Source organism: Jatropha curcas, chromosome 5, assembly GCF_041381405.1.
Source record: "Jatropha curcas cultivar XTBG-Jc1 chromosome 5, XTBG_Jcur_1.0, whole genome shotgun sequence".
Classification (NCBI taxonomy): domain Eukaryota; kingdom Viridiplantae; phylum Streptophyta; class Magnoliopsida; order Malpighiales; family Euphorbiaceae; genus Jatropha; species Jatropha curcas.
Window position 1 is genome coordinate 6,451,368 of NC_143155.1, and position 72,089 is coordinate 6,523,456.

The 72,089-nt window shown below is 38.7% G+C and overlaps 2 protein-coding genes and 1 long non-coding RNA gene across 3 annotated transcripts in view; 1 reads left to right on the forward strand and 2 right to left on the reverse strand.

Annotated features, from left to right (window-relative positions):
• Window positions 1-26,988: 26,988 nt before the first annotated feature.
• On the reverse strand, window positions 26,989-30,373 carry LOC149496141 (luminal-binding protein 5). Its single transcript, XM_089721922.1, has 8 exons — window positions 30,215-30,373; window positions 29,533-29,800; window positions 29,214-29,428; window positions 28,816-29,058; window positions 28,232-28,711; window positions 27,969-28,123; window positions 27,791-27,873; window positions 26,989-27,687 (listed from the first exon to the last, which is right to left on the reverse strand). The coding sequence occupies exons 1-8, from the start codon at window positions 30,270-30,272 to the stop codon at window positions 27,189-27,191; spliced, it is 2,001 nt and encodes a 666-aa protein (XP_089578048.1). The 5' UTR covers window positions 30,273-30,373; the 3' UTR covers window positions 26,989-27,188.
• Window positions 30,374-32,303: 1,930 nt separating this feature from the next.
• On the reverse strand, window positions 32,304-34,363 carry LOC149496142 (uncharacterized). Its single transcript, XR_016320757.1, has 3 exons — window positions 34,271-34,363; window positions 33,208-33,279; window positions 32,304-32,474 (listed from the first exon to the last, which is right to left on the reverse strand). It is a non-coding gene; the product is annotated as an uncharacterized LOC149496142 (long non-coding RNA).
• Window positions 34,364-64,377: 30,014 nt separating this feature from the next.
• Window positions 64,378-72,089, forward strand: part of LOC149496143 (uncharacterized) — a 23,346-nt gene continuing 15,634 nt past the window's right edge. The window contains exon 1 of the mRNA XM_089721284.1: window positions 64,378-64,488. Within this exon, the coding sequence (XP_089577410.1) occupies window positions 64,378-64,488 (111 nt within the window). The remainder of the gene's footprint in view (window positions 64,489-72,089) is intronic.

Here is a 72,089-nt window from a genome sequence, read left to right on the forward strand (position 1 = left end):
TTGAGGGTGGACCTCTAATTCGTTTTGAATAACATAATGCACTCGTTTATAGTGAATTAATACCCAAAAGAAAAGGGAGCTATAAGGGGGTGATGATTCGTTTGTATTTTCACATTTCTCGCATTATCTGAAAGTAAGCGTGAGAGTGCAAAAAAATTGTAATCAATCAAGATGAGATCCTGCTTGGGACCATCTGTTCCAAGGCAAAAATTAAGGACACCAAAAACAAAAAAAATAAGAAATATCCCGCTTGGAAATTCTTTCATTCCAAGGCAAAAATTAGGGACTCGAGAGAAGATGGCCGACTGTAAAATCCAAAAGGAACGGTCGACGACAGATAATGCCAGAAATGTTTGAGTACAAAATAAATTATTGCTATGTTATTCATGCCGAATTTTAGGTCCACTTGTCGAAAACGAGATCTTATTTCCATATCAGTTATTAGCACATTAGATTTGCATTTCTCATCCTATATGCCTCTATTTTTCATGCATGCATGCAGACTCCTTTTAACTCAGGTCCTTTTATTTACCAGCCAAAATTGATCCGTCCCGTGAAACCACTTCAAGAGTTTGGCGCCGACAGCCTGGTCAACGCCTGGTCAGAGCGTCCCCAATCCTCGAGCGTGCTCCGATTAGTTCTGTGGTCAGTTCAAGTTCGTCTGATTCGGTTCCTGATTTAGATCCGATTATAGTGGAGATGGCTGACAACACTGTGAATGAGACTGGCTTTTCTCCGGCCCAGTTAAGGGCTATAACTGATATAATAGCCGCTGCTTTTGCTCAAGAGAGGGCATAGAATTAGGTTCCTCCTTCTGCAAGTAATCAAACTTCTTCCCCTGTAGCTGCGGATGTGAACCCCTCCCCAAAATATCATAGGCATATGAATGCATGTGACTAAGGGAAGAAATGCACGTGAATGTATGAGTCGCCACCTTGTTTAATTGTTTTAGGGTAAACTAGGAAAAAACCCTAAGTGACTCCGATTTTAATTAACCTAGTTACTAGATTAATTATCCCAATGTCTAAGGCATAATCTGCGAACCTGAGGTGGATCCCGAGACTATGTCATGTTGATGAACTAACCTAATGAATGAATGTTTTGCAAGGTAATTGGACCAATGAAAATGTTCATGTGATTTCGACTTGCCGCTCGGGGTTAAATCCCTAACGTGCCTACGTACTTCCGTTTGAATGGAAGATCAAAGTCAACGTAGTTCGATAGGCCTCTTCTAGAGGGCTTTAGATGGGATGCTTTATGCATGAGTGTGTGTATGCTTTGTGCATTTTTGTTTAAGCATTTTGCCAAAGAATTGATTGTTTCAGGCACTTGGTGCCAAAATGTTGATTTGAGGCTTTTTGCCCAAAGAAAGGATTTGGGCTTATTCTTGCCAAAAGATAAGTTGGGCTTATTTGCTTGCCAAAGATTAATTGGGCTTATTATTGCCAAAAGATTGATTGCTTAGGCGATTGTCACCAAAATTGAATGATTTAAGGCTTTTTAGCCAACATGAATTGATTTAGGCAATTGTTGCCAAAGGTTGATTTAAGGCTTTTAGCCAAAAGAAATTGATTTAAGCGATTTGTCGCTATAAAAGAGATTAATTTTCACTTTAAGCAATTTATTTGCTTAAAGTGATTATTTAAAGGCTTTTATCCAAATTATTGATTAAGCGATTTGTCGCTATAAAAGATTAACTTTTCACTTATAAGCAATTTGTTTGCCTAAAGTGATTAATTAAATTGAAATATAGGCAATTTATTGCCATAAAAAAAGTTGTTTAAGTAAGACCTTTTAGTCACAATCATTGATTAACTGGACTTAGGCCAAGAACTGTTCGAAATAAAGGCAATTTCACCATAGTTATTGATTAACTAGGCTTCTTTAGCCAATAATATCAGATTTAAGCTTTAATACCACGACTATTAATTAATCGGGCATTCAAGCTTAATCTTTATTTGATTGAGGCAATTTATTTGCCTAGTGGATGATGTGGATGCATTCATGTAGTTATAGAGTTAAGAGGAGTAGAAAAGAAGCATGCATGAAGTGCTAAAATTAAATAGGCGTAGTTTAGTTTATGTACCTGATTTAATCTCCGACCGCTTCTTAACTCAAGGTTAAGCTCCTCGTTAAGGGAAATATTAATTAAAATGGAGTTTTAATGGCCACTTAACAAAGCAAGAAAAAATGAAAGCTAAATAAAATAAAGAATGCAGAAAGCGATAAAAGAATCGCAAAGAGCGTAAAGGGAGAAGAGAGGTCCGTCAACACAGACTGTGTCTAAATGGAGCCCCGGGGCCTCTTTTTATAGGAAAAAAACGCACCCCAGTGCGCCTGCCCGCCTGGGCCGGGCGGGCGTGCCTGCCCATGCTGGGCGGACATGCGTGCCTTTTTTTCCGTTCCGGAGGCTTTTCCGGGAGTTCCGGACCTCCAAAAAATATTCCGAGACCAGTTCCGTGATCCTCGTAATTTTTCGGACATTTCAAGTACCATATTGGCACACTTCCGGTGAACTTTTTGAATGACCTCCGGTCCGACCGGACTGTTTGCAGTCCGGAAAAATAGCTCTTCGAGCCTCAAAATAAATGGGTATTCACAGGCGACTGCAGCCGCTGTCGCCGGCGGCTGCCGCCGGCGGCGATAGCAGCTACCGCCGCCTTTAAGGGCGGCCGCCACCGCTGCGGCCGGGAAAACTGGCTTTTTGAGCCTCAAAATTTAGGTATTCACAGCGGAAAGGGAGGCTCCAGAACCCGCTTTGGGTAACTAAGCATTAGCTGATAATGTTAGTCCAGCTGAGAATGATCTGATCAAGCAGCTAGCAGAATTGAAGGATAAGGTGGAGAAGATGTCTGTCTCGAAAGAAAAGGATCCAGTCACCAATTTCCATGTGGCTGAATATGTCTTGAAGCCCACAAACTTTACTTCTTCCAAGACCTTCAAACATACCCTATTTGAAGGAGATAATGACCCGAGGTCCCATTTGGCCGAGTTCATTAGTGTTGCTCAGATGAACCGGTATGATGAGGAGGATGTGTTACGGGCATTTCCTCAGACGCTGCACAAGAGCTATAGGAGATGGTATGATGGTTTGGAGATGGAGACACAGAGAGATTGGGTCAAGCTTCAAACTGCTTTTCTCAAGCACTTCAAGACAGATGAAAGCGATGAGTTTAGTCTTCGTGATTTGGAAAGTCTAAAGCAGGGGAAGGATGAAAGCTTCTCCGATTACTATAGAAGTTAGAGGACAAAGCTGTTTATGGTACAGACAAGGCCAAAGGATCAGGAGCTAATCAGGATTTTCAGCCGAAGCTTGTTACCGTACTTCAAGGAGAGGATGTTGGCTTAGCCTCTCACTGACTTTTCTCTGGTACAAAGGGCTAGACTGAATATTGAAGTGCTGTACAAAGAAGAGGAAAAGAAAAACCGGGGGTTTGGTAATTACCGGTCTTCCCACAGTGGTCAGAATAGAAGTGCTGGTAATACGGCTACGCATTAGTCGGGGAGTAGCAATATAGTTGGAGCTGTTAACGAGAAAGTGAGAAGGGAGTTCACCAATTTGGGCAGACCTTTAAGCACAGTCATGAGATCCTGCATCAAGAATGGCGTGCTGTCAAAGCTACCAATTAATCCATCTAGGCCTATTCGGGGTAGGTTTCTTGATCAAGACTACGAGTACCACCAATGCAAGGGTCATTCTACTGATAATTGCTTCCAACTCAGGCATGCAATACAAGATGTGATAGATAGTGGGAAGATCACCAAGCCTCCTGAGCATAATAAGCCGACGACCGGAAACCATTAAAGTTAGCTGTGATGTGTAACATCCCTTCCCAGTCCACCCGTTAACTCGAATGAACCGAGCCGAGACGCTACAATCTGGTTGAACCTATGTCCTTTCATGCTAATATCATTCTGTGTGCTGAATATGATGTCAAGCTGTTGCTTTTTACATTATTTATATATAGATATGTACTTAATAGTTACAAGACATTAAACTAGTTTCCAAAATGAAATGGGCCAAACTATATGCCCTGTACATGCCATGATAAGTATAGACAAAACTAAAATCTCACAAGAACTAGCTACCCTGAAGCCTGGATCTTCAAAAGATGAACTGCAGCAGTTGTAAAGTGACTCTCTACGGTCCAGTTCCAAAACCTACGAGTTAAACAAGTAACTCGCTGAGCAAATAAAGCTCAGTGGATATCTCAACTTATAAATAAACATGCAAGCACCATATCATTATACTTTCATGATATCACTGTATAATTAAATATACAAACACACATTTCATTATGCTTTCAGTAACTTATTTGTTGTTCATTATGCTGTATGACTTATGAAATTTTTAGTCAACATCATATAAGTGATAAATAATATAATCTCATAACTGTATGGCTCCATAAGGTTACAGTGAAACCTAAGAGATAAGAAGAACTGTATAAATACTATATGAAACTGGATGAATACTGTATGGCTGGGTTGATAAGGCCCATATATAATCATATCCATTCAACGGCCTGTAGCCGGAGTACCAAACTGTATGTGGCGCAGATCTGCTATCCTATGTCGCGACATAGTCTTATCTACATGGTTTCTGCCTAACCTCAATGGAGCATATTATCGGTATTTCAAGAATACAAAACAAAAGTATATTCAATTCATCATTAAATTCATAAACCATGTTGTTCTTTCATGCTTGAAGAGGATTTCATAGATAAATAGAAGTAAACGCACCCAATTGATAATTTGCATGGAAATCTAATTGATGCACTCGTGAGGCAACTTGTACCAATCATTCGATAACGTAATTGCTATCGGTTAGTTTAAGGAATTTATTGCTGTTAATTTAATTCAACTCAGAAGGTTCAAATTCAATAATAATTTTAGGCTGCATGAAGCTACATATGCATCCCAACATCATTTCTAATGTAGCCTTGAAATCTGACAGGGCAGCCTGCACATGTTTCGCAAATTCTAGCATAACTCTGTATTCATAAGTCCAATTGCAGTAATTATAAATTCTATTGTTAGCTAACACATTAAGGTACAACTTTGTCTTCTATCACATCTCTTAATTACGTTGGTAAGGTAGTCAAATATTGAGCTCAAGTAGCAACTGCCAGTCTGCCCATCTGTTGGTTTCCAGCCTGCATTGTTTGTAATCTTTTTGTCATATCTCTCAATTTATAACTCTAATTTAGGTGATTCTACATTCTATGGTTAGATAATACATTAGACTACAAATATGTCTTCTACCACATCTCTTAATTACGTTGATAAGGTAGTAAAATATTGATCTCAAGTAGCAACTGCCAGTCTGCCCAGCTGTTGGTTGCCAGCCTGCACAGGTTATACTATTTTGGTCACAGCTCTCAATTTATAACTCCAATTTAGGTGATTCTGCATTCTATGGTTAGCTAACACATTAGGGTACAAATATTTATTCTACCACATCTCTAAATTACGTTGGTAAGGCAGGCAAATATTTACCTAAATTAGCAACTTCCAGTCCGCCCAGACTGTTGGTTTCCAGCTTACACAGTCTGTACTATTTTGGTCATATCTCTCAATTTATATTACAAATTAGGTGATTCAAAAACTCATGGACAGATAAAACATATAGGAACAAATAACTCTTGTATACCACTTCCTAATTCCATTGTTAAACAGAGTCAAAATCAGGGTGAAGTTACTGGTCAGTTGTCCAACAAACCTTGTTCAGCATGAAATCAATATCTACTTCAATCATTCAATTCATCCCATGCTTTATCACCATTTACAGATCTCTAATTCAACATTCAGCAACATATCTTTGCATTATCAACACACTACACAAGTGCTCATGCAAGACAATGTGAAAAACTAAACGAGATATCAAACCTTCAACCAAAAGAGCTTTAAATCTTCTTCTTAGCTTCCTTTTCCTCCAACTTTGAGCTCCCCTCTCCTATACATAATACCTCTTATAAATCATCTAAAATATCACAAAAGTATGAAATTTAAGAAAGGCTACTTACTTGGATAGAGTTCTAGGTTGAATTTAGTGTTTAAATCACATGAAAATGGATGGAGAAAGGAAGGAGATGAAGAGAAGATGAAGGAGATAAAGAGGAAGATGAAGATGAAGAAGACGTTGAAGATGAAGATGAAGAAAGGGAAATGAAATGAAAGTCTCGTGTACTCTCCAACCATCTCTTTAATTGTATGTTAAAATTACCAGATAGTACCTATATTTTCCCTATGTTACATTTTAATACCTAAACTCTATATTTTAGTGCAAGTAAGTCCTACTCCTTATACTTTGATCTTTTTGTTTCATTCAAGTAAGTCCACTTTTTTTTTTTTTTACTTATTTAAGTTACATCCCATTTTACCCCACTCTGGAGTTAAATGGCTCGAACCGGGTTCTAGTTTGGCCCGACTCGACTCAACTCTATGCAACGACTCAATTCAGTAGGATGTCACAGTTCTCCCCTCCTAAATAAAAAACTTCATCCCGAAGTTTACCTGTTGTGAACAATTGCGGATACTGTTGTCGCATGGTTTCTTCAGATTCCCAAGTTGCTTCTTCAGTTTTATGATTCCTCCAAAGAACTTTTACCAATGCTATTTTCTTGTTTCGCAATTCCTTAATTTCTCTGGCTACGATCTGAACTGGTTCTTCTTCATAAGTGAGATCTGGTTGAATTTCAATCTCTTCTGCTGATAACACGTGTGGTGGGTCTGATCTGTATCTCCTTAACATTGATACGTGGAAGACATTATGAATTCGATCTAATGTCGAAGGTAACGCTAGGCGATAGGCTAATGGTCCTACACGTTCAACAATCTCGTATGGACCAATGAACCGAGAACTAAGCTTACCCTTTCTTCCAAACCTTAGGATCTTTTTCCATGGTGACACTTTTAGAAAGACTTTATCACCGACCGTATACTCAATGTGCTTTCTCTTTAAATCAGCATAGGACTTTTGTCGATCACTTGCTTCTTTCAGCCGTTTTCTGATGATTTCCACTTTCTCTTCTATTTCTCTAACCAATTCTGGACCCAAAATCTTCTTCTCACTAAGTTCTGTCCAACACACAGGTGTCTTGCATTTTCTGCCATACAACGCTTCATATGGGGCCATCTTAATGCTCAATTGATAGTTGTTGTTGTAGGCAAATTCCATGAGATGTATATATTTGTCCCAGCTGCCTTCAAATTCTATAACACATGATCTCATCATGTCTTTTAGGATTTGAATGACTCGCTCTGACTGACCATCTGTCTGAGGATGAAATGCAGTGCTGAAATGCAGTTTCGTTCTTAATGCTTCCTGCAGTTTACCCCAGAACTTCGATGTAAACCTTGGATCACGATCAGATATAATGGATGATGGAACTCCATGTAGTCGAACTATTTCTCTAACATAAATTTCTGCTAACTTGTCTAGCGAATAGTCCATCCTAACTGGTAGAAAGTGCGCAGACTTGGTTAATCTATCAACAATTACCCATACTGCACCATGCTTCCGCTGCGTCTGAGGTAATCCGGTAACAAAATCCATCATGATCTGATCCCATTTCCATGTTGGCACTGTTATTGGATGAAGCAACCCAGCTGGCAATTGATGTTCTGCTTTTACTTGTTGACATGTCAAACATCTTGTTACAAAATTTCCAATGTCTTTCTTCATACCCGGCCACCAATAGCCTTTCTTCAAATCTTGATACATCTTAGTACTGCCTGGATGCATTGTATATGGACTGTTGTGAGCTTCATGCAAAATCTTCTGTCTGATCTCCCCTGTCTGTGGTATAGCAACTCGGTCTTTATAAAATAATACTCCACTGCTATCCAATCTGAATTTCCCACCACGGTCTTCCTGTACTTGTTTAACCCATAGTGCTATTTGCTCATCTTTCTTCTGTTCTTCTATAACTTCCTGAACCCAAGATGGTTATACTTGCATCTGTGCTAGAATAGCTTCCTGCTGTTGCAACTCGATGCTGATTCTCATTGATCTTAAAGCATACAATGCTTTTCGGCTAAGGGCATCAGCTACCACATTAGCTTTACCCGGATGGTAATTAATGACATAATCATAATTAGCCAGAATCTGCATCCACTTCCGCTGTCTTGAATTCAAGTCTTTCTGTGTTTGTAAATACTTTAAACTCTGATGATCAGTGTAAATGTAACACTTTTCACCGTATAGATAATGCCTCCATACTTTTAACGCTAGAATAATGGCTGCCAATTCTAAATCATGGGTTGGATAATTCAATTCATGTGGCTTCAATTGTCTGGAGACATAAGCTACCACTTTACTGTCTTGCATGAGTACACATCCTAACCCAGTATGAGAGGCATCACTGTAAATCTCAAATTCTTTACCTGACACTGGCTGGATCAATACTGGTGCTTCAGTCAACTTTTTCTTCAAAGTTTCAAAACTCTGCTGACACCTATCATCCCATTGGAATACAACCTCTTTCTTCAATAATCTTGTTAAAGGTGATGCAATGATGGAGAATCCCTTTACGAACTTTCTGTAATAGCCAGCTAAACCCAGAAAACTTCAGACTTCTGTGACATTTCTGGGTGGTCTCCACTCAACAATAGCTTCAATCTTCTTAGGATCCACTCTGATGCCCTCTGATGACACCACATGTCCTAAGAAAGAAACTTCTTCCAGCCAAAACTCACACTTACTGAGCTTGGCATACAACTGTTTATCCCTTAGTGTCTGAAGTGCAATCCGCAAATGTTTATCATGTTCAACCCTGTCTCTGGAATAGACCAAAATGTCATCTATAAACACCACCACGAACTAATCTAGATATGAATGAAACACGCGGTTCATAAGATCCATGAAAACCGCCGGTGCATTAGTGAGACCGAATGGCATTACTAAAAATTCATAGTGACCATATCGGGTCCTGAATTCCATCTTGGAGATATCTTCTTCCTTTATCTGCAACTGATGGTATCCTGACCTGAGATCGATTTTAGAAAACATACCTGCACCCTTTAGCTGATCAAACAAATCGTCAATTCAAGGCAACAGATACTTATTCTTGATTGTCAGCTTGTTCAGCTGTCTGTAATCAACACACAGTCTGAGTGATCCATCTTTCTTCTTGACGAATAACACCGGTGCTCCCCAAGGTGATACGCTGGGTCTGATAAAGCCTTTGTCCAATAACTCCTGCAGCTGAATCTTCAACTCTTTTAGCTCTACTGGTGCCATTCTGTAAGGTGCAATTGATACTGGTGCTGCTCCAGGATAGACATCTATGGTAAACTCCACTTCCCTCCTTGGTGGTAACCCTGGTAACTCTTCTGGAAATACGTCTAGATAATCACACACTGTTGGTATGTCTTGCACTCTTGCCTTTTCTTTCTCTGCTTTTAATGCACAGACCAAGTATGCTTCACAACCCTTCTGAATTAATCTCTTTACTGCCATGGCTGATATCACATTCCCCAGAAAATCGCGCCGCTTCCCGACGACTGTAATCTCTTCCCCTACTACTGTATATAATGTCACCCTTTTCTTTGCACAATCAACCATAGCCTGATGTTTGGATAGCCAATCCATACCTAGAATAACATCAAATTCTCTAAATGGTAACTCCATAAGATCTCCTGGAAACTCCTTTCCATGAATAACAACTGGACATTCTTTGACTACTGTATGGGTTTTTACTATATCTCCTAATGGATTAGTAACCAAAATACCCTGACTCGCATGCTCAACTGCTACCCCTTTAACCTATTGTTTAGGTATGCTGATGTATGAATGTGATGATCCAGGATCAATTAAAGCATAAACTGTATCAAATAAAGAAAACGCACCAACTATGACATCTGGAGCTTCCTCATCTTCCTTGGCTCGCATAGCATAGACCCTGGCTGGAACTCTGGTATCGGGTCTATCCACAGTCTCTGATTATTATCTCTGCCCTCCGGAGCTCTCACCTCTACTCCGACCTCTACCTCTGCCTGCTATGAACTGTGTAGGAACTTTCGCCCTCTTAGGACAATCCTTCTTCTGATGGTCTAATGCTCCGCATATCATGCATCTACCAGTCACCATCCAACAATCTCCACCATGCCATCAGCCACAATGCTCACAGGGTGGAAAAGTATAACCATCTGACCCTGCACCTCTACCAGTTCCTCTGCCTGACCCTCGACTACCACTGGCAGAACTAGCCACAACTGATACTACTGGCGCGTTAGCACCCCTAGCTGTGCCTTGGCTAAAGGGACGCCTAGGACCAACTGAAGTACTAGCACGTTTAAATCTCTTGCTCTCCGACTGTTATGTATTGGGTGCACTCTCAGTCTGATCTCTCTTCTACTGAGACCGCTGGCATCTGGTACGTTGACTGGCCTGAATTCGTTCTATCTCCTGGGCTGCCTCTACTAAAGCTGAGAACTCTCTGAATCTGGAAGCTACCACTCCCATCTGAATCTCATCGTTCAGGCCCTCCTGAAACTTTTTACATCTCTCTGCCTCTGTAGCCACTATTCGATCACCATACCTGCTGAGTCTGGTGAATTCTCTTTCATATTCTGCAACTGACATTCTATTCTGTCTAAAGTATAAGAATTCCTTCCTTCTAGCATCAAGATAAGCCTCTGTGATGAACTTTTTCTTGAATTCATCCAAAAAGAATTGCCAGGTACGCTGCTCTGCTGGTAATCTCTGCTGAACAGTATTCCACCATGTGTATGCCTCATCTCTCAGTAATGACGTGGCACAAATCAACTTGTCCTCTGGTGTACACTGTAATTGCTCCAGGACTCTTAAGGTACCATCTAACCAATATTCAGCTCTCTGGACTGTCATTCTTGCTAGCTCTGAATTCTTTTGCACCATATTTTCTAATCTTTTCTAATGGTGGCTTTCTTTCTCTGTCTACTACCATTGGTGCCTGAGGTACCACCCCTGCAATCTGTCTAAATGTATCCGCAAGTTGTTTCAATAGCACCTCCTAACCTATTGCTACTGGAGCCTCACCCTCCACTGCTCTGGAGGCATGTGACTCGCTTTCACCTTCCTGTGACATCCTCCTAAAAGAATAACAACTGCTTAGTTCATCAGGGTAGTCATGGCATGTACACTATACTAACATGTGTATACAAACCCGGGAAACGAAACTAGTGCTCTGATACGGATCCACTACCACCAACCACCTATGAAGCTCAAGGGAACAAGGGCCACAACAATGGCAATCCATTAGCACTTCCTAGTGGACCAATTACAAGGAGCCGTGCAAAGAAGTATGGAGCAACCATGTCCTTATACATTCAAGGGCAAATCACACAAGAGCTCCATGACCTTGCTTTCAACAAGTGCTATGAAGAACTTGAAGAAACACCTAAGTTTCTCACATTAATAGAAGCACATGTTGAGTTGGTAAGCACGCCCGTGCAAGGTGGCACGCCCCAGACCGTGCAAGCTACTGCCTTTCAAGGAACAACACATGATTTGGAGCACGCCCGTGCCAACTAGCACGCCCCAAACCGTGCACTTCTCTGCCTCTCGCGAAGGACACACATACATGCGCGCACGCTTGTGCCAATCAGCACGCCCCAGGCCATGCACTTCTCTGCCTCTCGCGATGGACACACATACATACGTGCACGCCCGTGCCAGTCAGCACGCCCGTGCCAGTCAGCACGCCCCAGGCCGTGCACTTCCCTGCCTCTCAAATATTAGCTAGTTATTTTTTTGAGTTTTTGCTTTGTTAATGGGTTGGGCCTCCAATATTTCGGCCACCCTTGAATAATTAGCCTTATTTTGATTAGATTTAGTCAATCTTTAGTGGATTTGGATTAGATCTCCAAATCCTTAAGTAGTTATGATTTTGTTAGTCAACTCCTTAGTTGGTTTAGATTTGCTAAATCCTACTCCTTAGCTAACTCTAAATCCTCTAAGGATCTGGACCTCTTAGATTAGTATAAATAGCTTGTTATTTTGTAAATTTTAGGAGACAATTAATGAATTAAAGAGAGTTTCTTCTTCAACTTCATGCTTAGGCGTGTTCATGTTTTTAGAGAGTGTGAGATTGTATTCTTCTAATTGCATCAAGAATCAAGGTAAACTTATCAATCTAATTGTGGCGTTTATCTTATTCTTTTCTCTATTATTGGTGTTCTTGCTTCTTTAAGCTTTGGGTGCCATAGAGAGGGGTTTAGTTTGATCTTGGATCTCTTCCAAAACTTGTCATTGAGTTCATGAAATTTATTTTCATTGGGTTCCGTGTCAGTTTGGTATCAGAGCCAAAGATTAAGGTAAATTCTTATTTATCTTAGCTCTAGGATTTGTGTTTATTTGTTTTTCTTATTCTTCTTGTTTTTGTGTTTGTTTTCTTCTTCATCTTTTTTCTTGTGTTTGTTTTCTTTTGTTTAGTTTCAATTCGTTTTTTTTTTCTTCAATTAAATCTAGTAATTTCGTGCTTGTTTCAATTCTAGAAGTTTAGATCTTAGATCTTGTTGACTAAAAAAAAAAAAAAAAAAAACGTATAGAAAGAAAATTTCGTCCACCATTGAAATTGCTTGAGTGGATATTGTTTTGTTCCTGGATCCAAGGGATTTGATCCTAATTCAAAGGGATTTTACCATATTTTGTGGGATTATTCCTAATCCTTATAAGATTTGACCATATTTTGTGGGATTGTTCCTAATCCTAAAGGGATTTGACCATATCTTATGGGATTTAGTCTATCCACTATAATCTTGTGATAAAATCCAATCTTAACTACTTGTGGATAAGATAACAAAATTTAGTTGACCATATCTTTTGAGATTGAGCAAATCTACTACAATCCTTGTCAAATCTAAGAATCCTACTTAAATTGGGTTGCATTGAAAAAGGACACAAGGCAGCACGCCCGTGCTTCACCTCAAGCACAATTGTGCACTTTTCTGACTTCCACTTGTTGGACTAGGCCTACTTACGCAAGCCCTTCCTCCATCTAGCACGCCCGTGCTCTATTCTATCCATTGTTTTCTTTTGTTTTTTCTTTGATTGCTTGCTTGTTTTGGGTAGAATTAATTAGGTCCATATTTGGTTTGCTTTGTAGTAAGCTAAATTCATACATCATATCCTAATATTGTCTTTTAAATTCTAGTTTCTCTGTTTTTGTGTGAGCTTTCTATTGCTTCTATTACATTGTTAAGGTGTGTTTGCTTGTTCACTACACTCTAATTGATCATTAAAGTAGTGCATTGTTTATGTTCTTGTGCTACTATCCATATCGTTTTGAGTCTTCTTTCTAGAATTTGTGCTTGCTTTTCATTGTTAAGTTTTATTCCTTGATTCTAAACGTGCTTTTGAGTTGATTGGTTGAACTAAGATTCTGAAGTTCAATTGGAAGAATTGCAAGGTGTGATTAAAGAGTGTAAACACATGAGGGAGTGATTTACCAAAATTCTTTTGTGTTTTTCTCTTTGAACACTAACCATGAGTTCAGGCAAATCTGGAGATGAGAGTCCAATTCATGACCCTCAAATGAAAGTATTTATGGAAGCAATTCAAGGACAGTTTAGAACCTTCAACAATCTTTTCCTAGACATGAAGGAGGAATTGCAAGAGATAAGAGCTTCGCAAAATTCTAATACAACAAGAGCTCGTCCAAAAGCTAGATTTCAAGCTCATGAAGATGAAGATACTGCAGAAACCAATTTCAATAAAATTGATGGAGACTTGGGATCAATTAAGATGAGGATTCCAGAATTCAAAGGTAACAACAATGCTGAAGAATTCCTTGAATGGGAGAGAAAGGTAGAACAAATCTTTGAATGCCATAACTATTCTCAAGAAAAGAAATCCCATCTTGCTGCTGTTGAATTCAAAGGTTATGCCATGTTTTGGTGGGAACAATTGCTATTGAAAAGAAGAAGAAAGGGATTGCGACCTATACCACCATGGGAGATTATGAAAGAATTAATGCACCAAAAATTTGTCCCTACTCATTGCTTTAGGGATTTACATAATAAATTAGCAAGGATGGTGCAAGGAGGAAGAAGTGTTAAAGAATACTACAAGGAGATGGAGATTTGCATGGCTAGAGCCAAGATTGAGGAAGAAGAGCAAATCACCATGTCACGATTCCTTGGGGGTCTCAATAAAGACATTGCTGATGCTTTAGAGATGTATAAGTATGAGAGCTTAGAGGAGATGGTAGATATGGCCATGAAACTTGAAAGACAGAAAAAGGGGAGATCCAACACCAATAAGTATTCCAACAACACATGGGGATCTAAATGGCCTAAAGAAGGTGAGAAGAAGGAATTTAGGGGTTCTAATTCTCAAAGGACAGATTCAACTTCAAAAGGTAAAGAAACTGTCCAAACTCCATTCAAAAGCAACAAAGGTACCTCTAACTCTACAACCCCTTCTAGAGAAATTAAATGTTTTAAATGTTTGGGGAAAGGGCATTATGCATCTCAATGTCCTAATAAAAGGGTTATGATTGTTAAAGATGATGGGAATGTTAGTTCTGAATCTGAATGTAGTGATTATGATGATATGCCTAAATTACTTGATGATAATGATGATGATGATTCAGAAAATTTGATACTTCCTGAACATGGAGAAGCTTTGGTTGCTAGACGTGCTTTGAACATGCATGTTAAAGAAGAAAGCCTTGAGCAACGTGAGAATATATTTCACACTAGATGTTTGATTAGTGGGAAAGTGTGTACTCTTATCATTGATGGGGGTAGTTGCACTAATGTTGCTAGTGTAAACATGGTAAACAAACTGAACTTGACTTGTCTTAAGCATCCTAAACCTTATAGGTTGCAATGGTTGAATGATTGTGGGGAAGTGAAAGTGACAAAACAGGTACTTGTGCCATTTTCTATTGGATGGTATGAAGATGAAATTTTGTGTGATATAGTACCTATGCAAGCTGGACATCTATTGCTGGGAAGACCATGGCAATATGATAGAAGAGCACTTCATGATGGATTCCACAATCGATATTCTTTGATTCATAAAGGGAAAAAGGTGGTTCTTGTACCATTATCACCTCAAGAGGTATATGAAGATCAAAGAAAGATAGTTGAGAGAGAAAGAGAGGTTTCGGCCTTAAGAAAACAAGAAAGTGAGAATTTGAGATTGAGAGAACAAAAGAGAGAAAAGAATAAGGATGAAGGAAAAGAGGCCACAAAAATAACAAAACAAATTAATGGCCCAATTGTGAGAGAAAAAGAAAGAGAGGAGAAAAAGAAACAGACTTTTTATGCAAGAGCTAGAGAGATTAAGTGTGCCATTGCCTTGGAGAAGCCCATATTGCTTCTTAGGTACAAGGAAATTTTATTTGCTGAAACTAATGCTAACCTTGATAGTTTGCCTTCTATGTTTGTTTCTATGTTGCAGGAATTTGATGATGTCTTTCCTAGTGAATTACCAAGTGGTTTACCACCTTTAAGAGGGATAGAACATCAAATTGACTTCATTCCTGGATCCACCATTCCTAATAGGCCTGCCTATAGAAGCAATCCAATGGAGACAAAGGAGTTACAAAGGCAAGTTGATGAACTTATGGAGAAAGGTTTGGTGAGAGAAAGCATGAGCCCGTGTGCCGTTCCCGTGCTTCTAGTACCTAAAAAGGATGGAACATGGCGCATGTGTGTTGATTGTAGAGCGGTCAACAAAATCACTGTAAAGTATAGACACCCTATCCCTAGACTTGATGATATGTTAGATGAATTGCATGGGGCAACTTACTTTACTAAAATTGATTTAATGAGTGGTTACCATCAAATTAGAATGCAACCAGGTGATGAATGGAAAATTGCTTTTAAAACTAAGTATGGTTTGTATGAATGGTTAGTTATGCCTTTTGGACTATCTAATGCACCTAGTACTTTTATGAGGCTTATGAACCATGTATTGCGTGCCTTCTTAGGAAAATTTGTGGTTGTATACTTTGATGATATACTCATCTATAGCAAGTCTCTTAATGATCATATTGAGCATGTTAGGATAGTGTTACAAACTTTGAGGACATAAAAGTTGTATGCTAAACTTAACAAATGCACATTTTGTATATATAGACTTGTATTTCTTGGTTTTATTATGAGTGCACAGGGTATTGAAGTAGATGAAGAGAAAGTTAAAGCTATCAAAGAATGGCCAACTCCCAAATCAGTTTCTGAAGTTAGGAGTTTTCATGGGTTGGCAAGCTTCTATAGAAGGTTTGTTAAAGATTTCTCTTCAATTGCAGCACCACTAACAGAAATAATCAAAAAGGAAGTTGGGTGCAAGTGGGAAGAAGAGCAACAAAAGGCGTTTGACACGCTTAAAGGGAAGTTAACTTCTGCACCTATACTTTCTTTGCCTAATTTTGAGAATACTTTTGAGATTGAGTGTGATGCCTCTGGAGTGGGAATTGGGGCTGTCCTAATGCAAGAAAAGAAGCCAATTGCCTACTTTAGTGAGAAGTTGAATGGAGCACAACTCAACTATTCAACCTATGACAAAGAGCTTTATGCCTTGGTAAGAACTTTACATGTTTGGCAACACTACTTATTACCTAAAGAGTTTGTCATCCATACTGACCATGAGGCCCTAAAACACTTGAAGGGTCAAGGTAAGCTCAATAAAAGACATGGTAAGTGGGTTGAATTTATTGAACAATTTCCATATGTGATTAAATACAAGCATGGAAAAGACAATGTTGTTGCTGATGCATTGTCAAGAAGATATACTCTAATTACTGCTCTTAGTTCTAAATTGCTTGGATTTGAGTATGTTAAAGAATTGTATGTGAATGATTCTGATTTTGGCAACATATATGTAGCATGTGAGCATGGAGCATTTGATAAGTTCTATAGACATGATGGTTATTTATTTAAGGGCAGCAAACTTTGTGTGCCTAAATGTTCTATGCGTGAATTGCTTGTGCTTGAATCTCATAGTGGGGGATTGATGGGACACTTTGGGGTACATAAGACTTATGATATGTTAAATGAACACTTTTATTGGCCTCACATGATTAAAGATGTAGAGAGGGTTTGTAACTCTTGTATTACTTGTAAACAGGCCAAATCTAAGTCTATGCCTCATGGATTATACATGCCTTTACCTGTTCCTAGTTCTCCTTGGATTGATATATCTATGGACTTTGTACTTGGATTACCTAGGACTAAACGTGGTAAAGATAGCATATTTGTTGTTGTTGATAGATTTAGCAAGATGGCTCATTTCATTCCTTGTCATAAAACTGATGATGCCAACAATATTGCTGAATTATTCTTTAAAGAAGTGGTAAGATTGCATGGGGTACCAAGAACTATAGTTTCTGATAGGGATGCAAAGTTCCTTTCACACTTTTGGAGAGTTTTGTGGGGTAAGCTTGGAACTAAACTACTTTATTCTACAACTTGTCATCCACAAACAGATGGACAAACTGAAGTTGTGAATAGAACTTTAGGAACATTGCTTCGTGCCATTGTGGATAAGAACTTGAAAACTTGGAAAGATTGTTTGCCATTCATTGAGTTTGCATATAATCGTAGCATACATTCTACCTCAGGTTTTAGTCCTTTTGAACTTGTTTATGGCTTTAATCCACTAACTGTATTAGATCTTGTTCCTTTACCTTTGAATGAACTTTCTAATCTAGATGGTGAGAAAAAGGCAGAATTGGTGAAGTCTTTACATGAGAAGGCTAGAGCCAACATAGAAAAGAGGAACAAGCAATATGCTAATAAAGCCAACAAGGGCAGGAAGAAGCTAGTGCTTATGCCAGGTGATTGGGTTTGGGTACACTTTCGCAAGAAAAGATTTCCCAACCAAAGGAAGAGTAAGCTAGATGCACGTGGAGATGGTCCATTCCAAGTCTTAGAGCGCATCAATGACAATGCCTACAAAATAGACTTGCCAGGTGAGTATGGTGTTTCTGCAACTTTCAATATTAGTGATTTGTCTCCCTTTTACATGGATACAGATTTGAGGACAAATCTTTTTAAAGAAGGGGGGGATGATACGGATCCACTACCACCAACCACCTATGAAGCTCAAGGGAACAAGGGCCACAACAATGGCAATCCATTAGCACTTCCTAGTGGACCAATTACAAGGAGCCGTGCAAAGAAGTATGGAGCAACCATGTCCTTATACATTCAAGGGCAAATCACACAAGAGCTCCATGACCTTGCTTTCAACAAGTGCTATGAAGAACTTGAAGAAACACCTAAGTTTCTCACATTAATAAAAGCACATGTTGAGTTGGTAAGCATGCCCATGCAAGGTGGCACGCCCCAGACCGTGCAAGCTACTGCCTTTCAAGGAACAACACATGATTTGGAGCACGCCCGTGCCAACTAGCACGCCCCAAACCGTGCACTTCTCTGCCTCTCGCGAGGGACACACATACATGCGCGCACGCCCATGCCAATCAGCACGCCCCAGGCCGTGCACTTCTCTGCCTCTCGCGATGGACACACATACATGCGTGCACGCCCGTGCCAGTCAGCACGCCCCAGGCCGTGCACTTCCCTACCTCTCAAATATTAGCTACTTATTTTTTTGAGTTTTTGCTTTGTTAATGGGTTGGGCCTCCAATATTTCAGCCACCCTTGAATAATTAGCCTTATTTTGATTAGATTTAGTCAATCTTTAATGGATTTGGATTAGATCTCCAAATCCTTAAGTAGTTATGATTTTGTTAGTCAACTCCTTAGTTGGTTTAGATTTCCTAAATCCTACTCCTTAGCTAACTCTAAATCCTCTAAGGATCTGGACCTCTTAGATTAGTATAAATAGCTTGTTATTTTGTAAATTTTAGGAGACAATTAATGAATTAAAGAGAGTTTCTTCTTCAACTTCATGCTTAGGCGTGTTCATGTTTTTAGAGAGTGTGAGATTGCATTCTTATAATTGCATCAAGAACCAAGGTAAACTTATCAATCTAATTGTGGCGTTTATCTTATTCTTTTCTCTATTATTGGTGTTCTTGCTTCTTTAAGCTTTGGGTGCCATAGAGAGGGGTTTAGTTTGATCTTGGATCTCTTCCAAAACTTGTCATTGAGTTCATGAAATTTATTTTCATTGGGCTCCGCATCATGCTCTGATACCAAAATTTATAACATCCCTTCCCAGTCCACCCGTTAACTCGAATGAACCGAGCCGAGACGCTACAATTTGGTTGAACCTATGTCCTTTCATGCTAATATCATTCTGTGAGCTGAATATGATGTCAAGCTGTTGCTTTTTACATTATTTATATATAGATATGTACTTAATAGTTACAAGACATTAAACTAGTTTTCAAAATGAAATGGGCCCAACTATATGCCCTGTACATGCCATGATAAGTATAAACAAAACTAAAATCTCACAAGAAGTAGCTACCCTGAAGACTGGATCTTCAGAAGATGAACTGCAGCAGTTGTAAGATGACTCTCTACGGTCCAGTTCCAAAACCTACGAGTTAAACAAGTAACTTGCTGAGCAAATAAAGCTCAGTGGATATCTCAACTTATAAATAAACATGCAAGCACCATATCATTATACTTTCATGATATCACTGTATAATTAAACATACAAACACACATTTCATTATGCTTTCAGTAACTTATTTGCTGTTCATTATGATGTATGACTTATGAAATTTTTAGTCAACATCATATAAGTGATAAATAATATAATCTCATAACTGTATGGCTCCATAAGGTTACAGTGAAACCTAAGAGATAAGAAGAACTGTATGAATACTGTATGAAACTGGATGAATTGTAACACCCCTTCCCGGTCCACCCGTTAACCCGAATAAACCGAGTCGAGATGCTACAACACTGGTTGACTGTATGATCTGACATGCTGAAAACCTACTGTATATTGAATATAATAACATGCTGGTACTGTTTCCAAAAATAATGTAATTTATATATTTACAAAACATGATACAAGTTTACAAAATGAAATGGGCCCAACTGTGTGCCCTGTACATGCCATAAAAAGAAAAACAAAATGAGTTTCTACCCTGAAGACCGAGTCTTCTACAGATGAACTGCAGCAGTTGTACGCGGACTCTCTATGGACCAGTCTCAAAACCTGCGAGTTAAACAGGTAACTCGCTGAGCAAATAATGCTCAGTGGATATCTCAACAAATAAAGAAACAATTAAACATATACATATATAGAAAGAACCATGGAAACATATATGGCACATATAAGCTCACACATTATGATACTTTCATGATATCTTGATTATCTTTTGTACTGTTTATAATTCTGTATAATTCATGAAATGTTATGTCAAGATATCTGAATGGCTCCATAAGGTTATAGTGAAACCGAAGTGATAAGATAAACTGTATGAAACTGGGTAAAACTGTATGCTATAGGCCCCTAACCGGATTCGCCTATGCCAATATTGTCCGTTTTGGTGCCCCTAACCGGATTCGCACCGCACGGTTTAATCATATCCACTCAACGGCCTGTAGCCGGAGTTCCAAACTGTATGGGGCGCAGATCTGCTATTCTATGTCGCGACATAGCCTTATCTACATGGTTTCTACCTAACCTCAATGGAGCTTAGATTAGCATGTCAACAATGTAACACAATAGCACATAAATGGTTTCACAACGTCATAGTTCATCATATTAATTTGATTTCACACCATTTAAATGCTTACATGTTGTTTTAATCCATGTTCTTATATTATATTTTTGTTTTACAATGATTGGATGCATGCATGTTGAGCAAAGGAATGTAATTGTATAGAAAAAGAAGTCCAAAATGCATGAAAACACAAGTCGCGAGCGCGCAGGGAAAAGTCGCGAGCGCGAGATGCTTCCCAGGGAGAAGTCGCGAGCGCGTCTTCAAACCTCGCGAGCGCGAGAAGTGCAATCGAGAGTCAGAGAGGTTTCTGGCTCAAGTCGCGACCGCGCAGCACAAGTCACGAGCGCGAGATGAAGTCGCGAGCGCGCTTGTGTGATTCGCGAGCGCGAGATGCGCACTCTGAGAGTCAGAGAGCTTCTGGCCAAACTCGCGACCGCGCATGTGAAAGTCGCGAGCGCGAGTTGTGCCATTTGAGAGTCAGAGAGCTACCTGACTCAAGTCGCGAGCGCGCAATGGGAAATCGCGAGCGCGACTTGCTTTCCAGTATGCGCGAGCGCGCGACGTGATTCTGTGCAGTCTGTGTTCTTTTGGCCATAACTCTCAATATACAACTTCAAATTGAATGATTCAAAAGCCCATGTAAAGCTAACACAGAAAGGAACAAATAACTCTTCTATGACAATTCCTAATTCCATCATTATATGGGTTCAAAATTAAGATGAAGTTGCTGGTAACATTTCCAGCAAACTCTGTTTCCGTTTCATATATTCATCCCCTGTTTTCACATCATTTCCAGTACTTCCACCCAACAACAAGCAACATATCATCTCATGAGCAACGCTCCACACAATTTTTCATGCAAATAACATGGGAAATAACAAGAGATATCAAACCTGTCTTGCCACAAAGCTGGGGCTCTGTTTTAACTTCTCTTTTCTGCAACTTTGGAACTTTCTTCTCCTATACACAAGAATTCTCATAACTCATCTCCAATATAACTCAATAAAAGAGTGAATAACATATAACTTCAAGGAATTCTACTTACTAGGAGTGGACTTAGTGCTTAACGTGCATGAAACTTGCAAGGAAACGGGAGGGAAAGTAAGAAGAGAATATGAAAATGGGAAAGTGAGCTGATAAGAACGGGTAGTCTCTAGAAGAAATGACTTGGCTGTGTAAACTCTCTAATTGGTACCTCAAGTGTACAAAGACACAACTTAATACCCACACTGTATGTTTGGCTGCAAACAAGACCTAAACTTTTCATGCAAATAAGTCCACTTATCATCTCATGTTACCCCAACCGGGTTTGGTTCAACCCAACTCACCCTTCCTCTATGAAATGACTCAACTCAACGCACTAGGATGTTACATGAATACTGTATGGCTAGGCTGATATGGCCCATATATAATCATATCCACTTAACGGCCTGTAGCCGGAGTACCAAACTGTATGGGGCGCAGATCTGCTATCCTATGTCGCGACATAGTCTTATCTACATGGTTTCTGCCTAACCTCAATGGAGCATATTATCGGTATTTCAAGAATACAAAACAAAAGTATATTCAATTCATCATTAAATTCATAAACCATGTTGTTCTTTCATGCTTTAAGAGGATTTCATAGATAAATAGAAGTAAATGCACACAATTGATAATTTGCATGGAAATCTAATTGATGCACCCGTGAGGCAACTTGTACCAATCATTAGATAACGTAATTGCTACCGGTTAGTTTAAGGAATTTATTGCTGTTAATTTAATTCAACTCAGAAGGTTCAAATTTAGTAATAATTTTAGGTTGCATGAAGCTACATATGCATCCCAACATCATTTCTAATGTAGCCTTGAAATCTGACAGGGCAGCCTGCACATGTTTCACAAATTCTAGCATAACTTTGTATTCATAAGTCCAATTGCAGTAATTCTAAATTCTATTGTTAGCTAACACATTAAGGTACAACTTTGTCTTCTATCACATCTCTTAATTACGTTGGTAAGGTAAACAGAATGAAGGCAAAGGGAATTAGGACTTATAAATTGATCCTCGATACTGATTGTTATCTGAATCTTGAAAAATATCTCTATGTTCCCGAATGTGCCAGAAATTTGGTTTCTATAGGGAAGTTGGACAATATTGGATTTAATTTCAAGATTTGTAATGGTGTTTTTTCATTATACAAACATAAGTACTATTATGGTTCTGGTACTTTGATTGATAGTTTGTATCGTTTTAATCTTGATGTTGAATTTGTTGAATCCCTGTTTAATGTTGAGCACAATATAGGTAATAAACGTAGTGAACATAATAAATTTTCTGGTTTCTTATGGCATCAAAGGCTAGGTCACATATCCAAAGAAAGGATCTTGAGGTTAGTGAAAAGTGAAATCTTACCTCAATTGGATTTTTCTGACTGGGACGTGTGTATAGATTGCATTAAAGGCAAACAAACTAAACACACATTAAAGAATCTAACCACAAGAAGCAGTGAATTGCTTGATCTTATACACACAGATATTTGTGGTCCTTTTGATGTTCCCTCTTGGGGTGGAGAAAAAATATTTTATCACTTTTATCGATGATTTCTCACGGCATGGTTATATTTATTTGCTGCATGAAAAGTCTCAATCAGTGGATATCTTTGAGATATTCATTAATGAGGTAGAGAGGCAGTTAAATAGAAAAATTAAAGTTGTGAGATCTGATAGAGGTGGTGAATATTATGGTAAATTTAATGAAAATGGACAATGTCTTGGTCCATTTGCAAAGTTCCTTAAAAGTCGTGGCATTTGTGTGCAATACATAATGCTGGGTACACCTCAACAGAATGGTGTAGCTGAAAGGCGGAATCGTACTCTTATGGAAATGGTTAAGAGTATGTTAAGTAACAGTACTGTACCTTTATCATTATGGATGCATGCATTAAAGACTGCTGCGTATTTACTTAATAGAGTTCCTAGTAAGGCAGTTCCTAAGACCCCTTATGAACTGTGGACAGAAAGGAAACCTAGTTTAAGGCATCTTCATGTTTGGGGTTGCCTAGCAGAAGTTAGGATATATAATCCACGTGAAAAGAAGCTTGATGCTAGAACAGTTAGTGGATTTTTCATAAGATATCCTGAAAAGTCAAAAGGGTACAGATTTTATTGTCCTAACCATAGTACGAGAATGGTTGAGTCTGGTAATGCTCGGTTTATTGAAAATGGCCAATTTAGTGGGAGTGTTGAATCACGTAAAGTGGATGTGCAAGAGATTCAGATTGAAATCCAACTCAAGTGGATTCTCCTAATATCTCTTCTTCAATTGTTGTTCCTCTTGTTGTATCACGGTTTAACAACATGGTCGAACAACAAAATAACATTCCAAACCAACAAAATGACCATATAAATGATGAACCAGTAAATAATGAACAAGTCACGAATGAGCAAGTGGTTTCACAAGAAATAGCATGAAGGAGGTCACAAAGGCAAAGAAAGCCAGCAATTTCTAGTAATTATGTAGTTTACTCACTTGAGCATGAATTTGAATTGAGCATTGATAAGGATCCAGTCTCTTTCCAGAAAACCATGGAATGTTATAATTTTGAAAAGTGGTTTAATGCCATGAAAGAAGAGATGCAATCAATGAGTGATAATCAAATCTGGGACTTAGTCGAGTTACCTAAGGGTTCAAAACATGTTGGTTGTAAATGGGTTTTCAAGACTAAACGGGACTCTAAGGGCAACATTGAAAGATATAAGGCTAGACTTGTTGCTAAAGGTTACGCTCAAAAGGATGGCATTGGAAAGCTGCAAAGAAAGTACTTAGGTATTTATAAGGCACTAAGGATCATATACTCACCTATAGAAAGTCCAGCCATCTAGAAGTGGTGGGATACTCGGATTCGGACTATGCCGGTTGTGTAGATTCGAGAAAATCTACATTTGGTTACTTATTTCTCCTAGCTGGAGGAGCAATTTCATGGAAAAGTGGAAAGCAGTCCGTCATTGCTACTTCCACAATGGAGGACGAATTTGTGGCATGCTTTGAGGCCACTGTTCATGCATTTTGGTTGTGGAACTTTGTCTTAGGTCTAGGTATTGTCGACAGTATATCAAGACCGTTGAGAATTTACTGTGATAATTCCGTAGCTGTTTTCTTCTCTAAGAATGATAGGTATTCTAAGGGTGCAAAGCACATGGATTTAAAGTACATATCTGTGAAAGAAGAAGTACAAAAACATAAAGTGTGAATTGAACATATCGGTACTGATTTGATGATAGCAGATCTGCTAACTAAAGGCTTACCGTCCAGAATCTTCATTGGCCATATTGATAGGATAGGCATTATAGATAAGTCCTTGTTAGCATGATGTTCAAACTTGTATATATATATATATATATATATATATATATATATATATATATATATATATATATATATATATATATACATACGGTTAATTTGCTCATTTTATTGTGACACTTGGGAATTCAATTAAAGATGTGTTTTCGCTTATTTATGTATTATCCACATTATAGATGTATACAATAATGGTTTGAGTGAGATAACAATAATGTTTATTGCAACAATGTATTGTTTGTTGAATCATTTCTCGATTAAAGTTCTTATGAATTGAGATGGTCTGTGATGTATGGAAGGAATCATGTTGATTAATGACTTGTGACTGCCATAATCCGATCACTTTAATTATAATTAAGGTTAACATGATAGATTCAAGAAATGCACATGGACCAAGTGGGAGATTGTTAGATTATTTTAATCTAAGTGGCCCATGTAATTAAAGAGCTGGTTCTAATTAAGGTAGTCCAAGATGATGATTATTGGGCTTAATGGAATGAGGAAAGTGCTAGTTTGTTTGAGAGAACGTGAAAAGAAAAACTCCCGCAGCTATTGGTAATTCTCTGATCATTAAGATAGAGAGCTTACGGACAAAAGGCTAGAGTGAAGAAAAATAGATCTATGGTTACGGCAAGAATCGAATTGTTGCAATGAAGTAATCAAAAGTCATGGATCAAGGTACGCTTCCGCTTATTGTGTATTCTTATTAAACAAATTCTATGAACAATAAGATCTAAGCTATGTTAAAGTTTATTTAACAATCACCACTAACATATTCTCCCAGAATCTAATCATAAAACTTTAATGTTATGAGAAAACTGATTAGCAATTAAAAATCTGAAAGTAAGAGAATACTTTTGACTTTTTTCATGAAAAGTATAGTATATCAAGTATGCTCATCAATAAAAATTAAAAAAAAATGGCGAAAGCCTAATCGAGATACACAAGGAGCAGAACCCCATATATCTATATAAACAAGGTCAAAGAAGCAATAGAAGTGCTAGTACACATTTGAAAAGGGCAAAGTAATACTTTTATTCAAATAACATGTTGAGCAAGACTTGTCAATAGCAGTAGAGAGAAATATAGGCGGTCGTATTTTGGAATTGAAATACCAACGCTAAGACCATATTATATTAAGATTACAATTAATATGTATAATAATAACCCGACTATTTACCGTCGTATAACCACTAAATATGAACGTACAATTAACTAATCTAGAATATGAACCTCATTTGGTTCATATTATCTTCATTAGGAGTGATAAATGCTCAACATCTTTTCCTTGAGTATTATGTGTACTTGTGCTTGCATACTATCAAAAGCTATAACTTTTTATTACCTTTTAAATCTTTAAAAGTGTTATGCAATAGGAAAGGTAAGGTTCCTATTACTACTGAAATTTCGTAAAAAAAGAAAAAAAAAGTTTTTAGATCCATTGCACTTGTAGTGCTTACTTTTTGATCTAATGTAGGCAACTATTATAACTTCTTAGTAAGTGCCTAACATAGTCATGTTTTGAAGCAATGTGTCTAAATTTATTATTATTAATCTTACTAAAGACCTACTAAAAGCAGTAATTGCTTCATTCTCGCCATTCTGTCTCTTTGCTTGTCAACCCAATAACAAACTTAAGAAATATTGTTAACTTTTTTGATTAATATAATTTATGTAAGTGCTCCCGTTTTATTTTTTATTTTTTGTTAACATATTTACTAATAAACCTATGAATCCTATCATATATTATGATTTTTTTCATATTTGGTTTAGTTGTAAATTAATGAAGCAGAAGCACTATATTATATTTACTATTGATAAAATGAATTAATATGTACAAGTTTAAAATTATTATAATTTACAAATATTTGTTTGGCTAATAGAATTCGATTAAAATAGAAAAGTAATTTATCTAATAAATAATAATTTGTTAGTCAGGTTTACGAACTAGAATTTCCATTAGGACTTGCACAATCTATTCTTCTTATTTGTATAGAGAAAATATAATAATAAGGACAGCTTTGGGCTCAATTTCCTTTTACTTGCATAAATAAACTGAAATAGAACAAAAGAATATGAAGCTCTTTCCAAATTAATATGCGATATCTATACATCTCCAATTCTTCAACTTCAAAACCGAATGAGAGAAAACACAAGGAAATTCCATCTTTTCTCATCCTACTGTATGCTTAACAACTACACTAGAAAATCTACCTTATCATTTTTATGTTAAAAAAAAAAAAAAAAAAAGGGGGGGAAAATTAGAGCTCATCATGCGAGTCATCATCTTCTCCCTCTGAACCACCTCCGGGTGCTCCACCTGACCTCTGATAAACAGCAGTTATGATTGGATTGCATACAGCCTCCACCTCCTTCAGCTTCTCCTCGTAATCCTCTTTTTCGGCACTCTGATTTTCGTCCAACCACTCAAGAGCTTCCTTAACTGCTGTCTCTATCTTTTCCTTCTCATCAGACTCTAATTTTTCAGCCAGCTTGTCCTTATCGTTGATCTGGTTCTTCATATTATAAATATAGGTCTCCAAGCTATTACGGGCATCGATCCTTTCCTTGACTTTCTTATCTTCCTCAGCAAACTCCTCTGCCTCTCGGACCATCCTTTCAATCTCTTCTTGACTCAATCTACCCTTGTCGTTAGTAATAGTGATCTTCTCGGATTTACCTGATGCCTTGTCCTCTGCCCTCACGTTTAGGATACCATTTGCATCAACCTCAAATGTCACCTCAATCTGTGGAGTTCCTCTGTTCAAACAAACCGGGGAATTTTCAGTTGGTGAAACAGAGCCCAAACTCATAGAAACAAATTTAAGAGATAAAAATATAGGCATGAAAGCTAAGAAAAAACCTTGGTGCTGGGGCAATGCCAGTTAAATCGAATTTCCCAAGCAGCCTGCAGTCCTTCGTGAGACTCCTTTCACCCTCAAAAACCTATACGACAACCAAGTTCATATTCAATTGCTAATTCCAGGAAAATAGACTATTAGGATTTATTTTCCTGTCACCTCACAGAATAAATTGCATACCTGAATTGTTACAGTTGTTTGTTGATCTTGGTAGGTGGTGAAGACTTGAGATTTCTTAGTAGGAATAACAGTGTTTCTAGGAATCAACTTGGTCATCACTCCGCCAACAGTTTCAATACCAAGAGTAAGTGGGGCAACATCCAAGAGAAGTATGTCTGCAAATTGTGAATACAGAGAGTCAGTAAACTGCCAATCTTATCATTAGATATTTTAAGGGGGAAAAACACATCGGAAAATTCCATTATAAGGTGAGAAGACAATACCTTTGGTTTCATCACCACCCTCTCCGCTCAAAATTCCTCCTTGAACAGCAGCCCCATAAGCAACAGCCTCATCAGGGTTCACACCTTTATTGGGCTCCTTTCCATCAAAGTAATCCCTGAGAAGCTGTTGAACCTTTGGAATTCTAGTACTCCCACCAACAAGAACAATTTCATCAATTTGGTTCTTTTCCAATCCGGCATCTTCCATGGCTTTCTTAACTGGTCCCATGGTTTTTCTGAATAGGTCATTGTTCAACTCTTCGAACCTAGCTCTGGTAAGTGGTTCAGAGAAATCCACCCCATCAAATAAAGATTCAATCTCAACACGAACTTGATGTTGACTGCTCAAAGCTCTCTTGGCACGCTCACATTCTCTCCTTAGCTTTCCAAGAGCTCTGTTGTCTTTGCTGATGTCCTTTCCATGCTTCTTCTTGATCAACTTAATGAAATACTCCATAATTCTCTGATCAAAATCCTCACCTGTAGAAGAAGCAATCAACATCAGCACTTTATTTTCTACTCCAAATACTAGCTTAGATACCATGACAACTAAAGCACTAATAAGATTTAAGTAAGAATATCACCTCCCAAATGGGTATCTCCATTTGTAGCCAAAACTTCGAAAACACCATTATCAATTGTTAAAATACTGACATCAAAAGTCCCACCACCAAGGTCAAAGACAAGAATGTTCTTTTCGCCACCCTTCTTGTCCAAACCGTAGGCAATGGCTGCTGCAGTTGGTTCATTGATAATTCTTGCAACATTCAAACCAGCGATGACACCAGCATCCTTGGTAGCCTGCCTTTGAGCATCATTGAAGTAAGCTGATAGAGTTCACAAAATGAAATAAAAGTCAATACCCAAAAAATTTCACTTCCGAAGTCATACTTCTACTTAGCTAATTAATCTTTCTAATTCAATAAAGCCAGTGTCACCTCTTTTGAAAATTTTAATTAATTCTAAAAAACTTCTATTTTACCTGGTACAGTTACAACAGCATCCTTGATTTTCTTTCCAAGAAATGCTTCTGCTGTCTCCTTCATCTTGGTGAGGATCATCGCACTTATCTCTTCAGGACTAAACACCTTAGTCTCACCATCTCTAATTTTAACTTGGATATAAGGTTTTCCATCTTTGTTCACAATCTTGTATGGAACAAGCTTCATGTCCTTCTGAACCTCCTTGTCCTCAAACCTATAAGCAACACAAGATTAGAATGTTGATAAAAAAAAAAAAAAAAAATGGAATTTCTCAAGCACATAAATACACAAAGAAAAAGATTAAGAAAAAGACAGTACTTTCGTCCGATAAGTCTCTTAACATCAAATATGGTCCTTTCGGCATTGACAGCTGCCTGATTCTTTGCAGCCTCACCGATCAATCTCTCATTGTCAGTGAATGCAACCCATGATGGAGTAATTCGATTACCCTGATCATTGGCTATGATTTCGACATGCCCATTCTTGTAAACACCCACACAAGAATATGTTGTACCAAGGTCAATTCCAATGACAGTTCCTAGCTTGGTTGCTTCCTCTTTTGCAATGGAAATTGCAAGTAAGCTACCTGTTCATAAATTAACTACCACATGAAGACACACTATGCAAGTCTAAAAATCACTCACAAGAGAAAATTCAATAGAAAAGAAAAACAAAACATGGAGCAATACCAATCCATATCATTACAGGTTAACTACAACTAGTCATCATATCATTTCTATCAAATAAAATAAATATAATAAATAAATATAATTACTGATTCATGGAAAGGTACCCTATTTCAAAAATTTATTGCTTCAAAAATTTTTCCTACCATAATTCCATAAACTCAGTCGGATCATAATTAAATATATAGCAAAATAGCATATCAGACACAGAACAACACAATTATTTACTTCATTTTCTGATAATCCAAACAAAAGCATTAGCAGGAAAAGGGTAAAGAAAAAGGAATGCAAGGCAGATACAGAGCAACACTAACCGAACAAAACGATTGCTAGAACGATCAGAGACGCTTGTCGCCTCAACGCAGCAGCCATGGTAGAAACTTTTTACTCTCTTTCTCTTCTTTGAAACTGAAAATCTTTCTATAAATTTTTTTAATTTTAAACTGAATAAATGATTTGATTTGAGTTTGGAGTTAAGAAAGGCAAGAGAGATGTTTATATACATTTAACTAACGCGGAGAACCTTTGGAGAGTGTCATCCGTGCTTACGTGGACCAATTGGAATTAAGAACGACTCTTCTTTAGTATTACTAGCCAATCAGAATCAAGATCTTACGTTGGGGCGATCCTCACCATTCGTTCCCAACAGCTTTCTTTAAGTTTGTCCAAAAAAAGTGTTTTGACCACGACTACGCTGCCCAAGGAGCATGCAAGAAAATTATAGAATTAGTAATTTTATTATATAATCTGGGAAAAATGCTTTGCCCAATTTATGTCTAATATTCAAAATCAATAAAAATTGAATAAAATACTTTCTTGTCTTTAAATTATAACCAAATTAACACTTACATTATTCTATTGTTAACAAATAATTTTGATGTCCCTAAATTTTCATTCTCTAATACTAACAGGTCATTCTATGCATTTTAAATAAATTCATCCTTAAAAAGATATGTAATGTCCAAATTAACCTTTATTATAAAAAAAAAACAAAAAAGTATACAGATAGAAACATTTATTCTTTTTCTAAACTTTTGTTATCTCTTCATCTTGCTTTTCTCCCTGCATAAAACACCATATAAGGTTTGTTCAATGAAACAGTTAAAAAGTTTTGGCCAGATTTAATGAAATATTTATAAAAGAAAAAGTTATAATCTACTCTGATTTTTTTCACTAATATACGTTTACTTTATCAACTCTGACACATGAGCTTGAATCCTCTTTTACCTCCTCTTTCTCTTGATTGGACTTTTATTTTTTTTTATTAATGACAGAGATAGTAATGGTGATTCTGTTGCTAAAGTTGCTTTGCCTTCTATTCCTGTCTTACAGACTCCAGTTATAAGTGAGTAGTTGTATGTTTGTTCTATTAGCATGTTTCAACATTCTACTTGAGATTTTGAGTTGGGTATTTTCGTTTTACTTACTATTTCCTCTATATTTTTATTGCTATGATAAAGGTACCTACCTGTCACTTGCCATTTTTATGCCTATTACTTGTTCAATGACATTATCAAGAGAGAAACATCACCGCAGAACACTTAAATTTTGCCCCGCACATAAACTCAATGATGATAACTTTTTTTGTGATAAAATGAGTTTTAGATATTCGATGAAATTGATTCTCGGCCTAATGATCCATGTTTAAGAAACATGATCCGTCGAGCCATTTTCATGTTTTCGGATTTTTAATGATTCCGGACTGAAATAGGGCCTGAGAAGCATCTCAAGTGTGCCCGTAATGCATCCTAGTGCATTGTCTCATTTTGTATGCCGCCAGGTTGATTTCATGAAAATTGTGCTTTTCTGGGCTCATTAGTGGCCCATGCCACTTAGACCCCAAAATTAGGGTCACCTAGCCACTCATTTGCCTATAAACAAACCAAGGGTCTAGGCAATTGGGGGAGGAAAATTGGTTGCCTAACAAAACTGTTGCATTTTTATTTCTCAAACCTCTAAATCTAAATCTATAATAAGTTTTATAGATTTATTTTAAGAGAGAATAGATTTCTATCAAAACTATAGTGTCACACCTTACCCTACTGTAAGACATGGCATGTCGCCCGTAATATAATTAATAAGCACTTAATTCTTATAAATGCTTACTAAGTATACTACCAGGGACTTAAACCTTTTTATTTCCTTCATTTTTTTTATATCTTGTAGCAATAATTTAGTTATTAAATGTATAACTTATTTTGGTTCGTTCACCTGTTAGAAAGAAATGTCTATAATTTACTAACTAGTAATCTCAATATAATTTCTTAAACATATTATTAAAAACATAAAATGGTTCCATAACCCATAAGTCCATGGATGATTTAATTACATATTGGAGTCCTGTTCAAATCTTAGATACATAATAGAAATTAATTACTTTAATAGACTATAAATTTTCAAATTCATACAATCATAATTTACATGAATCTGCTCAAATATACATAGATGATCTGTTAATGTTTAATACATCATACATATTCCAAAAGAAGTCAAATATACAATAGCTACATCAGTAGCATACTATCTACATCAAATAAAAATGATCCTCTCTTGGTTCTTTTTCCTTTTCTTTACCTGCGATAGTACAAAAGCAACTATCGCTAAGCATATGGCTTAGTGGTGTACTAATAAAAATAATAAGGAATGACAATTCATAAATCCGCCATGGTAAAGAAAATAAGAAACAAAATAAATCAATACCATTTAAATCATCAATTCATAATATGGTCTTTACAGCTTTTATAGAGTCAATTCTGAGGGCCATCAGTGTCTAATGTGCACATCTAGACCTGCTATCTACAACCTCAATCTGTGATATGATTTCAACAGAAGAGGGAGCAATCTACAACCTCAACATGGAGGGAGAATTTCATATCAATCATATATCATCTAGTGATGATATCCATGTTCAATCGATCGTAATATCAACTTCAACAAATGAAATGATATTTGGGGTAATAACCATATCTATATCAGCTGTAAGACTTTTAAACCATTCCATTTATGTACTAATATCAAAATCACAATGGACAACATTTCATTTCACAACCACTGCTAAAAACATTCAATCACGGCCACCCCTCATACTACAGATATCAATTGGCCAACGTCCTCCTCTTTCACAGTATAAGAATCATAAAATTCATTTACAAATATCATTCGGTCGTATGCTTTCAAAATAATCTTTTTCCTCTTTAAGAACTTATGAATATAATTATAATTCATAAAGCAAATCCATTGAAAATATTTTGCAAAATCAATTTCATTTTGTTTAAATAAAAGTAGGAAAGGAATAATATACACTAACCGGAACTAGATGGCTCCCCTAGCCCTTTTCCTCTAGTAATCACCCTCTCCTCAACTCCCTTTCTCTCAGCAGCTGTAGCATGATATTAATACTCACATTAAGATCATACTACACAATGTACACACATGCACTTCTATAAGAATGTAAATTAAGCATTAGAATGTAGTCTCATGCTTTTTCTTTCATTTTCACTATACTTGTCCAAGTGTTATATGATCTGAGTTTAAGCATGAAACACTTCATATCCAACACTTAACCACATCCTAGACACAGAATACTAACAATGAAAACAATAGAAGTGAATAGCATGCTAAATTCGTTCAAGGTTTATGACATGCAGAATTTCAGCATTTGAGTAGCTGGTATTGCGTTGACTATATCTTGAATTCCCCATATTCAATTGCCCTGAAATTTTGACAACATGTTCCCAACATCTTAGGGTACTGTTCTGGAAAATTTCATAATTTTTAAAGCTCATTTTCATTTTTAAATGACATAATTATAGAATCTGAAGTTCAGTTTTTCTCATGCTGAGCAGCCTGCATTGATTTACTTATAACTCCATTTCCTTTTATCCAATGGCCTTTAAATTTTAACACGACCTACCCAACATCTCAGTCTATCTCCATATCAAATTTCATAAATTTTGGAGTTCATTTGCTTAGTCAAATAGGTCAATTACAGAAGCTGAATTTCAGGCAGCCCAACTGTAACATGTCCAACAATAATTTATATATGTTTAAGCATTCTCACCTCACTTCCAGCACAAATTCATGCAATCCAACTCTTCTATTACTTACATAACATCATAATATAAGAATATCAGAATCCCTAGTTCATGGCATATCAAGAACAAACTCAAAATCATCCATCTTGGTGACTTATGCAACTTAGACTTTGAATTCATGCATAACTACTTTCAATCATCTTAAATCACCTTAAAATCACTTCTCATCACTTCATCTTCACCAAATCAGATTACACAAACAAGCACCTCACTTCAAAGTTCATGGAATTCAAAAAGTAATCCATAGAAATGAAGGAGGAAGTGAAAATAACTAACCTTTTCTTAAGAAATACTTGAAAATTCTTTGATTTTCACCTTCTTTTTGCTTGGTTTTGACTCAAAATCCTCCTCCTCTCTTCTTGAACGGTTTGGCCTGAAACAATGAGTGAAGTGTCGTGGTTCTTTCCTCTTCTTCAATAAAATTATATAATAAACTTTATTAAAAATTCCTTTCATGTCCTTTAAATGCAAATTGCACTATAATCCTCCCTTTTGTTTTCCCTTCATCCTTTGGCACTCTAATCTTTTTAATCATTTTACTTTAGTCCTATTAGGTATAAACCAAGTGTATTTAATATTCTAAACTCCACTTGGTAAAAATCGTACGGAAATTACCGTTTTCAGGCTTTTCGGGTAAAATCGTGCTTTACCGAGAAGTCATTCATCTTTTAACTCATTTTTGATTTCCTTTAAGCTTTCACATTGATTTGCAAAGATCAATTAATGTTTCATTTAATTAATATTAATATCCTCAATATATAGTGTTTCCCATTATTCTAAGTTTTTTTTTTTTTTTCGGATAACCGAATTCATCGAAAAAGCTAGAATAGAAAGAACTACAAAATTGAGGATATTACATATAGTGAGTTTTGCAATCAATTGTTTCTCTGAAACGCTAATCAATCAACTAAATCTCAGATCATTGTTCAAAGAGCAAGATCATTAGGTGTTCATTGTCATCTTCAAACCAATCTTGGGTTTCTCTTCAAAGGAAGGCAAACTGAGAGTTTAAAGCTTCTTCTTTATCTTTTTCTTTTCGTTAGTGATCAAAAACACCCTTTTCAAGCGTGGTTGTGAGGGAAACCCATGATCAACCACACAGGGGTCTGTTTGTGTTGAAGTGGCTCAATATGTAAATAAGAGCCGCACGCCATACGTAATGACGCATCCCACTTCCATACAGCCAAAGACTATGTAGTTATGTTTTATAGGTTTTGGTCTGCGAAAGTCCCGCACGCCATAATACTTATGACGCACACCACAACATGTGGCGCTAGGGACTTCAATCTAGAAGCCCAGAATTGATGAATAAAAATCTGACTCTGATTCTAGGATTCATTAGAGTTAAGCATTAAGCAATCTGGTTTTTTACTGCGAGCAAAACACATTTTGGCCCAAATAATCACAATGAGAATGAAATTTAGGTAGCGACCCTCAAGTAAAACTAAGATGAAAAACACAAAAATAAAAACTTCACACAAAATCATCCTAACACATGCTCAACTCAAATCTTGAAATCATCTCAAACAAATCCATCACCACATTCAAGGAATTACAACTATCCAAATCGCTCCATCTAATATAGATTACAAAAAAAAAAAGTTTTTATGCTGAAAAATTTTCTGTGTGTCCCTGTTAAAAATCAATCAATAATATGTTTTTTCAGGCAATCATCTAAGAAAAGCACAATACTTAGCTTCAACAAAATAAAACATTGAAGGTCCATATGTTCTTTTTTCATTTTCCTCTCCACTAATGTAGAACAAATTAAAATGTACAACCAAAAGGTCTTTTTTTTGTCTTGTAATGTTTGACTAAGGTTAAGGTTTTCAAAAGAAAAGATATAGGCTCAAAATAATGCAATAAAAATTTAATCAATCCAAATTTTATCTTCATAACAATGCACAAAGTAAATCATAAAATCTCACAATTACACTCTTCGCAATAATAACTTCTACATTTTTCTTTCTTTTCTTTTTCTTTTTTTTTTTGTATTTTTCTATTTTTTTTCACTTTTTTATACTTTTTTTTCCTTTTTTTTCAACTACAAATATTAACAGTAAACTCATCAACCCAATCAAAGTGTAATTCATTGAACTATATGGGTTGAGAAAATTGAAACAACAAACACAAAAAAATAATAAGAACAATTGAAACTAAACAATAAAGTGCTATATCACAAATAATTTAGAGTGCTAATGCTTCAAGAAATAATTGGATGATTAATTTTCTTGCTTTAAGGGAGGTAAAAGGCTTTTGGTTATATGGTTTTAGGTTATACGGTTTTAATAATGGGTTATAGAAAGAAAAATAATAAGTACGCATTTAGCATACTTTGTGGCAAGGCCAGCACACCTTAGGCAAATCCCACATCGGTTAAGGACGGGGTAAACGATCTATACATAAGAGGGGTAGCTTCTAACTTGGTTAGCGCGCTTTTGGGCGAGTTGCAAAGCCTGCCTGAGGGACAAATCCGTGAGGGTTGCAAAGCCTAAAGCGGACAATACTGACCAGGTCAGGGCTATGACAATTGGTATCAGAGCCGGCCCTGTGCCCTCTGGCTGGTGGTGGGGCAAACCTCAACGAGGACGCTGAGTCCCCAAGGGGGGGTGTATGTGGCAAGGCCAGCACACCTTAGGCAAATCCCACATCGGTTAAGGACGGGGTAAACGATCTATACATAAGAGGGGTAGCTTCTAACTTGGTTAGCGCGCTTTTGGGCGGGTTGCAAAGCCTGCCTGAGGGACAAATCCGTTAGGGTTGCAAAGCCTAAAGCGGACAATACTGACCAGGTCAGGGCTATGACATACTTCATAAGCTCAAAAAGGGTAACAAGGGTTAATGGATTAGGATAGGTATAATGAAAGGTAAAGCAATATTAACGGTCTAATGAATGCCTAAATCATTTCCTACATCATGATTTGTCTAATATTTCACCTCAAGGGAAAATCAAAAGGGTTTTAGAATTCACAAAGCTAAGGAAATTTTCTTTCACTGTCTAAAGCACAAATCTCAAGAAAACTGACAGAAAGTGCTCAAAAGATTTAGAATTTCAAGCATAAACAAGTTTGTTCATAAACCTATAAGTGCAATAATAGTTAATATCAAGCTATGATCCTATCATTTGGTAGTCTCATCATCCAAAACTCATTCAATCAATGAATTTAAGCATGTATTAGGATGAAACAAACACTTAACAAAACAAAAATATTTACATTACCAAAACAAATAAAAAAAACAACAAAAAAAAATCAAAAATTCACCCATACCCCAAACTTTAAAACAAGCATTGTCCTCAATGTGAAATAATAAGCAAAAATAGAAAAATAAGAAAATAGAATACTCCCCTAACAGTAAATGAGGACATAATGCGAACAACACTCAGGTGGCAAAGGTCGACGCCCAACGAACTCAAGAAATTCCGGTTAGAGAGCATCAATCTTCTCTTCAACTAGAAAAGAGAGAATTTGAGAAGAGAAGAACAGATGCATATTAGTGGTGAACGACAAAGAACAACAATAACTATGGCCAGAAATCACGTGAATGTTCGGTTCCAAGGAAGAAACGAATCGGGCTATGGTTTTGAGAGGAAAACAAACCGACTAGTGACGGAAGAAAGTGGTGGCCGGCGATTAAAGGTGAAGGGATGAAAGGCTTTTCAATTGAAAGTGTTTTTTTCATTTGTGCCTCTTAAGAAAGAAAAGAAGAGAAAGAAGAGGAAGAGGGAACGTTATGGGAAACAAAAAGATCATTTATTACAAAATATTAATAAAAAGAAATAAAAAATTATTTATCATATTTTTTATCATTTAAAAAAAAAGAATACTTAAAAATCTAACTAATTTTTTCACAATTAAGCTCAGTTTTGCAGTGTGACTGTGAAAATCTCTGTCTCTTTTGCATAAAATATTTTCCACAACCAATTCAGATTTTCACAATTCACTTGTGAAAATTTCTATCTTATTACACTAAAATTTGATAAATTCCCACAGTCAAGTAATTTTTTTCATAACACCATTGTGAAAATCTGTCTCTAGGTCTCTTATAAGTGTGCCACCCTAAACTTTAAACCTCAAAACCTGATAGGAAAAATTAGAAAGACAAACAAAATAATAAAATCATAGAATTCAAAACCAATAAACAAAAATATATAATTAGTAGCTATTCTAGAATGATATATGAGGATGTACCAAGATCAAATTGAAAATTTATTTTAATTTATAAGTTAAGAGTTGATTATAAAATTGCTACTTATGGTGGTTGGATATTTGAATTATTGATTGCCCGATGGATGGACTGTGTGAGTAATAATTGATAAGTATATTAAGTTGTTGATACTTGAACAAGTGGAAAGTCCTATTTTAGGGGAAATTCTGCCAGAAATTTAGATAAAAATCTATATTAATTATAATGATTAAATATCTAAGTAAATATATATTAAATTAATTCTTTAATTTCTTATTTAAGGAAAGTCATCTATCTAGTACAGTATTTCCTTTATATTTATGTTTTATTCAGATCGTCCGAGTTCATCTACCTTTTCTGCTAATCAAAATCCAAATTAAAGCTTGCTTTTTCTTCTATCACTGTGAGTGATAATAAATAGTGCATATCATTATCTACATACATGCATCATTTATTCTATACTATATAAATATATTTAATACGCAGCCCTTACCTTTACGTATTAATATGATATTATTGAAATATAAATGTTATTATTGTTATTATCCACCTTATAAACATAACATTATAACTATATTATTATTATATAATTATATACACCATGATTATACTCATGTGTTGCACATTATATTGAATGAATTGTTGGATTACTTGTGATGTGCTAATATTGTGCGTTGTTTCCGTATGCAATTGGGATGAAGTGGGTCACCATGGGATTGTGAGGTCGGTCTCAGATATCGTCGGCCATGTATGGGAGATCGGCACCCTCGTGTGCATCTTTATAAATGATATGAAAAACCATAGGATGGCCTCTTGTTAGTAATGGAAAGAAAAGAGAGAATGGAAAAATAATGGGAGGACAAGTCAAGCAAGGATTAGACTAGTTTGCCATGTATGGGAATCGGTTCCCTAATGCACATGTATGAGAGGACAGGCCATGTGTGAGGGTGGCTTGTTGGAGGTTTCACCGACGCCATAAACTAATCTCCACTTGATATGATTACATGAAGATGATATTATTTGTGGATGCTGATGCCGTGACACGTGCTTGATGAATCGTGTGTTCATTATATAAATTTTGGAAAGCAAGTTGCGTGATTGTTTGGGCTATGCATTTTTTATTATTATTCACTGAGTTATGAAACTCACTCCTTTCTTTAAATTTTTCCCAGGAGGTAGACATTTTGTTGGTCCAGATAAGTTCTGCTTCCTTCTCCATAGAGTTATAACAGTAACTTCTAGCTTTTTGATAATGTTTGAATATACAGTATTGTGTGTGAGAACGCATCCGCATCCATTTACTGGGCTCCCAAGTTAAGGTGTTTTGCATTCCATTTTGTTATGTAAAATTTATTAATGCGCTATTCAATAACCTATGGATTTTCAAATCGTCTCTCTAAAAGTACAAATGGACCAGTTTTCCATATTATAAATGACATGAATTGTATATAAAATACAGGCCAGAGAATGATAGTATGATTTAATAATGTTGTAATATGGGCTTATTGTTCCTACTGTCGGTTTAAAAAAATGGATTCACGTGAGTTAGGCTTACTACGGATCTCTGGAGCCTTAAGCTTACCTGGGCCTAATACTAGTCCAGCCCACGGTTTTGGGTCATGATAAAATTGGTAATAAAGCATAAGTTTATTATTCTAGATGTAATTGAAGAGTTATTCTTATCACGTCTTGAAGTATTTTTCTTGTCTCCTAGATTTGGCATAGCCATTTTTAGATTGATATTACAGAACATTATAGTGTGTAGGATATGGCTTTTTATGTTTTTTATGATTCGTATCTATGCTTGAATTTTAGTGTGATGAATACCAGGAGAACAGCGTATGATAATATAGAGCAAGATGCTCGAGATGAGGCTTCCTCCGGGTATCCAGCCCCGGTTAGACGTCGTAGAGGTAGACTTATTAGAAATGTAGTTAATTAGGAGGAAAGGGTGCAATAAAACTAGAATGATGAGAATGCAAATGTAAAACCTTCAGAAGTAAACACACTGGTAATTGAACTTCAGCAAGCCATAACTTCTATGAATAATATGTTAATACAATAGCAGTAATTCCTTTAGGAACATGTACCTCAGCCACAATAACAACAACAAGTACCTCCCCTTATACCTGGTCCAGTAGCACTGCTACACCAGTCAGTTCCACCTCCGCCTACACCTCCCCAACAATCACCACTTTGTTCGAGAGCAACCGATGATACCCTCTACGACATATTTATTAGATATAAGCGACCAAAGTTTACAGGATCGAGGATGCTCACTCTAGAATTAGAGGGTTGTGTTGAATTGGGTTATAGTGATGAGAGTTCTATCGTGTTTGCAAGCCGTAAAATAGAAGGTATAACTGAGATTTTGTTTAGGGATTATGTTCAGCCTTCTCTCATTGGAATGACTTAGGAACATTTTTGTACACTTTTTATGAACTGATTTACTCCTAAAGGGACCAAAAGAGCAAAAATAAGGGAATACGAACCTTTGTTTTAGGGAAAAAAGTCAGTTGATGAATATGCCACTAAATTTATAGAATTGAGCAGATTTGCTCCAAGATCTATTCCAGAAAGGGCACTAAGATATACAAGTTTATTAATGGAATGAATTTGGTTTTTATGCTACTTTGTTTCAGCAGAGAGATCAGAATTTTAATGTTGTAATTGACTCTTAGATAGATGGAGACTAAATATATTTTTGACGGGGTGATTTTAGGTAAAATAGGTACTAGCACTACAGTACCATCTGGAGTTTTAGTATATCAGGAGTGATTGGATCTTTTGCTGTGGGTACATAATTTTCAGGTTCTCGATTTTAAAGTAGAGGTAAGTTTAGTAAAAGTAGAGATAGGAAGAAATTCGGGGAGAGAAAAGGCACTTTTACCGAAAGTTCTAGTAGTGGATACCGATCCAGTTTTAGTAGCAGTAAATCCAGTTGAATAGCATGTCACAAATGTGGAAAGTTTCACCAAGGCTTATGAGTTTGATGCTAATACTTGTTTTAAATGTCACCAACCAGGACATTTTGCTAGAGATTGTTTGATTCTCCCATCACAATCGATATCATCTCAGTCTTCTATGGGTAGTGTGTCTAGACCCCCTACTATTGCACCTTTTGCGTCAGGTTCTAGATTTTCAGGCCAGGAAGGCCGTGGTTCTTTTGGTAGCGGCAGAGGTCAGAGTTGAGGACAAGCTTCATAGCAGTCTGTAATTGGGCAACCACGACTTTTCCATCTGACACAAGGGGATGCTCAGTCATCCAATACTGTGGTAGCAGGTATTATTACTATTTGTTCTTTTAAGGCACGAGTTTTGTTTCACCCTAGTGCCACCCATTCATCTATATCTCCAAAATTTACTGTATAGAAAGAATGCTTGAATAATTAGATTTTCCTTTGTTGATATCGACACCTCTAAATGAACTTGTTTACACCGATGCTGTTATCTTGGATTGTCCCATTGTTATTAAGCGTAAAGACTTGCCTACGAATTTAATTATTGTAGAAGTGATAGACTTTGATGTTATTTTGGGCACAGAACCTACATCTATGCCACCTTATTGGATGGCACCTCCGGAGCTGAAAGAGCTTAAGTAGCAATCGCAAAAGTTGCTTGATAGAGGCTTCATTGGACCAAGCACTTCATCTTGGGGTGCTCCAGTCCTTTTTGTGAAAAAGAAAGATGGTGCTTTTCGTCCTTGTATCGATTATAGGCAATTGAACAAGGTGACAGTGAACAATAAATATCCACTTCCTAGAATAGGTGATCTATTTGACTAGCTACAAAGAGCTATTTATTTTTCAAAAATCGGCTTAAGGTTTGGTTATCATCAATTGAAGATCAAGGAGCAAGACAATCCTAAAACAACTTTCAAAACCAGATATGGTCATTACAAATTTTTGGTCATGTCCTTCAGACTCACCAATGCTCCAGCAGCTTTTAGGGATCTGATGAATCGTGTGTTCAAGCCTTTCTTAGATCAATTTGTGATCTTGTTCATTGATGATATTCTGTTTTATTTTGGAACTAAAATGGAACATATGCATCATTTGAGGATTGTGTTACAGACTCTGAGGAAGCATCGATTATATGATAAGTTTTCCAAATGTGAATTCTAGTTGGAAAGTGTGAATTTCTTAGGTCATGTGATATCTCAAGATGGTATCATGGTCGACCCTAAGAAAGTTGAAGCAGTTAATAACTAGGCTAGATCGACTACCGTCACAAAAATTCATAGTTTTTTGGGTTTAGCAGGCTATTTTTGTTGTTTTGTGCAAGACTTCTCTACAATAACAGCTCCATAATAAGGCCAACCTAGAAAAAATCGCTAAGTTTGTATGGTCTAATTCCTGTGAAGCAAGCTTTTAAAAGCTCAAAGAATGTTTAGCTATTGCACCTGTGTTAGCCTTACCATCGGGCAATGAAGGGTACACAATGTTTTGTAATACATCCAGAGTGGGGTTAGGTTGTGTCTTAATGTAACATGGTCGAGTTATTGCACATGCTTTTAGGCAATTGAAGAAGCATGAGCAAAACTATCCCACTCATGAATTGAAAATGGCGGCCATCATTTTTGAATTGAAGATTTGGAGACATTATCTATATGGCATATCATGTGAAATGTTTACTGATCATAAAAGTAGAAAATACATTTTTGATAAAAAAGATTTAAACCTGAGGTAAAGATGTTGGATGAAATTTCTTAAAGATCATGGCATATTTCAGTAGAAAAGATACCGTTGATCTAGGAAATTAATAGAATGCTCGATGGAGGTCTTAAGCAAGAAATTCCTAGTTCGGGTACTCTGTTGGCTCATTTTAAAGTAAGGTCGATGTTGTTTGACAATATCAAATATGCAAAAATAAAGACTCGCAACTATAGAGGATTATGCAAGAAGTAGCTACTGGTGGATGTTGTGAACCCCTCCCTGGAACATATCATAGGCATGTGAATGCATGTGACTAAGGGCAGAAATGCACGTGAATGTATGAGTCGCCACCTTGTTTAATTATTTTAGGGTAAACTAGGAAAAACCCTAAGTGACTCCGATTTTAATTAACCTAATTACTAGATTAATTAACCCAATGTTTAAGGCATGGTCTACGAACCCGAGGTGGATCCCGAGACTATGTCATGCTGATGAACTAACCTATAAATGAATGCTTTGCGAGGTAAATGATGTAATTAGATCAAATGAAATGTTTAAGTGATTTCGACTTGCCGCTCGGGGTTAAATCCCTAACGTGCCTACGTACTTCCGTTTGAATGGAAGATCAAAGTCAACGTAGTTCGATAGGCCTTCTTTGAAGGGCTTTGAAGGTGTATGCTTAATGCATGAGTGTGTGTATGCTTTGTGCATGTTTGTTTAGGCATTTTGCCAAAGGATCGATTGATTCGATTAGGCGTTCGTCGCCAAAAATGTTGGTTTTAAGGCACTTGTGCCAAAAATGGTTGTCGGGCGATTTGTCGCCAAAGTTGATATTTGGGCTTATTATTGCCGAAATTGATGTTCGGGCTTATTATTGCCGAAATTGGTGTTCGGGCTTATTATTGCCGGAATTGATGTTCGGGCTTATTATTGCCGAAATTGGTGTTCGGGCTTATTATTGCCGGAATTGATGTTCGGGCTTATTATTGCCGAAAATGGTTTTGTCAGGCGATTTGTCGCCAAAATGATTGATTTTAAGGCTTTTAGCCAAAAATGGTTCATTTTAAGGCATTTTGCCAAAAATGGTCGATTTTAAGGCTTTGAGCCGAAAATGGTTTGATTTTAAGGCATTTTGCCGAAATTGATCGATTTTAATGCTTTGAGCTGAAAATGGTTTGATTTTAAGGCATTTTGCCGAAATTGATCGATTTTAAGGCTTTGAGCCGAAAATGGTTGATTTTAAGGCTTTGAGCCGAAAATGGTTGATTTTAAGGCATTTTGCCGAAATTATTCGATTTTAAGGCGATTTGTCGCTAAAAATGGTTAATCTCATTTAAAAGCAATTTGTTTGCTAAAAATCGATTAGACCGTAGGCAATTTGTCGCCAGAATAATTAATTAGATGTAGGCAATTTTATTGCCAAAAAAACGTGATTTGAACGAGGCCATTAGTCACAATTATTGATTAATTGGACTTTTAGGTGAAGTGTTCGAAAATAAGGCAATCATACCATAGTTATTAATTAACTAGGCACTTTAGCCAATGTTGTCGGATTTAAGCTTTAATACCACGATTATTAATTAATCGGACGTTTAAGCTTAATCATGTTTTAATTGAGGCAGTTTATTTGCCGAATTGATGACGTGAATGCATTTATGCAACAACTTTAATTCAGAATCGGAGTAGAAGAAGAATATGCATTAAATGCTAAAATTAAATAGGCAGAGTTTCGTTAGTACCTGATTTAATTGGCGACCGCTTCTTAGCTCTAGATTTAGCTCCTCGTTTAGGGAATATTAATTAATTAATTAGAATTTGTTTAATTTTAGTGGCCAAGTATCACAACACATAAAAAAAGCAATAAAGACTGAATTAAAAATGCAAAAAGCGGTAAAAGAATCGCAAAAGCGTGAGGGAGAAAGATCGTCCGTCAACACAGACAGGAGTGGCAAAAAATGAAGAGGTAAGTGGCCATTTATAGGCCAAAAACGGGCCTAGGGCGGCAGCTGCCGCCAGCGCCGGCGGCTGCTGCCACCGATGGTCGGCGGAAGGTGCTGTCGATGGCCGGAGGCCGGCGGCCGCTGCCGCCGATGACCGGCGGCTGCTGCCGCCGCTGGCCGGCGGCAGGTGCCGCCATGTTCGGCGGCCGGAGCCGCCATGCTCGGCGGCGGCCACTTGGGCCTTTCACTCCAGAGGAGTTTTCAGGAGTTTCGGATCTCTGAAAAATATTCCGGGACCTGTTCCGCGATCCTCGTGACATTCCGGACGTTTTAAGTTACCATATTGGCATACTTTCGGTGAACTTCCAAAATGGCCTTCGGTCCGGTCGGACTGTCCGTAGTCTAGAAAAACAGGCTTTTCGAGCCTCAAAATTTGAGTATTCACAGATGTGAACCACCGGCGATCATAAAAATGATTTATGGGAGTCGGTGGTTGTCTGAAACACAAATTTTGAAGGCGAAAATCGGACGCATCTAGAAGACCCGTGCTTTAGCCTTTTGCTTATAAATAGCTTAAAACTTTTATTTTCATTCATTCTAAACTTTTCAAATTAAAGAGCTCTCTTCAAATTCTTTCAATCTTCAAGGCTTCGAACTTCCTCTCTCCATGGCTTCCTCGGATCTCAGCGGTGAGGATTTTCTAGGTTCTCTAGGAATTTCCCTTGAAGAAGTCAATCTTACGGTGGACGCTAATACTCATGCCTCCGTAATTGGCATCTTCGCCCAGGTAAGCCCCTTTTCGCTCCTATTTGTTTGCAAATGTATTATTATTATTATTATTATTATTATTTTTTGGGCCTTAGATCGCACTAGGAATTTTTGGGCCTCCTTGGCCTGATTGTGAATTTTCGGGCCTCCGTGGCCGGATTGTGAATTTGTGGGCCTTTGTGGCGGAATTGTGATTTTTGGGCCTCCGTGGCCGGCTTGTGATTTTGTGGGCCTTTGTGGCCGACTTGTGATTTTTGTAGGCCTCCGTGGCCGGACTGTGATGATTTGATTTTGATTTTTTTTTTTTGGGGGCATACTGCTTTTATTAGTATGCATGCTAGGGTGAAACTAAGATATTATCCTTAGTAAGGAACCGAGGAATAACTCTTAGATTACTTTACCTTTTCAGGACCCTTATGTCAAAGTGGATGTGGGTGAGACCTCTATGTCTGAAATCCCGCTCGAGATATTTGATCTTAACCATCCGATTGGGGCGATTATCAGTCCGTCCCATTTAGGTTACCTGAGGCACCATGACATAGGCCGGAGCAGTCATAAGGAGTTACTATGCGCTTTAGCCGAGAGATGGTGGGACACTACTAATACTTTCCATTTTTCTTGGGGCGAGTTGACAATGACCCCTGTGGATTTTTCAGTGATCTCCGGAATCCCGTTTGGCACTCGACCGATCGAATTATATGATGACTGGAGGACAGAGATTTCCCCTGACCGGATGGTGGAGCTGATCGGGGTAGACTTACCTCGGATCGTCGGGCCAAGCTCCGCTACTCCGGCTTTGAGCGTCTCCAGACGCTGGCTATACCTCCAGGCCCCCAACACTTACGCTAAATATAGGCGGGGAGAGCTGACGGCTACTCAGGCAGCTAGGTTCACTTTGTTGCTGCTGTTTGCTTCGACCTTCTGGTCCAACAGGAAGGAGAGTTTTAACCCTTCTATCTTGAAGAGTTTAGAAAATCTAGCCCATCTCAAGGAGTACGACTGGGCCGGCGCTATTCTGAGCCGCATGTATGATGACATGTGTGATCTGAGTCGGGGCCACTGTAAACTCAGCGGGACTTACTACTTCTGGGAGGTAATGTAAAGGACGTTATTTTTTTTTTTGGTTCTCATTCCTTTTTCCATTGACTTTCGTTTCTTCCCTTTTACAGACTTGGGCATATGAGTACTTTCCTTTCACTTGCCCAGAGCAGGTTCATGCTGATCTTGGATTGGGGCTGGTACCTTTGGCTTGGAGATGGTACCGATCAAACCTTCATACTATTCAACACAAGAAATCGCTAAAGGATTTGAGAGCCTTTTTTGATACTTGTAGACTGGAGCAGGTATGTGCTTAGTAATTCTTGAATATGTTGAATAAAAAGGATTTATTAACATATTTGCATTTTTCATAGGTGGAGATAGGGGCAATGATTTCCCGTCTGCAGAGCTGGATTCAAGTTAACCCCCAATTCCAGCAGTCGGATGCCTTGTCTCGGCGGAGGGTGGTCCTGTCGCACCCCATCCTGAGACGATATTACTTAGGTGAGAGAGTAAACATTCAAATAAGAGGCTGCCGCTCTATTCCTTATTCCCCTCCAGAAGACATGCGAGCGGGCAAGCATATGACGCTGACCGACGCTCATACTGAGGGTGTTCCGCATGTGGAGTTCATCCTGGAGGGAGATTATGACGAGTTCTGTAGAATTTTCCTGATGCAACCCATCGAATCCCGGCTTGATAGTTTTTAGAGATTGGCACCTTCTCAGCCACTTGGAACCCGTTCTTCTCGGGCTTCGGGTCCCTCGACTAGGACTCCAAGGAGGAGGCCTATGACCGATCCCACTTTTTCCACCCCGGTTGAGGGTCCACCGCAGGCCGGGCCTAGCCGATCGGCCGGTCCTAGCCGATCGACCGGTCCTTCTAGGGCTCCCCGGGCTATTTTGGAGGCTACCGTGCCGCTTCACCCAGACCTGGCCAATCTACGTCTGCCATACAGTATTCCTTACTATGTTCCTGACAGCCCTCCATCTTTTCGAGAGGTCTCCCTGAAGAGTGTGGATCGCACGGCTCTTCCTTCCAAGGACATCTCTGAGGTAAAACCTGACACATCTCTCATAACAGTGATTCATAAGAGATTTGATATTGACTCGTATTATCCTTTGTATGATTTCCAGGTTCCTGTCGGGCTGGTCAATCAGATGATGGAGCTGGTTCTCGGGATGCAGTAAGAACTAACTACGGCCTGGACTCAGATAGCCTTTGATGATCAGAGGGGGAGGAGGCCCCGTCATTGAAGCCATGGTTGCCAGATTTTCTTTTTTTTTTTTTTTGTTGTGCCGAATTCTGACTGTACTTCTGTACTGAATGTCATTTGTACCTGCAATCAGTTAGCACTGAAAATATGTATGCATGCTTGAAATGAAAATGGGGTTTCACCGTTTTGGACGTACTTTATTTTTTGTTTGTTTATTTATTTACCCCCCCTCTTTTTTAGGTGGCCCCCACCGTCGGCGGCCGCTGCCGCTGTTGTTTGGCGGCTGCTGCCGCCATCATTTGGCGGCTGCTGCCGCCGTCGTTCGGCGCATTTTTCTATAAAAACTAGTTTTTTGTTTGGTTCTTCACTCATCCTTTCTTTTCTCTCTTCTTCTTCTTAATTTCAAAGAATGAATCTCTTTTTTACTCACAGCATGCACAGCTGGATTAGGAGTCTCTCCAAAGTCGAAAAGATCAACTTGGGGAGGTACGGTCTCTCTCCTATCGTTACCCTCAGAGGGGTAGTAATTGACTGGAACTTTTTATGGGCCTGCATCAGACTTTGGGACCCTGAGGCCCATGTGTTCCGGTTCGGAGCCATGATGGAGGAGATGTGTCCTCTTTTTGAGGATTTCTGTGCTATCATAGGGTGCGACCCCAATGCTCCTTTGGTCAGGTATGAGGTCAAGATTGGGTATGTTCGGTCGTTTGAAAGCCTGTTTCAGTTCAGCCGACCTCAAGCTAGGGCTATGATTGTTGGTGATCAGAAAGCAATTCTGCTGCCCCTGATTGATGAGTTTTCAGAGGTCCGTTCAGACGACCCGGACTGAATGAGGCTGAGAATGCGGGCCTTGGTTTTTTGCTTATTGGCTGGTTTCTTATTCAATAAGGATCCAGGCTTTGGGGATTTGCGACTTTGTCCCATGGTTTGGCAGATGGAGGATATGGGTTGCATAGGTGGCATTGTGCTGGCAGAAACTATCAGGAGCCTTGACAGAGCTGCTTTAGGCTTCAAGGATTGGACGGTTTCTCCTATTATTCTCCAGGTACTTCTCTTTTTTTCTTTTTCTTTATTTTTTCTTCTTTTGGCCTGTCCCTTTGTAATAGAAAGGATCCATTACTCAGGTTTGGTTAAAGGACCACCTCCAAGTGGTTGCTGTTCCTACTTTACTGCCTTATAACCCCGTCCAGTACTGCATGCGGAGGATATTGATCACACACCCGTCTGCTGATGCAAGGACCTCATGGCTGATTGAGTTGGGTCCAAATGAGGTGTTGTGGTTCGTACCCTGGTATGACATTACCCGCTTTATCCAGGTTAGCTCTCGCCATACTCGGGTTTACCTTTTAGGCCTTACCCATTGTACTTGGTACTATGCTTCGCGTGTTATGAGGCAGATGGGGATAGATCAGACTGTACCGATCGTGGATGACTCTTTATCTGATTCAGCCATCACTCCGGGGGTTACCCGAGCCGTCCTTAGAGCTTGGGTTAGAGACCATCAGATGGTTAGGCCTTTACCTAATCCTGTTGGTATTCAGACTTCTCCTGAGTATCGGGCCTGGTTCATGACCGTTGTCTGGCCGGTTGACAGGCTGAGGAGGAACGCATTGCTGAGTGCACTTGAGGGTTGGACTCAGGTTGACGCTGGTGATGGGGTTAGGACTGATGAGGAGATTGTGTTGACCCCTCGGATAGGCGAGGTTGGAGAGTGTTCAGCAACTAGGGATGACTCGAAGGACGTTGCCCCACGGAGGCGACGGGACACCTAGACTCTGATAGGCTTTTGAATTTGCTTTTCTTTGGCTTTGTATGTCTTCTCTTTCTTTTTTTTTTATTTTGTTTTATGGATTTTATTGTTCTTGGTTTCTTTGGCTTTCTACTTGTACTGTTTGACTTTATTGCTTTTCATTGGAGTGTCATTTGACTTTCAAGCTTTCCAAGCATGTTTCCACTTTATTCATTTAAGCTCTAATTTTTGCCTAAGCCGCCCTTTCGGGTTTTCAACTTAGCGAGCTACCCATTTTTGCCTAAGCTGCCCTTTTCGGGTTTTCAACTTAGCGAGCTACCCATTTTTGCCTAAGCTGCCCTTTTCGGGTTTTCAACTTAGCGGGTCCCGACTTTTGCCTAAGCCGCCCTTTTTGGGTTTTCGACTTAGCGGGTTTTTCTTTGTTTCTCTTTTTTTATTTATTTTTTTTTTTTTTGGCAAAGAAGAAAGAATGGTGAAATGATGATTTTTTTTATTAATGTTTAGACCGTGCCTAATGAGGGCTGCCTACATATCTCCGATACATAATTTTTTTTTTTCGAAGAGAATCAGGTCTAATGTAGTTCGTTTTACATTATGCAATGCTTATTACACAAAGTATCTTTTTAACTGATCTAAATTACATGGATTCATGAATTCTAAACCATCCAAATCAGTCAAAATGACGGCTCCGCCGGATAATATTTTCTTCAACACATAGGGCCCAGCCCAATGAGGGCGAAACTTTCCACGGGGATCTAGGATTGGCTGTCTAATTTCCTTCAAGACCAAACAGCCTTCTTCCAATTTTCGGTCTTTGACCTTCTTATTAAAATGTCGTGCCATTCTTCTCCGGTAGACTTGAGTTTGGTGAATTGCTTGCAACCGCTTTTTATCCATACCCAAGAGTTGCAAATGATAATTCTTAATCCAGTTTGCTTCGCTGATCTGGCTTTCTTGGATAACCCTTGCCGACTGAACTTCCAGCTCGATAGGCAATACCGCTTCCATACCATATACCAAAGAATACGGGGTTGCTCCGGTGGGCGTTCTAATTGAAGTCCTATATCCCCATAAGGCATTCGGTAGCTGTTCGTGCCAAGCTTTGTGCTTTTTAGCCGTCTTCTGCAGAATGACTTTTATAGCCTTATTCGCGGCCTCTACAGCCCCGTTTGTTTGTGGACGATAGGGCGAAGACTTATGATGTTGAATTCTTGTTTCCTTCAACAAATTAGAAAATTCACTCTGAAAGTGAGATCCATTATCCGTGATGATCTCGAATGGCGTTCCGTACCGACAAAGGATGTTAGTACGAATGAACTGTGCTGCCTTCTTGGCATTTAAAACTGAATAGGAGGCTGCCTCGATCCATTTAGTGAAATAATCTACGGCAACCAGGATGAACTGATGATCGTTAGAAGCTTTCGGGTGGATTTTTCCGATCACGTCTATGCCCCAAGTTGCGAAGGGCCATGGTGAAGCAATGGTATTCAAATTGATCGGAGGCTGTCTTTGCAGTTTAGCAAAAATTTGACATTCGTGGCATTTCTGCGCGTGCCTCACGCAATCTGCATTCATGGTTGACCAGTAATAACCCAGGTTCACAATCTTCCAAGCCAAGGCTATCCCGTGCATGTGTGGACCAGACTCCCCATTATGTAAGGAATCCATGATGGTTTGAGCTTCTCCCTCATCCACGCACCTTAGGTGCAGGCCATTCGAACTTCTCTTATACAGAACTTCCCCAGTAAGGAAATATTCGGATGCTAACTGCCTCAATGTTTGTTGATCAGTCTTGGTAGATCCCTCCGGGTAAGCTTCATTCTGAAGATAATTCTGTATATCCCAATACCAGGGCTTGTCATCCACCAAATTCATGACATGTGCTGGCTGCTTCTGTAGCCGAACTGTGAGAGGTCGAATGACTTGGTCTCCTCCCACATTGACCATAGAGGCCAAGGTAGCTAGAGCATCAGCGAACTGATTCTTGGCTGGCGGTAAGTAGTGGAAGGATAGATCTTCAAATTGCTGAGCCAATTCGTCCAAGCGTTGTAGGTAAGGAACCAAACGCTCTTCTTTAATTTTCCATTTTCTCAAAGCTTGAGAAACTATTAAATTGGAATCCCCGAAAACCTTGAGGACTTTTATTTCTTTTTCCAAGGCTGCTTCTAACCCTTTTATGCAAGCTTCATACTCGGCTTCATTGTTGGTGCAGTTGAAATCTAATTTGACTGCGATTGGGACATATTCTCCATAGGGAGTTTTAAATATGATTCCAATCCCATTTCCATGGTAGTTTGAAGCTCCATCGAAGTACATTTCCCAGACTTCACTTTCCAAGCTCAACAAGTCTTCATCAGGAAATTCTACCTCCAGCATTTTGTCTTCGACCGGCAATTCTGCTAATTGATCAGCTAAGGCTCCGCCTTTCACTGCCTTCCATTGTACAAATTTTAAATCATAAGCTGCGAGCACTGACACCCACTTTGCCATCTTACAGTCAAGAACCGGCCTCTCCATAAGGTATTTCAAGGGGTTCGATTCAGAAATAACGCTTGTGGTGTAAGATGAGAGGTAGTGCTGTAGCTTTGTACAGGCCCATACTAGAGCCAGACATAGCTTCTCTATCTTGTTGTATTTCAACTCGTAGTCTAGCATCCTTTTGCTGAGGTAATACACGGCATTTTCTACCCTTGTATCTTCTGCTTGTTGAGCTAGCATCGCACCCATCGCTTCTTCTGTCACTGATAGGCACAGCCGCAAAGGCTTTCCTAGCCTTGGTGGCTGTAAAACTGGCGGGGATAACAGATACTGTTTGACTTGGTCGAAAGCTTTCTGACAATCCTCATTCCATTTGACGGCCACTCCTTTTCTGAGCAATTTGAAAATCGGGCCGCAAGTATCGGCCAATTGATTGATGAATCGGCTGATGTACTGTAGCCTCCCCAGGAAACCCCGAACTTCTTTTTCCGTCCTCGGTGCTGGCATTCCCAGAATGGCTTTGGCTTTTGAAGGGTCGATCTCTATGCCCTTCTGGCTGACCATATGCCCTAGAAATACTCCGGATGTAGCTCCAAACAGACATTTTGCCGGGTTGAGCTTTAAATTGTACTTTCGAAGTCTAAGGAAGAACTTCTCAAGTGTTGTTGTATGTTCGCCAGCTGTTTTTGATTTAACAACCATGTCATCCACATACACTTCTACTTCTTTGTGAATCATGTCATGGAAGATGGTCGTTGCCATTCTTTGATAGGTTGCCCCGGCATTTTTGAGACCAAAAGGCATGACCTTGTAGCAGTAGGTTCCCCATTCTGTGATGAATGCTGTCTTTTCTTTGTCTGGCAAATGCATCATTATCTGGTTGTACCCGACAGCAAGATCGGTCAAGGAGACCATCTCGTCTCCCGCCATTCGGTCTACCAACAAGTCAATATGCGGCAGGGGGAAGTCATCTTTCGGACATGCTTTATTCAAGTCCCGATAGTCTACACACATTCTGACTTTGTCATCTTTTTTCGGCACTGGCACAATGTTTGCTAACCACGTCAGGTAGGCAATAGGTTCTATGAATTTATTTTCCAGTTGCTTGGCCACTTCCTCCTTGATTTTCAAGGACCATTCGGTCTTCAGCCTTCTTAGCTTCTGTTTCACTGGCTTAGCCTCGGGATATACTGGAATCTTGTGTACCACTATTGCCGAGTCAATTCCCGTGATGTCACTCGCCTTCCACATGAAGCAATCAGCAAACTTCTTTAAGCATTCACTGATCTGCTCCCTGTTCACACAGTCAGATGCAATGTATGTATGTTCGTTTTCTTCTTTGCCAATTATTATTTTTTCTTTTTCATTTTTCATTTCATTTATTTGATTTTCATTATTTTTGCTTGGAAATGCTTGGAAAGATAGACACGCGGGGCAGTCAATAATTTGCAAACCTTTATTGATCATGACGGAATCGTCTTCAAAGATTACATCAAATTTGAAATCTGGATTTTCAAAATCCGACACACACGACCCAGAACTGGGATTGGACTCTGACTCGATTTCAGACTCGGGGTCAGACTCAGACTCAGTACAGGACTTAATTACAGATTCCGACTCTAGGTTTGACTCGGGAGGGGGGTTGTCAGCAGCGCGCTCCTCCTCAGTGTACCAGTTGGTGAGAGGCCCTTCATTCGGCTTGATTAGGCTCAGCAAGTCTTGATTTTTTTCATTTCCTGTAATGACCGCAACCTCATCAAAGAGACTCGGCAGCATGAAGTCTTCCACTTCCAGCTCAGCTATTGCTTTAGGCTTGTTACCCCATACATCAGAAAATATCTCCAACCCCGGCAACATCTTCTTAGCATTCGGGCAGTAAAATGGCTCTTGGAAGCCGTGATAAGGAACCGTCTCTCCCGATTTGCGGAAGTGGCTATTCAAAGTCAAAAGGTGTGATGGCATCTGCATCTTTCTACCTCTGTTCCTGGTCCTCGCGGCCAGGTCTTCCTCAGTGGGCTGATATCCTAGCCCAAAAGTCCCTTCATTTACTAGACATTCCCAGGCTTGCAGTGCGGGGTATGTCTTTCCGGACCTCGTCATAGCCATTCCCGGCAGTTAAGACATCCTCAACATCAAAGGAACTATGCAGTTTATTTGCACCGTCCCAAAATCAAAGAGAATTCGGGAGTTTGTAGTCTTCCCTTCTATGAACTGCACAGTGTCATACTGAAATCCCGAGAGGGGAAAATTGGAATTTTCAGGGTTGACCTCAAAGAGAGGCTGACCCTTTGGCTTTTTGAGCTGGCTGTAGTCATCTCCTTGAACTGTTATGATTTTACCCTCGTAGGGGAATTTGACCTTTTGGTGTAAAGAGGAAGGTACTGCTTTGGTATGGTGTATCCATGGGCGTCCCAAAAGCAGGTTGAAACTGGTGGGCACGTCAATTACTTGGAATGGTACTTCCATTATGGCTGGCCCAATTGCTAATTTTAGTCTAGCAAACCCCAATACTTCCCTTCGGGTGCTGTCATATGCTTTCACTATCTGGTCAGATGGAATGAAATCTGTTTCCTCCAAACCCAGACAGCTGGCTACCCTCAATGGACAGACATTTAGTGCTGACCCATTATCAATGAGAACCATGGGCACAGTTTTGTCTCTGGTCTGAACAGTAATGTAAAGGGCATCATTGTGACTACCTCCTTCCGTGGGTAAGTCATCATCAGAAAACCCGATGTTTTGAGTTTTTGATGATTGGGTAAGGGTGGATACCAACACTTCGGGGCTAACCTCCACCGACGTTTGAAGTTGACTCAAAGCCTTGCAAAGAGCTTGGCGATGAGGAATGGATGATGCTAGAAGTTTCCAAATCGATACCCTAGCTTGTGTCTTCTTTAACTGCGAAAGTATAGGGTCTTCCTTTGGTTCGTCTGTCCTCTGGTAAGGCTTATTTCGGACTTCGTCCAAGACCAATGGTTCATATTGTCTCCCGCTCCTGGTTATGGCATCGAGCTCCTCAGTCAGGTCATTTAGATCTAGGACATAGATTTCGTTCTTTTCTAGGAATAGCTCGAAAGGATCGATCAATTCCTGGTCAGGAACAATAGCATTTACCCTGTGATTTGGTAAGGGATTAGTGCTAATGTTTGGGTTCCTTCTCGGAATAATAGAACCGTTGTCTACTAGATCTTGGATGCGGTTCTTAAGCGTCCAACACGCTTCAGTCTGGTGTCCATTACCCTGATGGAACTCACAGTATTCATTGGCTCTGTAGTTCCTTGGTAAGGGGTTGGGTGGTGGCCTTGCTTCCAAAGGCTTGATGTAGTTTGCTTTGACAGCCTCTCGGAATACCAAAAGGATTGGCATGCCGAGATCAGTATATGTTCTTCTTGACTGGCGGCCATTTCTCATGTTTTCCATGTTTCCCACACGTAAAGGATTCGTGGGGGTGATGCTTGCCACTTTGTGGACTTTTTCGGGCTGGCTAGGTTTTTTGTATTTTGAGGTTCCCGAGTCTTCCTTCAGTTGCCCCATTTGAAGTAAATCCTCTACCTTCGTAGCAGTGGTAATGAGCGACTGAAATGTTGGTAGGTATTATGTTTGAAGCTGTGACTGGTAGATAGGCAGTAAATTCTGGATTATTATGTCAACTTGTTCCTGTTCAGAGGGTCGGTTGATCATTTGAGCGGCCTTGGCCCTCCACCTCGTAAGGAACAAGGAAAAGGGTTCATTGTTTTTCTGTTTGGTGGTTTCCAGCTCTCTTCGAGTAACATCCACATCCATATTATAGCGGTACTGTGAATTAAATGCATTACAGATGTCTTCCCAGGTCTTCATCTTAGACCGATCTAGGCTAACAAACCACCTCAAAGCAGCACCGGTGAGTGATTGTTGGAACAACTGAGCAAGGAGCTCGCTGTTCAGTCCAAATGGGTTCAGGGCACCCACATACATTTTCAGATGCGTTTTAGGACAAGTGGTTCCATCAAATTTGTCCATGTTGGGCATCTTGAATTTTGTAGGTAATCTTGCTTCGGGGAACAAGGACAAAGAGTCCATGTCCACCACCTCTTTGTGTGTTTTAAGGGCAGTAACAGATCTTTCTAAGAGTTCTAGCTTTTCTCTCATTTTCTGAGCTTCGAGCTTAGATGCAGTTTTGGCGAGTATGTCATCCAAGTTATGGTTTGAAGATGATTGTGCAGCATTAGGTCTTTGGCTAGAGGCAGCAGGACCCTTTTCTCCAACCGAGGCCCCATTTTCATTACCATTACCCAGTTCAACTATTAAGGTGGTCCTTTGGGCAGCCAATGCCTCATTCATCCTAGCTTGCATTCTGACTTCTAATTGTTCCATAAGGGTTTGGATGTCAGCTAGTGATGCCATTGGTTTAGTTGAAGTTGATGAGATTGGTGATAGCACTGTAGGTGTGGCTGGCACTGACATCGGCACTTGAACAGTGGGTACCTGTAAGTATGAAGGTAGTTGTATTAGGGTACAGTAGGTGGTATTGTGTATCAGGGTAACTGATATGAGGTAGATCGTCTCTTTGTCCAACTGTGCATGCTTAAAACAAAAGAATGTTTTGTGTCCCTTTTGTGTTTATTTAGTGTTTATGATATGTCGTGAATGCGCACAACAACATGTCATAATCCGTTTCAATGAGATGATTCGCATTATTTGGTGCATACAGTCCTAAAGGATAGGTTCTATAGGCTATGACATGAATAGAGAATCGGTTTATTAAGGGACCCTTGAACCTTGAGCATGGATATACCTAACCACATGTGAAACAAGGAGTTTCGCGTGGGTCCAATGGTATGCATACTCATGGGCCATCCCCAAAAGGATTAGGGATGGTTTGCGGTAACAGGGAGGACGCTTTGGCTGTCCGTCGACATAATCAAAGAGACCTGCCGATCAGCGCTACTTGCTATCCAGACTCAGAAGTTTAAACAGAAGGAGAAGAAATTCATTTGAAATTCATTTTTTTATGCAATGGAGAAAAGGATTCTCAATCGTGCAAATAAATCAACAGGTTTTAATATTTTAATCATATTTTACGATTAAGTCCAAATTTCCTTATCAAGTATTCTTAAAGAAAGAACACTTGATTCGTGCTAGGATATCCTGCAAAACAAGGCACAACAAAATAATACCCTAAAGAAGGGCAAGTTAGTTGATGCAGCAATTGTAGTCCACTTTATGCAAAATGATTACAATTAATCTCCCCAGTAGAGTCGCCAAACTGTGAACCCCTCCCCGGAACATATGATAGGCATGTGAATGCATGTGACTAAGGGCAGAAATGCACGTGAATATATGAGTCGCCACCTTGTTTAATTATTTTAGGGTAAACTAGTAAAAACCCTAAGTGACTCCGATTTTAATTAACCTAATTACTAGATTAATTAACCCAATGTTTAAGGCATGGTCTACGAACCCGAGGTGGATCCCGAGACTATGTCATGCTGATGAACTAACCTATGAATGAATGCTTTCCAAGGTAAATGATGTAATTGGATCAAATGAAATGTTTAAGTGATTTTGACTTGCCGCTCGGGGTTAAATCCCTAACGTGCCTACGTACTTCCGTTTGAATGGAAGATCAAAGTCAACGTAGTTCGATAGGCCTTCTTTGAAGGGCTTTGAAGGTGTATGCTTAATGCATGAGTGTGTGTATGCTTTGTGCATGTTTGTTTAGGCATTTTGCCAAAGGATCGATTGATTTGATTAGGCATTCGTCGCCAAAAATGTTGGTTTTAAGGCACTTGTGCCAAAAATGGTTGTCGGGCGATTTGTCGCCAAAGTTGATATTTGGGCTTATTATTGCCGAAATTGATGTTCGGGCTTATTATTGCCGAAATTGGTGTTCGGGCTTATTATTGCCGAAATTGATGTTTGGGCTTATTATTGCCGAAAATGGTTTTGTCGGGCGATTTGTCGCCAAAATGATTGATTTTAAGGCTTTTAGCCGAAAATGGTTTGATTTTAAGGCATTTTGCCAAAAATGGTCGATTTTAAGGCTTTGAGCCGAAAATGGTTTGATTTTAAGGCATTTTGCCGAAATTGATCGATTTTAAGGCTTTGAGCCGAAAATGGTTGATTTTAAGGCATTTTGCCGAAATTATTCGATTTTAAGGCTTTGAGCCGAAAATGGTTGATTTTAAGGCATTTTGCCGAAATTGTTCGATTTTAAGGTGATTTGTCGCTAAAAATGGTTAATCTCATTTAAAAGTAATTTGTTTGCTAAAAATCGATTAGACCGTAGGCAATTTGTCGCCAGAATAATTAATTAGATGTAGGCAATTTTATTGCCAAAAAAACGTGATTTGAACGAGGCCATTAGTCACAATTCTTGATTAATTGGACTTTTAGGTGAAGTGTTCGAAAATAAGGCAATCATACCATAGTTATTAATTAACTAGGCACTTTAGCCAATGTTGTCGGATTTAAGCTTTAATACCACGATTATTAATTAATCGGGCATTTAAGCTTAATCATGTTTTAATTGAGGCAGTTTATTTGCCGAATTGATGACGTGAATGCATTTATGCAACAACTTTAATTCAGAATCGGAGTAGAAGAAGAATATGCATGAAATGCTAAAATTAAATAGGCAGAGTTTCGTTAGTACCTGATTTAATTGGCGACCGCTTCTTAGCTCCAGATTTAGCTCCTCGTTTGGGGAATATTAATTAATTAATTAGAATTTGTTTAATTTTAGTGGCCAAGTATCACAACACATAAAAAAAGCAATAAAGACTGAATTAAAAATGCAAACAGCGGTAAAAGAATCGCAAAAGCGTGAGGGAGAAAGATCGTCCGTCAACACAGACAGGAGTGGCCAAAAATGAAGAGGTAAGTGGCCATTTATAGGCCAAAAATAGGCCTAGGGCGGCAGCTGCCACCGATGGTTGGCAGAAGGTGCCGTCGATGGCCGGCGGCAGGTGCCGCCGGAGGCCGGCGGCCGGTGCCGCCATGTTCGGCGGCCGGAGCCGTCGTGCTCGGCGGCGGCCCCTTGGGCCTTTCACTCCAGAGGAGTTTTCAGGAGTTTCGGATCTCCGAAAAATATTCCGGGACCTGTTCCGCGATCCTCGCGACATTCCGGACGTTTTAAGTACCATATTGGCATACTTTCGGTGAACTTCCAAAATGGCCTTCGGTCCGGTCGAACTGTCCGTAGTCCAGAAAAACAGGCTTTTCGAGCCTCAAAATTTGAGTATTCACAAATGTGAACCCTCCTCGAAGGCAAAATTTGTGCTAGAATGAGGTATGCTCACATGTGTGTTTTATGAAGTCGCCACCTAGTTTATTTTTATAAGGGAAAATTAAGAAAGAACCCTAAATGACTCCAATTGTAATTAACCTAAGTCTAGATTAATTATCCCAAAGTTTAAGGCACAATCTACGAACCGGAGGTGGATCCCGAGACTATGTCATGCTGATTAACTAACCTAAGTGTAAATGCTTTGCAAGGTAATTTGATGCAGTTGGACCAGTAAAGTGTTTTGGTGATTTCGACTGGCCGCTCGGGGTTAAATCCCGAACGTGCCTACGTACTCTCGTTTGAATGAGAGATCAAAGCCGACGTAGTTCGATAAAGCCTATTCAAAGGCATTTTGAAGGGGTATGCTTCATGCATGAGTGTGTGCATGCTTCGTGCATTTCTTTTTAGGCATTTTGCCAAAGTTTGATTGATTTTCTATTTTAGGCATTTGTTGCCAAAAGGTGCTTGATTGGGCAATTTATTGCCAAAAATTGATGTTTGGGCTATTTGTTGCCAAAATGATTGGTTAAGGCATTTGTGCCAAAAGTTGATGTTTGATTAGGCAATTTGTTGCCAAAGATTGGTTAGGCGATTTTGTCGCCAAAATAATTAAGGGCATTTGTGCCAAAAGGGTTTTGTTGGGTGATTTGTCGCCAAAATGATTAAGGCATTTGTGCCAAAAGATGATATTTATTGCCAAAGAAAAGGTGATATTTGGGCGATTTGTCGCCAAAAAGTGGTTATTTGAATTATAGGCAATTTGTTGCCAAAAAGCGATTGATTAAACCGTAGGCAATTTGTTGCCAAAAACGTGATTGATTAAGGCTTTTAGCCATAATTATTGATTAATTGGACTTTTAGCCGAACTGTTCGAAATAAAGGCAATTACACCGTAGTTATTAATTAACTAGGCACTTTAGCCAATATGTTCGGAGTTTTAGCATTAATACCACGATTATTGATTAACCGGGCATTTTAGCCTAAACTTATTTACTTAAGGCAATTTGCTGCCAAGATGACGATGGTGTGAATGCAGTTATTTAATTAGAGTTTAGAGTAGAAGAGAATATGCACAAAATGCTGAAATTAAATGGGCAGAGTTTCATTATTACCTGAGTTAATCAGCGGCCGCTTCTTAGTTTCAATTTGAAAATTCCAGATTAAGCTCATTGTTTGGGGAATACTAATTAAAATTAATTCAATTAAGTGACCAAATATCACAACAGCAGAGTAATAAAAGCCTACACTAAATGCAGAAAAGCAGTAGAAGAACTGCAAGGAGCGTAGGAGAGAAGAGAGGGTCCGTCAACACAGACCGAGTGTCTAAAACTGTCGATTCGGGGCTGTTTTTATAGGAAAAACCAGGCCGAAGGGCGGCTGCCGCCGCCGCGAATGGCGGCTGCTGTCCACTCGCTAGTTTTTTGTTCCAAAGGCTTTGTCGGGAGTTCCGTACCTCCAAAAAATATTCCGGGACCAGTTCTGCGATCCTCGTAATTTTCCGGACGTTTCAAGTACCATATTGGCATACTTTCGGTGAACTTTTCGAATGGCCTCCGGTCCGGCCAGACTGTTTGCAGTCCGGGAAAACAGGCTTTTTGAGCCTCAAAATTTGAGTATTCACAGTTGCCCCCCACCGGCAACCATAAAAATGATTTATGGGAGTCGGTGGTTGTCTGATAAACAAATTTTGAAGGCGAGAATCGGACGCATCCAGAAGACCCACCTTTTGGCTATTTTCCTTATAAATAGCTGAAGTTTCACTTTTACATTCATTTTTAACTTTCAAACTCAAAGATTTCTCTCAAATCCTCTCAACTCTCTCATCATTTTTCTGAATGACTTCTTCAGGTCACAGCAGCGACGAGGATTTTCTAGAGTCTTTGGGAATTTCCCTAGACACCGATCTTACAGCGGACGCAGATACCCACGCTTCCGTGACTGGTATCTATGCCCAGGTAAGTTTACTTCCTCCTTTATTATTATTTTTTTTCTGCATTTTACTGTTTTATTAGTATGCATGCTAGGGTAGAACTAAGATATTATCCTTAGTAAGAAACCAAGGAATAACTCTTAGATTGCTTTACCTTTTAGGAACCCTATATTAGATTGGATGTGGGTGAGACCTCCATGGCCGAAATTCCGATCGAGATATTCAACCACAACAACCTAGTTGGAGCGATTATTAGCCCGTCCCATCTGGACTACCCGAGGCATTTTGACGTGGGTCGGAGCAACCACAAAGAATTACTGGGTGCTTTGGTCGAGGGATGGTGGGACACCACCAATACCTTCCACTTTTCTTGGGGCGAGTTGACAATGACCCCCACAGACTTTTCTGTGATCTCTGGGATCCCCTTTGGCACTCGGGCGATCGAGTTATATGATGACTGGAGGACAGAGATCTCCCCGGACCGGATGGTGGAGCTGATCGGGATAGACTTGCCTCGGATTGTCAGGCCAAGTTCTTCCACACCAGTTTTGAGCGTTTCCAGACGCTGGCTGTCCCTCCAAGCCCCTGATATATATGCTAGATTCAGACAGGGAGACCTGACGGCTACCCAGGTGGCCAGATTCACATTGCTGCTACTTTTTGCTTCGGCCTTCTGGTCCAACAGGAAGGAAAAATTCAACCCTTCCATTTTGATAAGCTTGGAAGATCTGGCCCACCTTCAGGAGTATGATTGGGCCGGGGCTATTTTGAGCCGCATGTATGATGACATGTGCGATCTGAGTCGGCACCACTGTAAAGTCAGTGGGACTTACTACTTTTGGGAGGTAATGTAAAGAACATTCCCCTTTTTGTGTCTTTCTATTTGTTATTCTTGATTTTTCCTCATTGATTCTTGTTTCTCTTTCTTTTTTTTTTCTTTTTTTTTTTTTTTGCAGACTTAGGCATTCGAGTACTTCCCATATACTCGCTCGGAGCTCATTCGTGCTGATCTTGGGCTGGGACTGGTGCCTTTGGCTTGGAGATGGTACCGATCAAACCTTCATACCATTCGGCGCAAAAAATCACCGAGGGATCTAAGGACCTTTTTTGACACTTGCACTCTGGAGCAGGTAAGTGCTTTAGCAATTCTTAAATTAAATAAAAAGGATTTATTAACACATTTGCATCTTTCATAGGTTGAGGTGAGGGCGATGATTGCCCGTCTACAGAGTTGGATTCAGGCCGATCCCCACTTCCAGCGATCGGATGCCTTGTCTCGGCGGAGAGTTGTCCTGTCGCACCCCGTCTTGAGACGATATTACTTGGGCAAAAGAGTAGACCTTCAAATAAGAGGCTGCCGTTCTATCCCTTATCCCCCTCCCGAGGACATACGAGCGGGCAAGCAGATGACACTCACCGATGCTCATACTGAGGGTGTTCCACATGTGGAGTTCATCCTGGGGGGAGATTATGACGAGTTCTGCAGAGTCTTTTTTATGCAGCCCATTGGATCTCGGCTTGATAGTATTCAGAGATCGGCACCTTCCCACCCCCTTGACACCAATTCTTCTCGGGCTTCGGGTCCCTTTACTAGGACTCCAAGGAGGAGGCCTACGACCGATCCTTCTTCTTCCACTCCGGTTGAGGGTCCATCTCGGGCTGGGCCTAGCCGCTCGACAGGTCCTTCCAGGGCTCCCCGTGCCGTCACAGATGCTACTGGGCCTCTTCACCCAGATCTGGCCAACTTACATCTTCCGTATAGCATCTCTTATCATACTCCGGACGGTACCTTAGCTTTTCGGGAGGTTTCCCTGGCTAATGTGAATCGTTGGAATCTCCCTTCCGACTCCATTAATGAGGTAATGGCTGATAAATCTTTCACAAAAAGGATTCGTAAAAGATTTAATATTGACTTGTGTTTCCTGCATGATTTCCAGGTTCTTGACGGCTTGGTCAGTCAGATGATGGAGTTGATTCTCGGGATGGAGCAGGAGCTTTCTTCGGCTTGGACTCTGAGGGCCTTTGATGATCAGAGGAGGAGCAGACCCCGTCACTGATGCTGTTGTTGCCAGATTTTTTTCCTATTTTTTCCTTGCCTGTATTTCTGTACTGTATTTTGACTGTACCTGCACTTGTTTAGTACTGAAAATTTTATATGTATGCATGATTAACCACTTTGATTTGTAAAAAAACGAGATTTTTTTTCAATTTCTGATCTTTTTCTGATTTTTTCCTTTATTTTTCCTATTTTTTCTTGAATATTATTTTTTGAAAATTATTTTGTGAAAAACTCTTTTATTATCATTTTTTCTAGAAATTATTTCCTGTACTTTAACCAGAAAAAAGAAAAAATGCTCGAGGAACCACAGAAGAATCTTAAAAAAAAATAAAAAGCAGGATGAGCAGCAGCCGGAGCCACCAAGGTGGGCAGCAAGCGTCTCCACGGCGGGCACAGCCGCCTCCGATGGCGGGGGCAGCTGCCTCCAACGGCGGTAGCGGCCGCCTCCGGGCGCGTGTTTCTATAAAAATGCCGTTTTTCCAGACCACTCATTCCCTCTCGAAATTCGAGCCAAAAAGCAGTTTTCTCTAGGAAAACAGTCAGTTTCTTCTTCTTCTCTTTTTTTTTCAAAAATGAATCCCTTTTATAACCACAGCATGCACAATTGGACTAAGAGTCTCTCCAAGGTAGAAAAGATCAATTTGGGGAGGTACGGTCTATCTCCTATTGCTACCCTTAGGGGAGTAGTTATAGACTGGGATTTTTTACAGGCCTGCATCAAATTTTGGGACCCGGAGGCCCACGTTTTTCGATTCGGTGCCATGATAGAGGAAATGTGTCCTCTCTTTGAGGAATTCTGCAAGATTATAGGGTGCGATCCTAATGCCCCTCTGGTTAGACATGAGGTCAAAATTGGGTACATGCGGTCGTTTGAAAGTCTATTCCAGTTCAGCCGGCCACAGGCTAGGGCCATGGTTGTGGATGACCAGAAGGCAATTCTGTTACCACTGATTGATGAATTTTCAGAGACTCGACCAGATGACCCAGACCGGATGAGGCTGAGGATGCGGGCTTTTGTTTTCTGCTTATTGGCAGGTTTCTTGTTTAATAAGGACCCAGGCTTTGGAGATTTACGATCCTGTCTGATGATTCGTCAGATGGAGGACATGGGCTTCATCGGCGGTATCGTGCTAGTCGAGACTATCCGAAGTCTTGACAGAGCCGCCTTAGGTTTTGACAATTGGACTGTCTCTCCGATCATTCTTCAGGTATTTTCCTTTCTCCTTTTCCTTATTGTCTCTTCTTTCTTTTGGTTCATTCCTTCGTAATAGAAAGGATCTATACTCAGGTTTGGTTAAAGGACCACCTCCAAGTGGTTGCTGCTCCTACTTTCTTGCCTTATAACCCCTCTCAGTACCGTATGCAGAGGATCCTGATCACTCATCCGTCTACTGATGCATGGACCTCATGGCTGATTGAGTTGGGTCCAAATGAGGTACTGTGGTACATTTCCTGGTATGACATCACCCGCTTTATCCAGGTTAGCCTCCATCACACCCGAGTTTACCTGCTAGGCCTTACACATTGCACGTGGTACTGCGCTTTGCGCGTTTTAAGGCAGATGGGGATAGACCAGACTGTTCCGATTGTGGATGGCACTTCCGTGGATTCAGTTATTACTCCGGGTGTTACCCGAGCCATCCTTAAGGCCTGGGTTAGAGATCATCACATGGTTAGGCCCCTACCTAATCCTGCCGGTGTTCATACTTCTCCAGAGTACCGAACCTGGTTCATTGCTGCTGTTTGGCCGATTGAGAGGCCAAGGAGGAGCGCACTGCTGAGTGCACTTGAGGGTTGGGCTCAGGTTGGCGCCGATGATGCGGACGGGACTGATGAGGAGATTGTGATGGCTCCTCGGACAGGCGAGGTTGGAGAGGGTTCAGCACCTAAAGACGACATTGAGGATGTTGCCCCACGTAGGCGACGGGACACTTCGATTTTTTTTTTTTTGGACTTTAGACTTTATTTGGAATTTTGGCTTTGGATTCTTTTCTTTGGATGTATGTTATTTGGACTTAGACTTTTATTTTGTTTTTTGAACTTTATGGACTCTATCGCCTGACTTTATTACTTTGAAACGGAATGACATTACAGTTTTGACTTTTGGGCTTTCCAAGCATTTCCTAATTTATTTATTCAAGCTCTAACTTTTGCCTAAGCCGCCCTTTCGGGTTTTCAGCTTAGCGTGCTACCCATTTTTGCCTAAGCTGCCCTTTCGGGTTTTCAGCTTAGCGGGCCCCAACTTTTGCCTAAGCCGCCCTTTTCGGGTTTTCAACTTAGCGAGTTTTTCCTTTTTTTTTTTGCACTTTTTCTCTTTTCTTTCCTCTTTTTTTTTTTTTTTTTTTTTTTTTTTTTGGCAAAGAAGAATGAATTATGAAATAATTTTTCCATTAATGTTTAGACCGCGCCCAAAAGAGGGCTGCCTACATATCTCTGATACATAATTTCTTTTTTCCGAGGAGAATCAGGTCTAATGTAGCTCTTTTTTACATCATGCAATGATTATAATTACACATAATATCTTTTTAACTGATTTAAATTACATGGATTCGTGAATTCCAAACCATCTAAATCAGTCAAAATGACGGCTCCGCCAGACAATATTCTCTTTAGAATGTAGGGCCCAGCCCAATGAGGACGGAACTTCCCACGTGGGTCTATGACTGCACTACAAAAAAATGCTAATTTGCGACCGCCAAATATCGGTCGCAATTTTGCAACCAATTTGATACACAAGAACATTCAGTCGCAAATTTTAGCGGTAAATTTTCCCGCGATTTTGTTTCTCAGTTTGTGACTACTATGCGACGGATTTGCTACCGATTTTGCGACCGATTTGCGACTACGGGTTATTCCGTCGCAAAATTGCGCGGTTCAAAATTTGGTATAATTTTTGCGGCCGATGTGAGACAGATTTGAGACCGCATTTTTGCGACCGAATGTTTTAGTCTCAAATCGGTCGCAAATTAACTGCGAAGTAAAACGAAGTCGCAGGGTAAAAAATTGCAACCGATACTAATGGGGTTGCGACCGACTGGTCGATCGCAATTTTTAGGGCTTTAAACGCGTCCTTCTTCTTTCTTTCTTCTTCTCCTCCTCTCCTCTCCTCTGTTCGCAGGCCGCTCCAGCCCCTCCTGACGCAACACCAGCCCGCCTGACGCCGTTGCAGCACCTCCTGACGCCGCTCCAGCCCCTCCGGTCACTCCACCCATCTTCTTCGACATAATTTGTGGTATTTTGCGATTTCTGTTTCGAAATTTTTTTTTTTAGTTTTTTTTATTTGCGATTTATTTGTATATATTTTAAATAAAACACAAATTTTATGATCGTTTGAGGAAAAATTTGGTGAAAAAATAGAATATTTATAAGAAGCTACATTAGAATTCTGTAAATGATTTTTGTAACGTCATAGCTTCAGTACAAGAAGAACACAAACTAGTTAGGGTTGCCTACATGAATCACTCAGTTGAAAACAATGTAAAGCAAAATATATGTCAGAAAAAAAAAATTTGAAAAACAATTTAAAAATCATTTGATATATTAATACAGTAGAACAAAGCATGAAATAGACAACAAATAATTACCAACTAAAATATCACATTTGTGAACCGAAGCATGTGATGTTTATGCAATATATTACCAACTAAAATAGATAAATACTCGTGCTAAAATTAAAAAAGAGACAAAAGCATATACAGTGAAAAAATTCCGTAATTTACTAATAGTTAATGTGCTTACAGTTTATGTGAATTTATCTAAATCTTCCCAATTTATGTGTTATGAGTTTAATTGTGCTTCAATTCTTTTTACGCTTTTGATGACGCTCATTGTTTTGATTCTCAAAATAAAACTTTGGATTTGAAATCCAACAAGAAAGTGATTTATCTTAATAATATTGGTTAGTTGTAAAAATATAGTTGTCAAAATATCTTTCCAAGAAATTAAGAAACAGAGCATGGTCTTCTTTCTGTTTTTTTTCACTAGGTCATTTAATCATCTAGCTGTCTATTTGCATATTTTTTTATGCATTTCTTATCAAAATAGACTTCTCTATACATCTCATTACAGGCATCTTTGCTTGAGAATTGCAAAATAGGAGATCATTAAGTTCTTTAATAGTTAAGTTCTTTACAAAATAGGAGATCAGAAATTTTGGATCTTCAAGAATAAAATGATGAGACAAAATGTTTTTTTAGATTCTATTTTTGGTCACTCTAAATTTGGATGCCTATTTTCACTTTTTTCTTCAAATAAATTCTTTGCCATTTGATGCTAGGCAAATTTTTTATGGGCATTCATCCATCTATGTTGGAATACATGCATCCACATATAAAATAAGTTTTACCTACATTCAACATGTGAGATCCAATTTAAAAAAAATCTTTTAAAAAATTATTATTATTATTATTATTTTGTCTACATATGATATGAAATATTATCGTTTGAATTAAAATAATTAGTTAATATATAAATGAGTTCATCACTCGGTATTCTATTGTTGTTGGTATGAATGTGTTTCTTTTGCATCTTGAATAGAATCGTAAAGGGCAATGATTCTTTACTTATTATTCTTCTTGCAATTGATTGCAATTGATGAATTTCATTTCAAGTTCTTGTATATATCAATTCTAACCACGAGTCATTGTATTATTGGTTTGTTATATTCTCATAATTTCAATTTTTGTTTCTTAAATTTTATTACCTAGACCAAACATTCATGAGGTAAATATATATTTATTACAGATTCTGTGAAATGTAAATAAAAATTTAATACAATAGTGAAGAGAATATTCTACCACTTATAGGTGGATAAAAACTCACTTAGGGATTTGTTATTCTATATCATGTTAGTGGAATTGCAAAGTCTAAGTTATCTAATGTATTATATTTTCGAGTAAAGGGTGATTTGCTTTAAAATTAAACTGGATCGAGATTTAGAATAACAAATCTAATTTTTAATATCAAAATCATACCGAATCAAAATTACTATTAGAATTATTATGTACATGTAATAATTAAAGCAACTCGAAAAAATGATAATCTCTATAATTAGAAACTCCACCATATGTTGATTAAACATAATAATAATAAAAAAAGTTGTGTTCTTGACTTTTATGTATTCAAATCCGCATATTTAGAGGTGAATACACCTCGATTAAAAAAATTACATTTACCATAATTAGATCTACATACAAACTCAATTAGATCTAAAATTTGAATCAACCTCAAGTTTAAATATATAGTTATTGAGCTAACCTCGAACTCGGTTCGGACTCGTTTAGTTTTCTAGTTAATAATAATAATATTATTATTATTATTATTAGAATGGAAATAAAAAAAAGAAAAAGAAAAAGGGAAATATTTCGAAAAAAAAGAAAAAGAAAAAGAAAATGTTTAAAAAAAAAAAAGAAGAAAAAGACACTTACTTCGTCCAAGTCCAAACAAATTGCATCTTATTGCATAAACAAATATTATAATTTAGGATGATTTGGAGCATGTGGGTCACCCTTCTTTTCCAATACTATTCAACTAAAATTTTTACATCTTTTTTAATTTTATAAAAATAATAAATAAATACCAAATCAATGCAATAATTGGTGTGTTAAGAAGAATTAATTGTTTTTAGCTTGCTTAAGCAATTAATATTATTTATTGCTTTTTGGGTTTGATTAATTGATTAATGATTGAGCAAAATTTGCTGGTAGTTGTGACTTATTGTTGTTATTATTCTTAATTTTTTTTTTTAAATGAATGATGCGTTTAGTTTGGTTGGAGGCCTAGTAGTGGCCATTTTGCTTTTGGAGAATGTTGGTATGATATAGGAGTGTTTATTGATGTGTTTTTATATTTGAGATTTCATTAAGTTGTGCCGAAGTGCTGCCGAATTTTTTTCAAAAAAATTCAATATGTGGAATCGTACACTTACCTTTATTAGGGTAAAGGTAATAAATGAACTTAGTGAATAAATGAACTTAGTGATTTTATATTTATATGTAGGTACCCTTATTATAGAAATAACCTTAGTTAGTTATAAGCGTAAATTGAACATTACATTAGTGGCATGTTTTAGAGGTGGTTTAGACTAATGCAATTACACATAATTTACCCTTCATAAACACATTGTTAATTAGGTCAAAAAATGCAAAATAATAGAGATTGGATGTACTGAAGGTTCGAGGTCAATGGGATATTAAGACAAGAGTTCCTGCAAGGATTGGAGGCGTTTATACAGTTTGCAGTTGGTAATCCCAATTTTATGGATGGTAATAAGTTGAGGTGTCCATGTAATCACAAGAAGTGTCGAAATCGAGCCTTCTTAGACATCGATACAGTGAAACTTCATTTGTGCAAAAATGGGTTCATGGAAAATTATTACGAATGGATACATCATGGTGAAGCTCGAGTTGCCAGTGGGTCAGGCCACTCCATTCCGGTAAGTTTAGAAGTTCAGCCTTATCAATTTCTGTATGGTAATCAATGCAATGATATGGTAATCGATGCGAGTAGAGTACAATGTGATTGGGATAATATGGAGGAATCGCCAAACGTAGCAGCACAACAATTGTTTGACATGCTAAGTGCAGCTAACATTGAACTGTGGCCTAGATGCAAGAATCATTCAGTTCTGTCTGTTGTTGCACGATTACTACACATGAAAGCGGAGCACCATTTTTCAGAAAGGTGTTACGATGATTTTGTGCAGTTATCAAAGGAAATGTTGTCTGAAGGCCATTCAATGGTTGATAATTTTTATCGGACAAAAAAATTAGTTCGGGGATTAGGACTACTGGTAGAAAAGATTGATTGCTGTCGTAATAATTGTATGATATTCTGGGGTGTTGACTCGAAATTCAGAGAATGCAAGTTTTGTAATCTTCCAAGATATCAACGGTGGGGTCAAGGGACTGGTAGAGTACAAAGAGAGAAGGCTTTTAAGAAGATGTATTATTTCCCTCTTGTTCCTCGCCTTCAAAGGTTATATGCATCTAAGGCGACAGCTGAACACATGACATGGCATGCTTTGCATGAATATGATGATGGTATAATGACTCATCCGTCAGACTCTGAAGCGTGGAAACATTTTGATAACATTCATCCTGTGTTTGCTGCTGATATGAGAAATGTGAGATTGGGGCTTTGTACTGATGGGTTTCAGCCATTTGGCCAATCAGGACAACAATATTCATTGATACGGATCCACTACCACCAACCACCTATGAAGCTCGAGGGAACAAGGGCCACAACAATGGCAATCCATTAGCACTTCCTAGTGGACCAATTACAAGGAGCCGTGCAAAGAAGTATGGAGCAACCATGTCCTTATACATTCAAGGGCAAATCACACAAGAGCTCCATGACCTTGCTTTCAACAAGTGCTATGAAGAACTTGAAGAAACACCTAAGTTTCTCACATTAATAGAAGCACATGTTGAGTTGGTAAGCACGCCCGTGCAAGGTGGCCCGCCCCAGACCGTGCAAGCTACTGCCTTTCAAGGAACAACACATGATTTGGAGCACGCCCGTGCCAACTAGCACGCCCCAAACCGTGCACTTCTCTGCCTCTCGCGAGGGACACACATACATGCGCGCACGCCCGTGCCAATCATCACGCCCCAGGCCGTGAACTTCTCTGCCTCTCGCGATGGACACACATACATGCGCGCACGCCCGTGCCAGTTAGCACGCCCCAGGCCGTGCACTTCCCTGCCTCTCAAATATTAGCTAGTTATTTTTTTGAGTTTTTGCTTTGTTAATGGGTTGGACCTCCAATATTTCGGCCACCCTTGAATAATTAGCCTTATTTTGATTAGATTTAGTCAATCTTTAGTGGATTTGGATTAGATCTCCAAATCCTTAAGTAGTTATGATTTTGTTAGTCAACTCCTTAGTTGGTTTAGATATGCTAAATCCTACTCCTTAGCTAACTCTAAATCCTCTAAGGATCTGGACCTCTTAGATTAGTATAAATAGCTTGTTATTTTGTAAATTTTAGGAGACAATTAATGAATTAAAGAGAGTTTCTTCTTCAACTTCATGCTTAGGCGTGTTCATGTTTTTAGAGAGTGTGAGATTGCATTCTTCTAATTGCATCAAGAATCAAGGTAAACTTATCAATCTAATTGTGGCGTTTATCTTATTCTTTTCTCTATTATTGGTGTTCTTGCTTCTTTAAGCTTTGGGTGCCATAGAGAGGGGTTTAGTTTGATCTTGGATCTCTTCCAAAACTTGTCATTGAGTTCATGAAATTTATTTTCATTGGGTTCCGCGTCAGTTTGGTATCAGAGCCAAAGATTAAGGTAAATTCTTATTTATCTTAGCTCTAGGATTTGTGTTTATTTGTTTTTCTTATTCTTCTTGTTTTTGTGTTTGTTTTCTTCTTCATCTTGTTTCTTTTGTGTTTGTTTTCTTTTGTTTAGTTTCAATTCGTTTTTTTTTTCTTCAATTAAATCTAGTAATTTCGTGCTTGTTTCAATTCTGGAAGTTTAGATCTTAGATCTTGTTGACTAAAAAAAAAAAAAAAACGTATAGAAAGAAAATTTCGTCCACCATTGAAATTGCTTGTGTGGATATTGTTTTGTTCCTGGATCCAAGGGATTTGATCCTAATTCAAAGGGATTTTACCATATTTTGTGGGATTATTCCTAATCCTTATAAGATTTGACCGTATTTTGTGGGATTATTCCTAATCCTTAGAAGATTTGACCATATTTTGTGGGATTGTTCCTAATCCTAAAGGGATTTGACCATATCTTATGGGATTTAGTCTATCCACTATAATCTTGTGATAAAATCCAATCTTAACTACTTG

What these genes read in the sequence shown, in the direction of transcription:
- LOC149496141 (XM_089721922.1), bottom strand. Translation starts at nt 30,272, where the DNA reads ATGGCTGCTGCGTTGAGGCGACAAGCGTCTCTGATCGTTCTAGCAATC. An exon ending in TGCTGTTGTAACTGTACCAG is followed by an intron (nt 29,059 to 29,213) that starts GTAAAATAGAAG and finishes GAACTCTATCAG; the next exon opens with CTTACTTCAATGATGCTCAA. An exon ending in AAACAACTGTAACAATTCAG is followed by an intron (nt 27,874 to 27,968) that starts GTATGCAATTTA and finishes GTTGTCGTATAG; the next exon opens with GTTTTTGAGGGTGAAAGGAG.